The 70,292-nt window shown below is 43.5% G+C and overlaps 1 protein-coding gene and 1 non-coding gene across 6 annotated transcripts, besides 10 other annotated features; one reads left to right on the top strand and one right to left on the bottom strand.

The window, feature by feature from the left end:
• Window positions 17,401-18,600: an enhancer, noted in NCBI's record as "MED14-independent group 3 enhancer chr2:19580130-19581329 (GRCh37/hg19 assembly coordinates)". NCBI's record gives its function as "activates an origin of replication core promoter dependent on BRD2, BRD4, P300/CBP and CDK7 cofactors, and independent of MED14, by STARR-seq in HCT116 cells {active_cell/tissue: HCT116}" and the evidence as "EXISTENCE:reporter gene assay evidence [ECO:0000049][PMID:35650434]".
• Window positions 29,247-29,541: a silencer, noted in NCBI's record as "tiled region #3817; HepG2 Repressive DNase matched - State 20:ReprD, and K562 Repressive non-DNase unmatched - State 13:Ctcf". NCBI's record gives its function as "represses a minimal TATA promoter and a strong SV40 promoter by Sharpr-MPRA in HepG2 and K562 cells {active_cell/tissue: HepG2 | K562}" and the evidence as "EXISTENCE:reporter gene assay evidence [ECO:0000049][PMID:27701403]".
• Window positions 34,864-35,665: an enhancer, noted in NCBI's record as "H3K4me1 hESC enhancer chr2:19563065-19563866 (GRCh37/hg19 assembly coordinates)". NCBI's record gives its function as "activates a minimal SCP1, AML or CMV promoter by ChIP-STARR-seq in naive H9 embryonic stem cells {active_cell/tissue: H9 hESC(naive)}" and the evidence as "EXISTENCE:reporter gene assay evidence [ECO:0000049][PMID:30033119]".
• Window positions 40,346-54,095, top strand: OSR1 (odd-skipped related transcription factor 1). Of its 5 annotated transcripts, none has more exons than XR_007069637.1 (4): window positions 40,346-40,628; window positions 45,132-45,828; window positions 46,559-50,981; window positions 52,221-54,095. XR_007069637.1 is itself a non-coding variant. In NM_145260.3 (3 exons), exons 2-3 carry the CDS (start codon window positions 45,164-45,166, stop codon window positions 46,692-46,694), a joined length of 801 nt encoding a protein of 266 aa, NP_660303.1. In that variant the 5' UTR covers window positions 40,346-40,628; window positions 45,132-45,163; the 3' UTR covers window positions 46,695-47,484. The 5 variants fall into 5 exon arrangements, 2 of the variants coding, with proteins under 2 accessions (NP_660303.1, XP_006712005.1); XR_007069638.1 differs by having other exon boundaries at window positions 46,559-51,074; XR_007069636.1 differs by having other exon boundaries at window positions 46,559-51,277.
• Window positions 40,474-41,002: an enhancer, noted in NCBI's record as "H3K4me1 hESC enhancer chr2:19557728-19558256 (GRCh37/hg19 assembly coordinates)". NCBI's record gives its function as "activates a minimal SCP1, AML or CMV promoter by ChIP-STARR-seq in naive H9 embryonic stem cells {active_cell/tissue: H9 hESC(naive)}" and the evidence as "EXISTENCE:reporter gene assay evidence [ECO:0000049][PMID:30033119]".
• Window positions 41,668-42,632: an enhancer, noted in NCBI's record as "H3K27ac-H3K4me1 hESC enhancer chr2:19556098-19557062 (GRCh37/hg19 assembly coordinates)". NCBI's record gives its function as "activates a minimal SCP1, AML or CMV promoter by ChIP-STARR-seq in naive H9 embryonic stem cells {active_cell/tissue: H9 hESC(naive)}" and the evidence as "EXISTENCE:reporter gene assay evidence [ECO:0000049][PMID:30033119]".
• Window positions 42,633-43,598: an enhancer, noted in NCBI's record as "H3K27ac-H3K4me1 hESC enhancer chr2:19555132-19556097 (GRCh37/hg19 assembly coordinates)". NCBI's record gives its function as "activates a minimal SCP1, AML or CMV promoter by ChIP-STARR-seq in naive H9 embryonic stem cells {active_cell/tissue: H9 hESC(naive)}" and the evidence as "EXISTENCE:reporter gene assay evidence [ECO:0000049][PMID:30033119]".
• Window positions 48,390-48,459: an enhancer, noted in NCBI's record as "active region_15364". NCBI's record gives its function as "activates an Ori minimal core promoter by ATAC-STARR-seq in GM12878 lymphoblastoid cells {active_cell/tissue: GM12878}" and the evidence as "EXISTENCE:reporter gene assay evidence [ECO:0000049][PMID:35858748]".
• MIR4757 (microRNA 4757) lies at window positions 50,464-50,540 on the bottom strand. The gene has a single exon (NR_039914.1). It is a non-coding gene; the product is annotated as a microRNA 4757 (primary transcript).
• Window positions 50,783-50,912: an enhancer, noted in NCBI's record as "active region_15363". NCBI's record gives its function as "activates an Ori minimal core promoter by ATAC-STARR-seq in GM12878 lymphoblastoid cells {active_cell/tissue: GM12878}" and the evidence as "EXISTENCE:reporter gene assay evidence [ECO:0000049][PMID:35858748]".
• Window positions 50,963-51,232: an enhancer, noted in NCBI's record as "active region_15362". NCBI's record gives its function as "activates an Ori minimal core promoter by ATAC-STARR-seq in GM12878 lymphoblastoid cells {active_cell/tissue: GM12878}" and the evidence as "EXISTENCE:reporter gene assay evidence [ECO:0000049][PMID:35858748]".
• Window positions 51,383-51,442: an enhancer, noted in NCBI's record as "active region_15361". NCBI's record gives its function as "activates an Ori minimal core promoter by ATAC-STARR-seq in GM12878 lymphoblastoid cells {active_cell/tissue: GM12878}" and the evidence as "EXISTENCE:reporter gene assay evidence [ECO:0000049][PMID:35858748]".
• Window positions 54,096-70,292: the final 16,197 nt, after the last annotated feature.

Raw genomic sequence — 70,292 nt, 5'->3', positions numbered from 1 at the left:
AAACTCTCTTCCACTCCCTTTCAATTTTGACTGGGAATTGCTTGTCTTTTCCTTTGAAGGTGTAGTTCAGATGGAATTTTTCTGTATCCTAGAGACCAGAAGAGAGGAAAAGAGTCATCAGTTTGAGAAAAACCTCAGCCAGGGTTTTGTGCAGCCGTGGTTTGCAGCGTGTCCTGTCTTCTCATCTCAGATTTTGTTAAACTCTCTTTTCTGCCAAATCCCACAGATGATTTAGTAGAGGAGTATCACCACAGAAATGCTTTATCCATTAAGTTTTCCAATGCTTCTTGTAAAGGGTTGAGGCATAAAATTGTTATTTTTATTCAAAGAATAAATAGAAGACTGAATGATCAAAGTAATGATTTGTTAATGGATGTCTATAAAATATTACACTCCGCCAAATGTTTTCGCTGTTAAATTTGATATTAGTAGGAAAAAAGTCCATTATTCTTGAAAGGATTGTATGTTCAGTTTTCTTACTTTGCAAGAGTTCTTGAGCTTACATTGTAATTGAAACAATCACTGCAATTTTTAAGAAACTGCTTGAAGCAAAAATAGTTTTAAAAACAAAATTATAAATAATTTTTTAAAAATATGATCAAAATGTATATTTAATGGGTAATGTAAGTGAATTTTAATATGTGTTATACTGTAAAGATTCCAAAAGTAAGAGTGCCTAAGAACTATAAGCACCATGAAGTATTTCTGCATTCTTGGGCTGCAGGTATTTTGCCAGTTCAGTCATGGAGCCCTGGGTCATCTGCTTTAGGCAGAGAGTTACTTGGTATCATTTCCTACCCGTTTTCACTTTTTTTCATACATGAAGCTATCTCTACATTTTCCCAAGCAAAATAGGAAAATCAATGGTAAAAGTAGTGGTGATAGATACGTACCATATTTATGATGGCCCCAGGTCTTTTGAAAGCCTCTCCTATAGTTTGGTAATTCCCCACATTTGAGAGTCCTGTCTCCTCTAAGTTGGAGATGGAAATTAATTTTTCTAATCTTCATGTATCCAGGGCACTGGAACGTGAGCCCAGTTACTGCTGATTGTACCCACCACCCCAGACTTCAAGAATTGATAATGGAGGCTTTTCCTGAAATATGTGCTATTTCCCCATCTTTTGCATGCTGGTGAAGAAAAAGTTCAATGTGCAATCGGTTTTGCTGTTCTGGAGGACAGTGGAGCACGGTGGAGACATGAGGCATTCAGATGCCGTAATGGCAGAGGTCCCCTGATGCAGTCTATGGGGTGCTCCACAGTGCCAGGACACAGTTGATGGAGAGGATCCTCCTTGCAAGCAGTTCAGTGAGGTTCTTAGGTGTTGATCCAGGCTGCATTGCCACCAGTCTGACTGTCTGGCTCCCTTGGAGTTGCTGTGGGTTTCCCTTAGTAAATAATTTTTTCCCTTAAACTAGCCAGAGGGCCTGACTATGCTCAGACTTTTGCCTTTGTGGGAAGAGGCTACAGTGTGGGAAGGGCCAGCTCCTCCAGGTTCTCATGCCACTTTCTCCACCGGCTGCTTCTAATTTATTTCCTCTTTGTGTTCTCTTTGGCTGGCATTACTCTTCATTGCTCTAGACAATTGGCTCTAGGTTAGGGCTGTCGGATTTAGAAAATAAAAATACAGGGTGTAACACATATTGTATGATTCAATTGTTTGAAACGTTCGGATAGGCAAATGTATAGAGACAAAACACAGATTTGTGGTACAAGACACAGATTAGTGGCACAAATGTAGATCAGGGTTTTCCGAGGGCCAGGGGTGGGCACGGGGAGTGACTGTTAATGGGTATTATTTTCCTTTAGAGCCGATGAAAATGTTCTAACCATAGATTGTGGCAATGGTTGCACAACCGTAAATATATGAAAAATCATTAAATTGTACAGGGGTACAAGTTCACAAGTTCAGGGGTAGAAGGGCAGGTTTGTTACATAGGTAAACTTGTGTCACGAGCATTTGTTGTGCAGATTATTTCATCACTCAGGTATTAAGCCTAGAACCCATTAGTTATTTTTCTTGATCCTCTCCCTTCTCCCACCCTTCACCCTTCAAAAGGCCCCAGTGTGTGTTGTTCCCTTCTATGTGTCCATGTGTTCTTACCATTTATCTCCCACTTATGAGAACATGCTATATTTGGTTTTCTGTTCTGTTAGTTTACTAAGGATAATGGCCTCCAGCTCCAGCCATATCTCTGCAAAGAACAAAGTCTCATTATTTTTATGGCTGCATAGTATTTCATGATATATATGTACCACATTTTCTTTACCCAGTCTATCATTGACGGGCAGTTAGGTTGATTCTATGTCTTTGCTATTGTGAATAGTGCTGCAATCAACATTCACATGCTTGGGTCTTTATAACAGAATGATTTATATTCCTTTGGATATGTACCCAGTAATGAGGATTGCTGGGTCAAATGCTATTTCTGTCTTTAGGTCTTTGAGGAATTGCCACACTGTCTTCCACAATGGGTGAACTAATTTACACTCCCAACAACAGTGTATAAGCGTTCCATTTTCTCTAGAACCTCGAAAGCATCTGTTATTTTTTGGCTTTTGAATAATAGCCATTCTGACTACTGTTAGATAGTATAATACAGTAAAGATATCAAAGGTATAGAGCCTAGTTAAATTTAAATTTTAGATAAAAAATAATTTTAGTATGTTTTACTAAATATTTGGGATATACTTGTACTAAAAAATTATTTGTTGTATATCTGAAATTCAAATTTAACGGGGTATACTGTATTTTCTCTGACAAACCTCATCTAGATATTTATGGTATTCTTACTTTCCCACTTCACTTGAAGCAAAGATCACCAGAATGGTAAACCCCAGAAAACATTCTGTTTATTTTTTACTTCTATTTTCTAAATGTCAGGTTCTTGGCTGCACCAAATGAAACTGTGTGGATTCTTGGAAACGTATGTCTCATTCTTTCAGTTCCACCAATCTTCTTTTTGTACAGTTGTTTTAATTCCCTGAGAATATGCAATTTAACCCATCTTCATCTGTTATTGCACTGACTCTCTCCACCTTTCTCAGTATTGGTATGTGTAGGGCTAAAATGTGAAGCTAGAAAAAAATGTGATTGCTACAATCAGAATATCTTCTCAGGAAAACTTCTTATCCGTAACATTAGTAATTCTTGCACGCCAAGTGGGAAATAATTGCAGAGATACTTCAGTTACAGAATGAAAATCTACAGTGGAGGTACATGAGGCAGTTGCACAGTTCCTCCTAAGTTTAATGGGAGGTGACAGTCTCCACTTCCTGATGGAGAAGTGGCAAGGTCCTTTTGAAAAAAAGAATAAGTGGTATAGGAGAAATTGTTAAGACCTTCTTTGGAAAATACAACCTGATATACTATATTGAGTCGTCAATCTTTTTGTATGAAGCCAAGTCTTTTCAGTTAAATATGGATTCACTAATTGAAATTCCTTATTGTTTCCCTTACATAAACCATGCCAATGCATGGCCTACAATTTTAAGTCTCTTTAAAGCAGGATGAGAACCTAAGTGATTTTGGAAGTAATCTGAGTTCAGGATGCATTTACATTTTTACAATTTTCCCTAGTCTTTTGCAAGTGTCTTATTCACACCAAAACTGACAGTAATTTTGTTAGCAGCTCACTTTTACTAAGTCATTCATCAAAGAAACATATATTTCCCTGAACTACTATATCATCAATTTATGTAATAATTAGATAACAGAATGACAATAATAAGCACAACTTGCATACTGGGAACAAATCAACTTGAAACTTGGCAAACCTGCAGCTCACCCAGTGGAAACAAGAGTGTCCCATGTGCTGGAGTCTCCTGAGAAGGGAGTGTGATCTGGGTATCAGTCAACATGTTTAAAGAGAAACTGGATGTGCTAAAAAACACTCAACTGAGTATTAATTTATCCTAAATTTCTTAATTTGATGTGAATAGATAATATAAACATAGATAAAACATGAACATATACATATATTGTACATATTCCAATCCAAATGCCAGCACCTTTGTTAAGGGGAAATCAGCAGAAGATTTCCTACTCAATTCAGAAGCAAAACAAAGATGCCCTGTCTCCACCATTATTTAACAGCATATTGAATGTTTCAGCCAATGCAATTAAAAAAGAAAAAAGCAACTAGTGGTGTAAGAATTGGATATGAATAATAAATATCTCTGTAGATAATATGTTTATATACCAGAAAAACCCAAAAGAATAAATATGTGGAAAAACTACTATGAGCATTATGGGAGTTTAGTAAACAAAATAAAAAACAACTTATAAAAATAAGTTCCAAATACATAGATAAATATCACTTAGGTGATATAATTTAAAGAAACAGTATTTAGGAATGCCAATAAGTTTGATTAATAAGTTAATTAATTATACTACCCATGCGTAAAATTGACCAGAAATATTTAAAACATATAAGGAATTATATAGAATATCCATAAAAGAGATAAAAGTAGACTTAAAGTAGAAAACCATGCCTCATTTTCAGATAGAAGACTTAGCTTCATAAATGTATCAGATTTTTTTCTGAGTTAATTTAGAAATTAACTGTATCTCTCTAAATAATTATTAAGTTGTTCTTTTTCTGGAGCTAAACAAAGTTGATTATAAAGTTCACTGGAGGAATAAATAAGTAAGAATATCTAGGAAACCTCTGAAAAAAGAAGTAATGTCCAGAGCTAGCCCCACAAAATATTTAAAACATATTATGTAGTGCAACACTGGGACATAAATAGACAGATGAGTGGGAGAAAAAAACTCCAGAATTGTGTATTTTTAATTGGTATATGAGAGAAGTGGCATCTCAAATCAGAGAGGGAAGGGATGGGCTCTTTAATAAGTAGTGATGAGATAACTGAATAATCACCGAGAAAGAGGTAAGATTGGATTTACTCCTCATCCTGTGTGCCAGGAGAAACTCTAAAATCATCAGACATGTTAAACATAAAATAATTTTAAATAAAACCATAATAAGTAATTAAGAACAAGAGATAGGTAAATGTCTTCATTCTGTATTAGTGGGAAAAACTTTTCTAGCTATGACTCCAAATCCAATAGAATAAACAATAATGAAAAAGATGAATTTGATTACTTAAAATTTTTTAAATTTTTGCATGACAGAAAAGTAAAAAGACAAATAACAAACATTGGCAACTTATATGACATAAGGATAATAGACCTAATGTTGGGCTCAACCATGCACAACTACCAATATTCAACTATTTTGATGTAGAAAAGTGGTAATTTTATATTGATTAACCTAATATATAAAGAACATCTTAAAAAGAGAATAAGAATTTCAACAGCCCTATAGAAAAATGGCCTAAAACTATAAATAAATATAATAATTTGTACATTTTATGCAAACTATATAGTTCTGAAAAAATAAATGCAAATAACCCTTAATCCATATGAAAATTGTTCAATCTCACTCATTGTAAATATATATATATACTAAACTATAGTGGAATACAATTTTTCACCTATTATATTGGCAAAAATCCCGAAGTTGAGAGCATGTGCTGTTGTTGAGGTTGTGAGGAATAGGCACTGTTATGGGTTGGTGGTGGAGATGCAAATTACACAACCCCCCTGGGGAGGAAATTGATAATATCTAGCATAATTACACATGCATTTGTCCTTTGACTCAGCAATCCCACTTCTAGGCATGTTTGAGAGTTCATTATTCTCAAAATATTCTCTCCACTTTTAAATATAAAATTTTCCATAATAAAATGTTGATAAAAATACAAATAAAAGGAGGGAATGAAGGGTGTTAATTGAACCAATCAAATTGGTTAAATGGAGGCCAGTTAAGAGTGTTTCCACTCCACTTTGATGCAAAGTAGTCTGGGTACTAAGTAGGTGAACAGCAGCATCTATAGCTGACAAGGAGTGGGCCAGTCTGATGGGTAGAAAAGGTCATGTCACAAAAACCATCCTTTCCTCTCCAGCAAAAGGTTCAGCTTTTAGTAATTCAGGGTCTGAGTGTAATTTTATCCACTACTCTTAACAAAGCTATCTTCCACCTCTCCTCTGCAGTTAATAATATTGTGTCCATCCAGGAAAATGACTTTGTAGATGCCTTCAGAATTGGCTTTGTCACAGTCCACTGCTCTTTCTGAACTGGTAGAAGTCTCTAAGAGTGCTATTTATCTCTGCACAGCAATTTTTTTATAGAAGCAGGTGACTTGGTTCCAATTCTAGTCTAGGGTTGGGATCAGTCTGTGGGGAGAAATGCACTGCCTTAGGGTGCTTAAAAATCCCAAATCAATCTGCATAGATGACAGATATGAGTATGCAAAATCAAGGGCACCAAAACAATGATATTCTTTAATTTTTTTCAATAACAAAGCAATTTCTTTTAGGAAGCCCCATTCTGCTGGGTGGTTGAAACTTAACTTCAATCCATTCACTGTCCCCGTTCCTTTCCCCTGGGCTATGCAAAAGCCTCAGGCGCTTACCCAGGTCAAGGTATGAGGAAAGCAGGGCTATTGTCAAACTAGGTTCATCTGTCCATCATGTTGGCATGCCCCAAGATACTCTCCCTGACACATGCGGGCCTCTGCTGTGCGTCCTCAGCATGGTCTGTCTCAGGCTGCTGGTTCTGTCTGCCAAATTCATACTTAGTTACAATACTAAATACTAAATATGCTGACATCACTGTACCACCCTTGACAGATAGATGCAAGGCCTTAGGAATTTAGCTGAAATACACCTGCCTAGACATATTTCTACCTTCATTCTTGTTCCTTTTCCAAAATCTGCCCAAAGAAAGGAGTAGGCATGAGAAAAAGGTCCCCTTCATGCATGGGATCACCAAATATACCTGGGATTTGTGTTGTCCCTCCCAACACTACCACCCACAGAGTCTCCTTTCTCAGAGACACATGATTTTCCCTCTTAATTCCATTCAGATTTCTATTTCTCCCTGAAAACTCTTGAAATCATTATCTAAATAGAGAGGTAGCTGTGAAGCCTTTTCCTACTCACCAGGAAGTCTTCTAAAGACATGTACTATAACTCTGTATTTCAAATATGTAAGTGTAGGATTTGTTTCCAAACTTAGATCACCTAAGACATAAAATATAATATATATCATATATATTTATATATAATATGTAAATCACATATATGATTTATACATTTGATATAGCTGATTGAAGAAATGTGGTTTAGATGTGTGGCCAAAATGATCTCCCTGGGAATTTCCCTAAATTATATAGTCTTGCATAGTTTACTGGCATAGTTTACAACCATAGGTTTTCTCCACAAAGGAAAGACCTCTAACCACAGGACGGAGGGCAGAACTGATTGCTGGCAATCTGCAGAAAAACCAACACCTCAAACAGAGAGAGATCAACAAGATTGCTTCTTCCAAACTCACCAATCAGATAATCCACTTCTTCAGCCATGGGAAAGAATGAGCAAAGAATGTGTAAAGGCTTTGAATATTACTGGGATAGAATTTGTTTCATATGAAAGCATAAGGCCAGGGAAATAGAGAGTCTCTTTTAACTATAGAACTCAGAGGGGAGGCCGGGTGTGGTGGCTCATGCCTCTAATCCCAGCACTTTGGGAGGCCAAGGTGGGTGGATCACGAGGTCAGGAGTTCAAGACCAGCCTGGCCAAGATGATGAAACCCCATCTCTACTACAAATACAAAAATTAGCTGGGCACGGTGGAGGACACTTGTAATCCCAGCTGCTCAGGAGGCTGAGGCAGGAGAATAGCTTGAACCTGGGAGGCAGAGGTTGCAGTGAGCCAAGATCACGCCACTGCATTGTAGCCTGGGTGACACAGCAAGACTCCATCTCAAAAAAAAAAAAAAAAAAAAAAAAAAAGCAATTCAGAGAGGGAAGAAAATAAAGCTGAAGAAAAATATACATTAGGAGTCTATTTTTATACCTACATATAAATATGTAAAACATATAGAAAGATATCACTAGGTTGCCTTTAGGGAATATAGGAGAGAGAATAAGACTGCAGAATATCAGTTATATTTGTGAGGTTCTGAATTTGTTTTTTTCTAAGGGAGGAATATGAAAAATGTTAGTGATTTTTAATTTGGGAGGTAGAAATATAAATTTCTTTTTAATATATTATCCAAGATTCGTATAAGAGTGACAGTCCAGATACCAAGCCATACACATACTAGTATAATATAATATAATATAATATTGGCTTATATAAGTATTGTGTTATTATAAAAGCATAATACTGTATTATATTATACAATATTATTTATGATGTATGTACTGTATAGTATGATACATATTATATAATATGATATGTATGACATGATATAATACATATAAAATATACAGTATGAATAAGTATATAACAATATATAAATATCAGATTAAGTGTTTTACAGCTTATTTCAAATGCAAAGAGCTGGAAAGATAGAAGTTTTTTTCAGGCCAAAGATTTGTATAGGGAGAAACCCAGTGAAGTAAGCAGAAATGAACACATTTCAACTTCAAGAGAATTTTCCCAACCTTATAAACTTACTTTTTCTCAGCCTTGTTGAATTGTAAGAAAATAAAGTCTAAGGTCCAAGGCAACTAGTTTAGTAGCAGAATTCCTTTGCCTTAAAGTTGAAACGCAAAGTGTTGTACCCTCAGTGTGAAAATGAACTAAAAGTAAACTTTCCTACCACCTTCAAACCCCATAGAACTACCAGGAATGTTGGCCTTGGTAAAGAGCAAAGCAGAACAAAAAAATGTGCCTCAGAAGCTGTCATCACAAATCAGCCCTTGCTCACATCTGCAGCCCAAGTCTACAATATGGGGCGATGTAAAAAACCTCAAGTCATGCATTCAATTTAAAATGGTCATTTTGGGTTCCAAGATGGCTGAATAGGAACAGCTCCAGTCTACAGCTCCCAGCATGAGCGACGCAGAAGACGGGTGATTTCTGCATTTCCAACTGAGGTACCAGGTTCATTTCACTGGGGATTGTTAGACAGTGGGTGCAGGACAGTGGGTGCAGCGCAACGAGCATGAGCCGAAGCAGGGCAAGGCATCATCTCACCCGGGAAGTACAAGGGGTCAGGGAATTCCCTTTCCTAGCCAAGGGAAGGGGGGACAAACGGCACCTGGAAAATCGGGTCACTCCCACCCTAATACTGCACTTTTCTGACAGTCTTAGCAAACGGCACACCAGGAGATTATATCCCATGCCTGGCTCAGAGGGTCCTACACCCATGGAGCCTCGCTCATTGCTAGCACAGCAGTCTGAGATCGAACTGCAATGCCGCATTGAGGCTGGGGGAGGAGCACCTGACATTGCTGAGGCTTGAGTAGGTAAACAAAGCTGCCAGGAAGCTCGAACTGGGTGGAGCCCACCACAGCTCAAGGAGGCCTGCCTGCCTCTGTAGACTCCACCTCTGGAGGCAGGGCACAGCCAAACAAAAGGCAGCAGAAACCTGTGCAGACTTAAATGTCCCTGTCTGACAGCTTTGAAGAGAGTAGTGGTTCTCCCAGCATGCAGCTTGACATCTGAGAATGGACAGACTGCCTCCTCAAGTGGGTCCTTGACCCCTGAGTAGCCTAACTGGGAGGCACCCCCCAGTAGGGGCAGACTGACAACTCATACAGCCGGGTACCCCTCTGAGATGAAACTTCCAGAGGAACAATCAGGCAGCAACATTTGCTGTTCACCAATATTCGCTGTTCTGCAGCCTCTGCTGCTGATACCCAGGCAAACAGGGTCTGGAGTGGACCTCCAGCAAATGCCAGCAGACCTGCAGCTGAGGGTCCTGACTGTTAGAAGGAAAACTAACAAACAGAAAGGACATTCACACCAAAACCCCATCTGTATGTCACCATCATCAAAGACCGAAGGTAGATAAAACCACAAAGATGGGGAAAAAACAGAGCAGAAAAACTGAAAATTCTAAAAATCAGAGCACCTCTCCTCCTCCAAAGGAACACAGCTCCTCACTAGCAATGGAACAAAGCTGGATGGAGAATGAGTTTGACGAGTTGAGAGAAGAAGGCTACAGATGATCAAACTTCTCCAAGCTAAAGGAGGAAGTTCGAACCCAACACAAAGAAGTTAAAAACCTTGAAAAAAGATTAGACGAATGGCTAACTGGAATAACCAATGCAGAGACATCCTTAAAGGACCTCATGGAGCTGAAAACCATGGCACGAGAACTACGTGACGAATGCACAAGCTTCAGTAGCCTAATCGATCAACTGGAAGAAAGGGTATCAGTGATGGACGATCAAATGAATGAAATGAAGCGAGAAGAGAAGTTTAGAGAAAAAAGTAATAAAAAGAAATGAACAAAGCCTCCAAGAAATGTGGGACTATGTGAAAAGACCAAATCTACGTCTGATTGGTATACTTGAAAGTGAAGGGGAGAATGGAACCGAGTTGGAAAACACTCTGCAGGATGTTATCCAGGAGAACTTCCCCAACCTAGCAATGCAGGCCAACATTCAAATTCAGGAAATACAGAGAATGCCACAAAGATACTCCTTGAGAAGAGCAACTCCAAGACACATAATTATCAGATTCACCAAAGTTGAAATGAAGGAAAAAATGTTAAGGGCAGCCAGAGAGAAAGGTCGGGTTACCCACAAAGGGAAGCCCATCAGACTAATAGCGGATCTCTCGGCAGAAACTCTACAAGCCAGAAGAGAGAGGGGGTCAATATTCAACATTCTTAAAGACAAGAATTTTCAACCCAGAATTTCATATCCAGCCAAACTAAGCTTCATAAGCAAAGGAGAAATAAAATCCTTTACAGACAAGCAAATGCTGAGAGATTTTGTCACCACCAGGCCTGTGCTACAAGAGCTCCTGAAGGAAGCACTAAACATGGAAAGGAACAACCAGTACCAGCCACTGCAAAAACATGCCAAATTGTAAAGACCATCGATGCTAGGAAGAAACTGCATCAACTAATGAGCAAAATAACCAGCTAACATCATAATGACAGGATCAAATTCACACATAGCTATATTAACCTTAAATGTAAATGGGCTAAATGCTCCAATTAAAAGACACAGACTGGCAAATTGGATAAAGAGTCAAGACCCATCAGTGTGCTGTATTCAGGAAACCCATCTCATGTGCAGAGACACACATAGGCTCAAAATAAAGGGATGGAGGAAAATGTATTAAGCAAATGGAAAGCAAAAAAAGGCAGGGGTTGCAATCCTAGTCTCTGATAAAACAGACTTTAAACCAACAAAGATCAAAAGAGACAAAGAAGACCATTACATAATGGTAAAGGGATCAATTCAACAAGAAGAGCTAACTATCTTAAATATATATGCACCCAATACAGGAGCACCCAGATTCATAAAGCAAGTCCTTAGAGACCTACAAAGAGACTTAGACTCCCACACAATAATAATGGGAGACTTTAACACCCCACTGTCAACATTAGACAGATCCACAAGACAGAAAGTTAACAAGGATATCCAGGAATTGAACTCAGCTCTGCACCAAGCGGACCTAATAGACATCTACGGAACTCTACACCCCAAATCAACAGAATATACATTCTTCTCAGCACCACACTGCACTTACTCCAAAATTGACCACATAGTTGGAAGTAAGGCACTCCTCAGCAAATGTAAAAGAGCAGAAATTATAACAAACTGCCTCTCAGACCACAGTGCAATCAAACTAGAACTCAGGATTAAGAAACTCACTCAAAACCACTCAACTACGTGGAAACTGAACAACCTGCTCCTGAACGACTACTGGGTACATAACGAAATGAAGGCAGAAATAAAGGTTCTTTGAAACCAACGAGAACAAAGACACAACATACCAGAATCTCTGGGACACATTTAAAGCAGTGTGTAGAGGGAAATTTATAGCACTAAATGCCCACAAGAGAAAGCAGGAAAGATCCAAAATTGACACCCTAACATCACAATTAAAAAAACTAGAGAAGCAAGAGCAAACACTTTCAAAAGCTATCAGAAGGCAAGAAATAACTAAGATCAGAGCAGAACTGAAGGAGATAGAGACACGAAAAACCCTTCAAAAAATCAATGAATCCAGGAGCTGGTTTTTTGAAAGGATCAACAAAATTGATAGACCGCTAGCAGATTAATAAAGAAGAAAAGAGAGAAGAATCAAATAGATGCAATAAAAAATCATAAAGGGGATATCACCAACGATCCCACAGAAATACAAACTACCATCAACGAATACTACGAACACCTCTATGCAAATAAACTAGAAAATCTAGAAGAAATGGATAAATTCCTCAACACATACACCCTCCCAAAACTAAACCAGGAAGAAGTTGAATCTCTGAATAGACCAATAACAGGCTCTGAAATTGAGGCAATAATTAATAGCTTACCAATCAAAAAAAGTCCAGGATCAGATGGATTCACAGCGGAATTCTACCAGAGGTACAAGGAGGAGCCGGTACCATTCCTTCTGAAACTATTCCAATCAATAGAAAAAGAGGGAATCCTCCCTAACTCATTTTATGAGGCCAGCATCATCCTGATACCAAAGTCTGGCAGAGACACAACAAAAAAAGAGAATTTTAGACCAATATCCCCGATGAACATCGATGCAAAAATCCTCAATAAAATACTGGCAAACCGAATCCAGCAGCACATCAAAAAGCTTATCCACCAAGATCAAGTGGGCTTCATCGCTGGGATGCAAGGCTGGTTCAACATACGCAAATCAGTAAATGTAATCCAGCATATAAACAGAACCAAAGACAAAAACCACACGATTATCTCAATAGATGCAGAAAAGGCCTTTGACAAAATTCAACAACACTTCATGCTAAAAACTCTCAATAAGTGAGGTATTGATGGGATGTATCTCAAAATAATAAGAGCTATTTATGACAAACCCACAGCCAATATCATACTTAATGGGCAAAAACTGGAAGCATTCCCTTGGAAAACTGGCACAAGACAGGGATGCCCTCTCTCACCACTCCTATTCAACATAGTGTTGGAAGTTCTGCCCAGGGCAATCAGGCAGGAGAAAGAAATAAAGGGTATTCAATTAGGAAAAGAGGAAGTCAAATTGTCCCTGTTTGCAGATGACATGATTGTATATCTAGAAAACCCCATCATCTCAGCCCAAAATCTCCTTAAGCTGATAGGCAACTTCAGCAAAGTCTCAGGATACAAAATCAATGTGCAAAAATCACAAGCATTCTTATACCCCAATAACAGACAAACAGAGAGCCAAATCATGAGTGACCTCCCATTCACAATTGCTTAAAAGAGAATAAAATACCTAGGAATCCACCTTACAAGGGATGCGAAGGACCTCTTCAAGGAGAACTACAAACCACTGCTCAATAAAATAAAAGAGGATACAAACAAATGGAAGATCATTCCATGCTCATGGATAGGAAGAATCAATATTGTGAAAATGGCCATACTGCCCAAGGTAATTTATAGATTCAATGCCATCCCCATCAGGCTACCAATGACTTTCATCACAGAATTGGAAAAAACTACTTTAAAGTTCATATGGAACCAAAAAAGAGTCCGCATTGCCAAGTCAATCCTAAGAACAAAGCTGGAGGCATCATGCTACCTGACTTCAAACTATACTACAAGGCTACAGTAACCAAAACAGCACGGTACTGGTACCAAAACAGAGATATAGACCAATGGAACAGAACAGAGCCCTCAGAAATAATACCACAATCTACAACCATCTGATCTTTGACAAACCTGACAAAAACAAGAAATGGGGAAAGGATTCCCTATTTAATAAATGGTGCTGGGAAAACTGGCTAGCCATATATAGAAAGCTGAAACTGGATCCCTTCCTTACACCTTATACAAAAATTAATTCAAGATGGATTAAAGACTTAAACGTTAGACCTAAAACCATAAAAACCCTAGAAGAAAACCTAGGCAATACCATTCAGGACATAGGCACGAGCAAGGACTTCATGTCTAAAACACCAAAAGCAATGGCAACAAAAGCCAGAATTGACAAATGGGATCTAATTAAACTAAAGAGCTTCTGCACAGCAAAAGAAGCTACCATCAGAGTGAACAGGCAACATACAGAACGGGAGAAAATTTTTGCAATCCACTCATCTGACAAAGGGCTAATATCCAGAATCTACAATGAACTCCAACAAATTTATAAGAAAAAAACAAACAACCCCATCAAAAAGTGGGCAAAGGATATGAACAGACACTTCTCAAAAGAAGACATTTATGCAGCCAACAGACACATGAAAAAATGCTCATCATTACTGGCCATCAGAGAAATGCAAATCAAAACCACAATGAGATACCATCTCACACCAGTTAGAATGGTGATCATTAAAAAGTCAGGAAACAACAGGTGCTGGAGAGGATGTGGAGAAATAGGAATACTTTTACACTGTTGGTAGGACTGTAAACTAGTTCAACCATTGTGGAAGTCAGTGTGGCGATTCCTCAGGGATCTAGAACTAGAAATACCATTTTACCCAGCCATCCCATTACTGGGTATATACCCAAAGGATTATAAAACATGCTGCTATAAAGACACATGCACACATATGTTTATTGCGGCAGTATTCACAATAGCAAAGACCTGGAACTAACCCAAATGTCCAACAATGATAGACTGGATTAAGAAAATGTGGCACATATACACCATGGAATACTATGCAGCCATAAAAAATGATGAGTTCATGTCCTTTGTAAGGACGTGGATGAAGCTGGAAACCATCATTCTCAGCAAACTATCACAAGGACAAAAAAACAAACATCGCATGTTCTCACTCATAGGTGGAAATTGAACAATGAGAACACTTGGACACAGGAAGGGGGACATCACACACTGGGGCCTGTCGTGGGGTGGAGAGAGGTGGGAGGGATAGCATTAGGTGATATGCCTAATGTAAATGACGAGTTAATGGGTGCAGCACACCAACATGGCATATGTATACACATGTAACAAACCTGCACGTTGTGCACATGTACCCTACAACTTAAAGTATAATAATAATAAAAAATAAAATAAAAATAGTCCAACTATCTAATTAAAGTAAGCACAACTTTTTTTGGAAAGACTAAACCTCATCCACAACCTGAGAAATATTCCACAAATATGCTTCCCTTCCAAATTAGTGGATCCCAATCAATAATCATTGAGTATATGTGATAGTTAATTTTATGTGTCAACATGATTGGACCGCAGAGTGCCCAGATATTTGGTCAAATATGGTTCTGTATGCTTTTGTGAGGGTGTTTTTGGATACACTTACCATTTGAATTGGTAGATCGGAAAAAGCAGATTGCCTTAACTAGTATGGGTGGGCCTCATTTAGTCCACTGAAGGATTGCATAGAACAAAAAGGCTGACCATTCCCCAAGTAAGAGAGAATTCCTCCTGTCCGACTGCCTTCCAGCTAGGACATTGACATTTTTTTTTTTGAGCCTGCTGCCCTTCAGATGAACAACACCATCAGCCCTTTTTCTCCTGGGTCTCCAACCTGCCAATTCACCCCACACATCTTGGATGGAACTTGTCAGTCTCAATAATCATATGAGCCAATGCCAATTACTTATAATAAATCCCTTTATACACACACACTGTGAATAGATTTCAAAATTTTTTCACCAAAATAACTCATACTGACTTGTTATAAGATGTCTAACTAGAATCTAGTTTGAGACACTAAGAGGGATAAGACATCAGTTCAAAAAGAGTCCCTAGCAGAGCAACATAAATTCTGCTAAAATTGAAAGAAAAGGAAACATCCAATTTATGATGAAGCTTAGGTGAAAGAATGGTGAAATCATTGATGCTTTATGAAAAGTTTAGGGGGACAATGCCTCCAAAGAAATCAGAAGTTTATAAATGGATAACTCATTTTAAGAAAGAATGAGAGAATATTAAAGAAGAAGCCCACATTGGCAGACCATCCACACCAATTTGTGAGGAAAAATTTCATCCTTTTTGTGCCTCAATTGAAGAGGACTGATGATTAACAGCAGAAACAATAGCCCGAACCATAAACATCTTTATTGGTTCAGATTATACAATTCCGACTAAATAATAAAAGTTGGACAAACTTTATACTTAATGGGTGCCAAAACCATTGCACCCTGATCAGCTGCAAATAAAGACAGAGCTTTCAATAGAAATTTTAAACAAGTGGGATCAAGATCTTGAAGATTTTCTTCAAAGAACTATAACAGGAGCTGAAATATGACTTTACCAGTATAATTCTGAAGAGAAAGCACAATCAAAGCAATGACTACCAAGAGGCGGTAGTGATCCAGTCAAAGTAAAAGTGGACTGGCCAAGAGCAGAAGTCATGGCAACAGTTTTTTTTTTTTTTTAGATCCTCAAGGGGTTTTGCTTGTAGACTTTCTGGGGGGCCAAAGACAATACATCTACCTACTATGAGAGTGTTGTGAGAAAGTTAGTCAAAGCTTTAGAAGAAAAGCATCCAGGAAAGCTTTACCAGACAGTCCTTCCCCATCCTGACAATGCTCCTGCTCATTCCTCTCACTAAACAAGGGAAGTTTTGTGAGAGTTTCAATAGAAAATCATTAGTCCTGATTTGGCTTCTTATGATTTATTTTTGTTTCCCAATTAAACAAAAATCTTTAAAATGCACAAATTTTTCTTCAGCTAATAATGTAAAAAAGACTGTACTGACTAAATGGCTGGTATCATCACTTATAAAAATGCCTTAAAGTGGATGGAGCTTATGTTGAGAAATAAAATAATAAAATTCATATTTTTATGTTTACCTTTTAATTCAATTTTCCACAAACTTTTTGAAGTACACACACACACACACACACACACATATATATATACACATATATATGTGTACATCTTATTGGTTCTGTTTTTCTGGAGAACCCTCATACAGTACACAAGTACAAAAAGCATGATATACTAGAAGCAGCAGAAACAGACCTATAAAGATGGCATTTCTTCAAATTATTAGACAAGGGAATGAAAGAACTATTCCTACTATTTCGCTGAGAACAACTACAAAGGACAGATAAAATGGGGGAGGGGGGATGCTTGAAGGTATTAGCGTATTATACAGGATTTGAGTGGCCAAGGTCTCAGAGAAAAAGTAGGTGCATCAATATTGTATACATAAATACATCAATACATCACTTTTCCCTTCAGATCAGTTACAATTTTTTTAAGAACAAGATGAGGACAGGTAGAGGTTAGTGCTAAGAATTAGAGAAGCCAGCAGAGTTTCAGTAACCTCACAAAACTAGGAAACAAAAGTTGGAGTTTGAGACTCAGAAGGCAGCCAGGACGTGAGAGATCAAGAGAAGTGGGGTTCAAAGACATGACACAACACCCAGCAACTTTCCTTTCAATGCCTTTGTTAAATTGTGATGTTGCACAGGGCAAGAAGATAAAAAACCAAGCAAACTTCTGCCTCCATTCAGAAGGAATGAATTAACGGCTTTGAGAATATCTTTCCATCATAAACAACTAGAAAAACAGACAAAACATATGTAGATAAATGTAAAGCAGTGCAGCAGGTAAATATATAATATTTCTAGAAGACAACGTAAGAAAATAACTTTATAACCTTGAAGTAAGAAAAGATTTCTTAAAAGGGATGTGAAATGAACCTGCAAAAAAAAGACTACGTTGCAATTAGGAACTGATTATGAAAATATACCATTAATAGGTCAAAAAGACAAGCCACTTAGTGGAAGAAAATAGTTACAAAAAATATATTTGAAAGAGAACGCATATCAAGAATATAAAAATAACCCATACAAAATAAGAAAAAGCCAAATAGAAAAGTGGGCAAAAGAATTGAATAGGAACTTCACAAAAGAAGATATTCTTATGGCCAATTAACGTGTAATAAAGTGCTCAATCTCATTAGTCTTCAAATAGTGCAAATTAAATCTCCAGTGAGATATCATTCATTATACAACATCAAATGGCTAAAATGAAAAACCGTTACCACCAAATTTTGGTGAAGATGTTAAGCAACTGGAACTCACTTACTGTAGTAAAAGATTTGGGACTATTGTGGTGATTTTGTAGCATATCAACCTTGCTGAACTTAAACCACATTTCCCAGAATTTCTTTGTGTAGGTGGTTCTGGGCTAAAGTTGACTCAGTAGACATCTCTTCAGGATTTGGAAGTCAGAGGTGAAGCCATTTTACACTTGAAAGAACTGTGTGCATCAGGTGTTGTTACAGCTCTCAAATACTTTTAATGATCTGCTGACTCATTGTGATGGGGCAGTAGCTGGGCCCACAGCTCCTCCAACTCCTTGTGAATCTTCTTCATCTTCTCTAAATCCTAGGTCAGGTGCATGGACATCTCCATGGAAAAGTGTGCCAAAATACCCTGCAGGTCACCCACATTACCAAGCCTGGAGGCATTAAAAGACAGATGGAGTTCCAGGTTGTCATTGCTTTCTGCCATTGCATGAATATCCACTGCCCCTGCTGACTTTCAATCAATACTAGACACAGAGACAAGAAGCTTATGTAGATGGTGTAAACAGCTCCCAGGGTTGCATGAGGTCTAATTCCTATGATTAATTCCTGATTCTGTATCAGTTATAGTGGCCTGCTTTTCTGATCAAGCTTTATCTGATTGATAGATCTTTTTCATCATTTGAGACTATACGTTTTTTCAGGGAGGATCTAAATAATGGAAATGCTTAAGTGAAAGAAGAGACAAATTAATAACCTTGTCAAGTCCTTCCTCTTACCATGCATATAATATATTCTTGTACAGTGAAATACCATAATATTTATTCCCAGTTAATGCATCATTATTATTCCCAGTAGTACCAAACATCCATTTTCTTTCTTTTATTTATGTTCCAATTTGTGGTTTCAGAGGTACTCACAAATTACCGTGTATTTATCATAGGTTTCAATCAGTGCATCTGTTAGCAGTGCTGGCTGGGGAAACCATGGGGGTTGGCAAAGTGTGTGGAAACAGACAGGCATTTCTGGTGCTGACCACATCAGCTGCATCCTCCTTTGTGGTTACTAATAAATTGAATTTTTTAATAAGCTCCCAATTTGTGGATTCCACCTTAGCATGCTCTAGGGAAGCCTCATTCCAGGTAACTGCTCTAGCATCTGGGTCTTGGGAACCCAAAATATTTCAAAAGATAGCTTCCCTCTTCCTCTTGGTTTCAGGAGGCTTAATTCAGTTGACAAATCCCATCTCCATAGTGGAAACAAAGCACCACTGACTTGTTCTCATGAGATGGGTCTTCCAGGGAGGAGTCTGCTAAGCAGATTGATCTGGGAAGCCCATGATGTATAGACTAGAAAGAATTTCCCTATGAGATACTGTGGAGGCAATGTCCAAATGGAAGTCTTGGGTACCCATACTTGCTTTTTATATTCTAACTCAGAACAGTTGCAATTTATGTTCAGTTGGGAAAACAAAAGAGAATACACTAAAACAGAGAACATGTGCATACTCATGTGCTTCTGCTAGGAGTATACAAGCAGCCCTGAGACTGAACAAACCATAGTTCTGGGTCTCCATTTCCTCATCTCTAAAACAAGGGGTTTGGTTAAGATGGCATTGAAGGATCCTTCCAACTGTACCATCTGCAAATTCCATGAAGCTGCATCTCTAGAGACTTGGCCTCAGATGCATTAGCACTTGGTGACTGCAGCAAAAGGGGACTTGAAGAATCATTGAAACAATGTTGGGTGACTTGCTGTCCCCATCCAGGCCCTCAGTCATTGATCTGATCAGCTCTTATAGTCTACCCTGACTTAGAAGTTGCCCTGCTCCTGAGCTCTGCTCAGTGTTTCTTTTTATGAAGACCATTTGCGTGTTTCTGTTATACATCTTGGTTGCCATGCAAACTTGGCTCACAGAAGCCTGAAACAAACCCCAAACACCTCCGTACATACTTGCTTTATGACATTTTATTTGAATGCCAATATATCAAGTTTATAGTAAATGGAGGATATGGCAGGAGACTAAAATAACACCATAGTCTTTGAACACTCTAATCTGAGCTTAATAATTTTAAGATTTTTAGACATTTGTAACTCAACCTATGGGCATAATCTAGTAGTAATGGTACTTGGGTAAAGATGTTATGCATGGCGCTCAAAAAGATTGTACTGGATCAAATAACACAGTGCTTCCAAAGGAAACTAAATCTTTTTAAAACCCTCAAACATCAGTTTAAACTGTTAACTTTAATTTTATTTTAAATTCATGTTAAAGTAATTGCATCAAGCTGGGATTAGGTACTGTCTCTAACTCTCCCTCTACATAGTTAACTATTTCATGTATTAGAAATACAAATATAGTTATTTAAAAGGGGAGGAAGTTAAAAGTAATCTAGAGGTTTCTGTCTTCTGTGGTTTTACAAAAGCAACAGAGCCAGGTGCACCATCCCTAGCCTGGACATCAGTCCCCCATCTCACCATCTGCTGGAAGAAGAACATCTATCTAAGCACATTACCTGGAGAGAGGCAACAAAATAGTACACAAGTACTTGGACAAAGTGACATTTTAGTTAGTACCTTGCTCATTAGAAATGCAAGTGTTCAAAATTGCCTTGATGGTGTTCTTAAGGCAACAACTCTTTCAATATGCCACCTATAGAGCAGAGAGAGCACTGGGCAGAAAGTCATGCAGACCAGTATTCCAGCTCAACCACTCTCTGACATCCGAGCTTTAGAAAATTTCTCTCTCTTGATCTTAATATTCTAAACCATAAAATTAGGAGGTCAATAAAATCTCAAGGGTCCTGTCAAAGCTGATGTTCCATGATCTTTCATTTAGCCAAGCTCTCCAGATGAGCAGTTAGAAAGAGAATCACCTGTACGGAGAATTTTAGAATGGCTCTTTCCCTTACTTGGTTTGTTTTACTGTGCCCCAGATGTGGCCACATCAGGAAGTGGTCTGGAAGTGCCTGAATGCTCCTACTTGGGCAATCTCAGGCTGCTGTGGGGTAATATCCATGTCATTATGTAGGAAACATAGGGAAACAAAGGAAAGTCTCTGATTCCACTTTTTCTTGACAAAATAACACTCCGGGTTCCCAACCACAAGGAGGCACTGCACTGTCAGAAAGGGCTAGGACCCTCCAGCAAGGAGCTAGTGCTGGGTTCATCAAAGTCTATACCAGCAGACTGACCCACAAGATGAGTGGATGTGGGTCAGCGTCAGGATGGGTTCATGAAGGTCAGGCTCTGGGAGAAAAGAGGGCGGCCCCCAGACAGTGAGGCCATGAATGTGGGAAAGCAGTCAGAGCTGAACAGTCAAGGAACAGCCCAAGTCAGAAGAGAAGGGCACTTCCTGACCTTGACCGTTCGAGAACATCCTAATTCAGAGGTTTTCACCAAGGCCCAAAGTCCCATTCTTCCCTATGTATCTCATTCCCTTGGCCCCAGTGGTATAATGTAGACACACGAGCTAACGTTCAGAAGGGGGTCAAAACACCAGTGTTAACACTCCATCGTTCCAAGTTCTTAGTAAGTGTCCACCTGCGCTAGACAAAGATCACTCTTGGAAACCAAGTAGCTAGTATTCCATTCAGAAGAATTTCCACATAACTTCCTTTTGTGCTCTTAAAATTTAAGTGCCCAGATGTGATCTTTGAGGCATTTAGCTACCCTGAGACTCATGCTTCACTCAGAATTCAAAGTCTTTGATTTTCTTTTTTAAGCACAAACATAAGGATTTGAAGTGGTAACTTTTTCCATATTGTGGTCCTCAACTTCGTTTTCCAAAATTCTTTTTTCTGCTAAATATAGAGCAAAGTTACCTGTAGAGCGTCTTCAATATTTTTTGAACTTATATATATATCTAGAAGAAATAAAATAATTTTCTTATTATAAATGGGCATTTTAAATAAAATACAGCTACAGTAAAAATAAGATGAAAAATTTAAATGTACAAATGATCATAATATTTTAATGGCATATATTTTATTCATCTACACAGCTAAGGTCTTGTTTTGGCAGGAAAAGAGTAAAGTTATTAAAGTTAAGTTTTGTTTAAACTTATATAATTGTTATAATTTATTTCAGTTAAACTCTTTTTTCTTTGTTAAAATAGTTGTTACCTATCACGTAAATTGAATTATGTCCTTGAATTTATCATGAGTTTGTTTTCATTTCTGTTCTTGGTGTGAAGGTTCAGACGTAGGAAATGGTTTCCTGTATGAATCCCTGTGATAAAGACACCACATTAACTTAAAGAATAATTTCTTTAAGTGATGCACTTATGAATTTGTTTAATTTCATTTCTTATAGTAGAAATTAGCTGTTTTAGAATCTTTAAGCATTTTACACACCTTCTATGGATAGAGTTCTAGTAAGGAGATGATTCTCCCTTAATGAGCACAATGAGTGTTTCAAGTAGCAACGCTGCCTGATACCTAGGGTCTTTGTCTGTGAACTATTTAGCATTTAGTAAGCTCAGCTTTGGGTGAATGGTATGGTCGGGGGAGTGAGGAGAGAAAGGATTTCCTTTCCTGTCCTTAGGGAACTTTAATTCTTACTGGGAATATAAGTAACAATCAAGAAACAGTAAGAACTAGAAGAATTACTTGTATTTGGGATACAAAATGTCCCCAGATATAACGCTTGCTCCCACCCAATCTCCAATATACCTACACTGTTTGGTATTCTTTGGAAAAGGTGAGGTGGGAGAACCTCTGTTTCCCTAAGCCCTCAAAGACCAGTTTTGAGATTTTCCTTATTTTCTTCCATCATTAACACTTTCCAGGAGATAAGACAAAGAGGGTACAGGATTGTGATGATTAATTTTATATGTCTACTTGACTGGGCCAAAGGGTGCCCAGATATTTGATCAAACATTATGCTGGGTATATCTGAATGGAATTAACATTTAAATATATAAATTAAATAAAGTAGATTGTCTTCCCTAATATAGGTGGACCTCATCCAATCAATTGAAAATCTGAATGGAACAAAAAGGCTAAGTAAGAGAAAACTCCTCTTGCTTGAGCTGAAACATTGAGTTTCTTCTGCCTTCAGTCTCAAACTAAAAATTCTACTTTTTTGGTCTTAAGCCTACTGACTTTGGACTGGAACCACACCATTAACTCTCCTGGTTTTCGGACTTTTGGACTTGGACTAAATCTGCACCATCAGCTCTACTGGGTCTCCAGCTTGCTGACTGCAGATCTTGGGACTTGTCCAGCTCCATAATTGCATGAGCCAGTTCCTTAGTATAAGGAGATGTTTGTTCTGTTTCTCAGGAGAACTCTGACTAACACACAGGTCTTTCCCTTTAGCTTATCAATATTTAAAGTACTTTTAAGCTATTCCCCCATCCCCAAAAAAAAAAAACAAAAAATGAGAGAAATGCAAGAGTGTCTAGCTTTGCAAATAGCCAACCAGTCCCAATGTTGGCTGAGCTTTTCCAGCCAACACTGGTTCCCATCACTCTTTTCTGAACTATTGCTGTCCTGGGTCTCCAGCTTTAATTGCTTAGAGAATGTAACCATTCCCCTACTATGAACCCACAGGTTGGTGTTAAGCATAGTCTGCAGCCCCACCAAGTGCCACTCAGTACCCTTTTCTCTGCCATCTGGAAGTGGTTCGGAGCCATTCAGAGGGGTCCTCTGCCTGATTCTAACAAGCATTTCTTTTACTTCTCACTCCCCTTTGAGGTCCCATACTGTCTTGATTCTAGCCTGGGCCTCCATTTACATTTTCTACTTCACTTGAGGCACATTGCCTAAAACTTCACTGAAGGGCAGTGCTACGGTTTGAATTTGTGTCCCCTCCAAAATTTATGTTGAAACTTAATCCTCAATGCAATAGTGTTAAGAGGTCAGACCTTTAGAAGGTAATAAGTCCATGAGGGCTCTGCCATCATGGGGGGATTAGTAACCTTATAAAAGGGCTGGAGGAAAAAAGTTAGGCCCTTTTTCTGCTTTCCATCCCTTTTGCTTTATGAGGACACAGTGTTTAGCCCCTCTGGAGAATACAGCAACATGGCACCATCTTGTGAGCAGAGAATGGCCTTTACTTGACACTGATTTTTCTGATACCTTGATCTTGGACTCCCCAGCCTCTAGGACTGTGAGAAATAAATGTTGTTTATAAATTACTCAGTTTGTGGTATATTGTCATAGCAGCACAAACAAAGACAGAAATAGGTGCTGGGAAGTCAGGTTGTTGCTTTAGCACATACCTAAAAATGGAAAAGCAGCTTTGGAACTGCATAATAGGTAAAGGCTGGGGGAGTTTGATGGTGCATGCTAGAAAAATCCTAGGTTGCCATAAATGGCCCATAATGGGTGAATCTGGTGAGGACTCAGGAGATCAGGAGAGCTATAGACAGAGCCTCAGTCTTAGAGATTACTTAAGTGGTCGTGATCAGAACGTTGGTAGAAATACAGACAGTAAAGCCTACTCTGATGAGATTTTAGATGGAAATGGGGGACATCTTATTGGAAACATCTTATTAGAAAGGTCACACTTGTTACAAAATGGCAAGGAACTTGGCTTAATTGTGTCCATGTCTTAATGTTTTGTGGAAGCAAAGCTTAAGAGCAATGAACTAGGATAATTGGCAAAAAGAAATCTCTAAGTGAAGTGTTCAAGGTGCTGCACTTCTTCTCTTGACCACTTAGAGTAAAATTCAAGAAGAGAGAAATGAATTAAAGACAGGATTTATAATCAAAAGGAAGACAGAGCTTAAACATTTGGAAAATTCTCAGCCTGGATATTATTGTAAAGAATATAAAAGCATGTCTGGGAGAAAATATCAAGGGTGTGGCCAAGCAACTGTTTAATGAGGACATTTGTACAGATAGATAGAAGACAGGTGCTATTAATCAGGACAATGGAAGAATGACCTTGAAGAGGTATTGGAGATCTTCCAGGCTGCCACTCCCATCACAGGCGCAGAGTGCTAGGGTCTTTAGAGCAGAATGGTTTCAGAGAAAGGATTCAGTGCTCCTGTAGGACCTTGGGGCTTGCTGCCCCAAGTTTCTGCTCCCTGCATTCCAGCACAGTGCTCCTTGACCATGCCAGCTGTGGCTCAAATAAGCCCAGGTACAGCTTCGTCTGCTGCTCTAGAAGGCACAAGTGGTAATCCTTGGCAGTGTCCACCTGACGCTAACTCTGCAGGCATGCAGAATACACAAGCTAAGGAGGCATGGCTGCCTCTACCTAAATTGCAAAAGATGCCTCAGAGAGCCTTGGGACCCAGGCATAGAACTACCACAGAGTCAGGGCCACCACAGAGAATGATCACTAGGGTAATGCCTAGCAGAGTCATGGGGCTGGGGCCACCACAGAAAGTCTCCACTAAGTCAATGCTTAGTGAAGCCATGGGAGCAGGGCCATTTCCATGGCCCCAGAACTATAGAGCCACCAGTGTGCAATGCCAGCCTTGGATAGCTGCAGGCACCTCACTCCAACCCCTGTGAGCTGCTGCATGGGCTCCACCCAATAAGGCCATGGGGGCGGGGCTGCTGGGAACCTCTGACACCCAGCCCCTGCCCTAGTGTGTCTGGAAGGTAGAACATGGAATCAAAGAAGATTATTCTGGAGCCTTAAGATTTAATGTTTGCCTTGCTGAGTTTTAGATTTGGTAGAGACGTGGTACCCCTTTCTTATGTCCTGTTTCTCCCTTTGGAATGGAAATGTCTGCCCTATCCCTGTCCCACAATTGTATTTTGGAAGCACATAACTTATTTGATTTCCTAGGCTCACAGCTGGAGGGCAAATTTGCCTCAGGATAAATCACACCTTGAATCTCACCCATATCTGATTTAGATTATACTTAGATGAGAATTTGAACTTAGACTTTGAGCTGGAATGAGTTAAGACTTTTGAGGCTATTGGAATGGAATCAGTGTATTTTGTGTGTGAGAAGTACATGAATTTTGGGGGGGCTGGGGGTGCAATGCTATGGTTCGAATATTTGTGTCCCCTCCAAAATTCATGAGGAGAAAGAAAAGAGGAGAAGGAGGAGCAGAAGGGGAAGAAGAAGGTGGTTGGAGGAAAAAAATGTAACAACTTGGAGTAATTTAGCCCACATAACAAAGGAACCTGGACCCAGTATGGGAACTTTGTAAATCTCAGCCCAGGACTCTTTGCAGTAACTTGTCCTTTTAAGACAATTCCATGAAGCATTACAGTGGAAGCCGTTCATCTTCAGAGCTTCAAGAAAGGGTCCTAAAAGCCAGAGTGGTTGAATGGTTGATGAAGGTTTTTAGAGGAGGTGGGATTTAAGTTGGGCCTTAAAGTTTGAAGAAGATTTGGAAAACACACATTCCTGGGGCAAAAGGCACAGGTAAACAGTTGGGGAATGTTAGAATACCCACTGGACACTTGTCATCTGCCTCTAATATCTATCTTTTCCAAGAAGAGGAACTCACAAGCATATGAGGAAAGCAAACTAGCCAGTGTGCCAAATGCATTTTCAAATGAACAGGTGTTCAAATTGTATGCAGCTCATCTTTGCACTAAAACAGTAAGTCAGTAGTGGCATGCGTTCTCGTCATTAAGTGGGGCTGCTGTGAGTGTTCAGTGTACAGGTTGCTTGTTACCTGTCAGCCCACAGCAGTAGGCTGCCTGAATATCTCAAAAGTAGATGGAGAAATGCAATCTGCAAGGACAGTTGAGGCTCCCACAGGAGCATAGAATTGCCTCTAAGTACAAGGCCTCATGAACATTTTACATCCCCTTGGGAAATCCCTCTAAACCCCTGCCTCACTCGTTTCCTGGTACAAGATCCAATAAATCTGCACACTCAGCTTAAACTTAGTGCCAGGCCTCATAATGGAATGATTACATGTGTTTTGTGTGTCAGAGACCTGACAGAAAGATTATACAGTGTAGTGAAGCAATCTTTGGGGTTTTGGCAGGGAAAGAGAGGAGATAAATATGTGTCCAGGGTAGAAAAATGGCAGCTCGCAGAATTGCTGTCTCAATGTCACTCAATCATTCAGCAAAAATGTATTAAGTTTAGGTCAATAAACATTTATCAAGTTCCTCCGATGTGACAGGTATTGTATTACATGCTGTGAGAACTGAGGTGCACAGGACACATCATTTATCCTTGGTGCTGTGAAGTCCACTAGGAGAGCCAGGCATGTAAAAGATGGTTTTAGTGTAATGCAGCAATGTAATAATAGGGATTCTGACAAGGTACGATGGTGGCACAGAGAAGGGAGACTTAGCTCAGCCTGGAGTGTCAGAGGAAGCTTCTGAAGGATGATTCAGGAAGGATGAGTAGTGTGAAGGGGTAGGAATGCTCTGAACTGAGGAAATAATGTGAACCAAAGTACAGAAGTGGAAATGATCCTGGTATGTTCGTGAACTTGGGGGATACGTAAGGGAACAGGAGGCGGATGGACATAAATGGACTAAAAAAAAGAGGCTTGGAATTATTGGAGTAAAAAGAAAGATTGATGAGTGCTGCAAGGGATTCAAAGAAAAAGCACAAACAGTTCTACAAAGGAACTGAGCAGTTGGTCAAATTAACAAGTTAAAGATGCATTTACAGTTATAATAAATACAAGACCCCCTTGTAAAAGATACCAAGCCCAATAAGAAAGTGGTAAAGTGCCAAAGTGAGTTGGAGAATTACATGAAATAGGCTTATAAGAGGGAGAAGACACTAGCTGGGGAGAGAGTTCCAGGAGGCAATGGTATTTCAGCAGATGGGAGGATAAGGTATAAATAGGTAGAAGAGAAGGAGCATGTCATCCCAGGCAAAGAGAACATCCCGAAGTACCTTTAGGTTTAGTCACTTTAGGATCGCATAGGAAGAAAGACCTTAGTGTAACAAAAAACTTGCAGAATGAAAACTAAGGTCTCTGTATATAAAACATTCTAAGTGGGAGAAATTTCTTCCCTAGAAGGTCAGGTTGGGAAGCAACTATAAAGAGAACAACTCATGGATAATGTGTAGATTTACAAGAAAGACAGGATGGGCAATGCTTTTGTAGCTTCAGTACTCAGCTGTGTTCAAGAAGTTTCCTCTTTTTAAACAATCAATAGGAACACTCTGTTCCTAGGTAGAGAATACAAGTATGGTTCTAAATCAAAGAGAATTTATAGAAATCTGCAGTAAGGAGTCTAATATGTCAGGTGCTTAAAGTTCTTCAACCATGGCCTGTTAAAGGGAACAACTATAACTAAACGACTTTACAATTTATCACAGAAACCAGGACAATTGCGTCTGGGACAAAAACAAGACAAGATCCTAGGAAAGCCAGTGTGAATGAGGATCGTCTAGGAAAACTGGCACTCTTGATCTGTGTATCAGTTGGGGTCCAGTCAGGACAACAGAAACCACACTAGGCATTTCAACAGAGAGAATTTAATATAGAAGATGGGTTAAACTGGTCCAAGAAAGCAAACTGGGAGCACTAGGGAAAGGGTGGGGAAACAAAGGCAAAGATTGTGGGTGTCAGCATCTAGAAGCTCAGAGGACGAACCCTGTAGGACTGGGCTCAGCCCTCTGAGGAGGCAGCACATCCTTGCTGCTTCTGGGTGGCTCAGGAAGTCTATAGGAAGTCCATGGAGTAGAGGTTCAGCTCTCTGAGGACAGTTATTGCCCCACTGGGGAGGGCACCTTCCTAGGGCATGATGAGATTGGTTCTGGGAGTGCTGAAAGAAGTTGAAGATTGGAACCAACTGGCGATGCTAAGTGAAAGTCCATCGCTAGAGGCCAACCCCTGGTTGCTGCTCCCATGCCCCTATTTGCAAAATCTAAGAGAAAGTCATCTGACAGAGGAAAACTTTAGCCTGCAGATCCCAGCCCTGGTGTCACACAGCAGAGCGTAGAAATGTGGACTTGGAACTGAGCAACACTGGCGTAATAATGGGCACAGTTGTTCTTATTGTACTTGCAGCACCAGGCTTGAGAACGGTTCTGATTTTGAGGAGGAAATTCTCCTAAAAGATCCTTCAGCTCAATAAGTGATAAAAATCACAGTCTAGTCTGCAGAAGAAAATAGGATTTATCAGTTATTCCCTTTGTGCCACGAACTTTACAAACGTTAGTTCATTAATCACAATAATCCCATAGAACTTGTGTTCATCCTGTTTTTACAGATGAGGAAACTGAAGTTTCAGGTGGTTAAGCTGTTTGCCCAAAAACAAGTAGCTGGGGAGAGGCATGTTCTAGAGACATGGACTAGAAGCCTGTCTCTTTCCACCACCTCTTGGTCTTTCTAGGGAGGAAGCTGCTTCTTTACAGGGCTGAGGCCCATGATCCTGGATGGAGGGGCAATGGCTGGACCACTCCTGGAGGCCCTGGGCCAAGTGACCTCTGCTGGCCACTGGTTTCTGGAAAGCTCATCCCCAAAAGGTTTTCCATCCTTTGAGTTCACACCTAGCCAGACTCAAAACCTAAAGTGATTTATTCCCACTAAATGCTGGCCTCACACCCATGGGAAGAAGCCAAGACTTTGTTTGAATGAGCTCGCCATCTCTTGGAGAAAGCATCACGCTGCAGCCACCCATAGCTATGTTTTGGAGAGAGTGTGTTTGTGTGTCTGTTCATGTATTCATGTGTCTTATAAATTCAACCTTACTCAGTAGGATGGCATTCTTGGATAATAGACCTTTCAGCCAGAGGGCCAAAATTGCAAAGACAACAGTTATTTTTTGGCTGAATCAAGTTCTTCAGCCTTAGCTGAAGACGAAGGCAAATTGTGCCTGTGTTTTCTGGAAATGCTGATGCTGAGATGGGACCTTATTGAGGAATTCACCAAGGCCCAAGGGAACTGAGAAGATAAATGCTACCAGGCGGCTGCAACTTGAGCAAAATTCAAAAACAATAGAATGTCAACTGAAGATCATAGAGACTGTGGCAAGTATGACAGAAAGCAAGGGCAATGGCTAGGTCCTGAGACCAATGAGGATGTGGATAATGGGTGCTGGCACTACAAACACTGCTTTGAAAGAAGCTTGAAGAAAAGGAGGCAGATTCGGCACTCCCTACCCAGGACCCCAGCTCATCACTGAGGAAGAGGGAAATGCAGCCAGCGGTTTGGCAAACTGCCCTCCCCAAATACCCCTGTTCCAGCCTTCACAGTGGTTTCCTGAGCAGCTCGAGGCGGGCCAGGTATGGGTTTCTTCTGTCATGTCAGTGTTCTCACAGAGAGGGCTTTTGGGTCCTTTTGGAAAGTGACTTGGCTGGAGCCACACTCCTGCCAGTGTGGCAGCTGTTACCACTTATACCAGGAACATCTGGCTTGAAGATTGCAGTAAAAGTGACACTTGTCTACAGAGAAAAAATGTTGAAGTATACATTTTGGACATGAAGAAATAAGTAATGACATTTAATGTTTTCATAAAGCTGCTACACTGAAGAGCAATCATCCAAACCCCAGGCCCAGGCATGGGTGTATCTGTCTATTGCTGTGTGCCTGCAGGTCTATGAAAGGCTTTGTACCTGGAACATCACTGCCTGATGCAAGCTTTGTCCTCCCTCTGAAGACAAGCAACAAAGGGAGGCCCTTGGTAAGACCTCTTCCTTCAAGATCTAAATCACAAAATTGAGGAGCAGGGAGCAAAATGTAAGGAGTACCCACCAGATGACAGGAAAGCCAGCTTTGAGTTGCAATGCTGTTACTGGGTAAATCACATTGCCGGGGTCAAATTTCTCATCTGTAAAATGGGAGTGTCAAAGATGATATGTTTAAGGTTCCTCCACATTTTATATTCTGTGCTTTTTAAAACAGAGGCAATTGCACCATTCCTATGCCAAGCCTGTAGGTTAAACATGATTCTTTCCAGATCCTGCTATTACAATGCACATCCCCCTTGATGTGGTGATACTTGCCACCCCTGACTCAGGGTAAAAGAGAGTGTCAGACAGGGGCAGGCTGGAAGTTTTGGGCTCTTGGAGAGGAAGACAACACCAAAAGGGGCAGATGATACTGCCAAGACCCTGTCCTGATTTCATGCTGCCCTGTAATACTCTTCACAGCTATGTGCTCAGCATGTTGCCTTAACTTAGGCATCTTCTGCATTTGATTTTAAAGAGCAGAGGCTGAAGAGAAGATGAAGCACACTTTCAGTAACTAGCTTCTGTTTGGTTGGTAGAATGTCAACTGGCGATGCTATAATGACCACAGTGAGGCTGGCAGAGATTTGGGTAATCAAATAAGAGTGTATATTTAATAACTTTTTGATTTGCGAGTGATCAATCCTTTGCATAGTTCAATGTCTTTTGAATTAAAACATGTTATCTCTGCCAAAATTACATGTGAACAATGCATTCCTAATGTGCAATTATCATCAATAATATGTATGTTACTGGGTAAATGCATGGCTCACCAAAGAAGATCCTATAAGCCCTTTGTTATTTTCTCTTCTTCTAGGAGGTGCCAGGCTCCTGCTCTGGTGCCAGGAGAGGGGAGTGACCATGTGGAAGGGCCAGCGTGAGGTTGCTGGCCAGCCCAGACTGCTTACTGTCAGGCCAAAGCCGAGGAGGCAGCAGATTTAGGGCTTGTGGTTCTGTAGGGCACCCGCGGTTTGGTGTTGCAATCTTTCTAAACTTTAGTCTACAGGCTTTTGGTATGATTTTGTAGCTTTATCTCTCAGTTCTAGAAGCTGAGATTAAAGCAAAGACACTGAACAGAGCTAATGCCTGGGCCTGGAGATCCGAATGGTGTACACTGCAAACATTCATGTGCCTACCTAAGGGAGCAGGAGGGAATAGGACTGGGACATGGCCTGGGCTTCTGCATTTCCAGCAGGCTCCCAGGTGATGCTGATGTCACTGGAAGACCACACTAAGTAACCAGGGTGCTGCCATTATGAGCTTGGGTTTTGGAATCAAATACCTAGGTTTAAGCCCTGGCCCCAGACTACCTAGTTATGTGACTTTGGGACAAGTATGTAATATTTCCAAGCCACAATCTCCTCAGACATAAAGCAAGAATAATCATTATCTTGATGCTTCAGTTTGCTAAGAGGATTCGTGAAGCTCATGCTGGGTCTCAGGGCCTGCCAGGCTCTGGAGAGGAGTGGGTCCTTGGAAGAACTGTGTCCCACTACTGACCTCTGAGGCTTCCTTCCACTTCCAGGACCACACTCATGAGCCTAGGCACAGCCTCAGAAAGACTCCTGGGCCTCAGTGCTTCCTTAAAACAGGGGTAACAGAATGGCATCTCCTGTGGGAGGTGAACCACAACAGAGCCACATTTGCTCAGGAGCCCTGACTCCTCTGTGACAGAAATCATAGTTCATGGGAAATTTCTTTTAAACCAGAGCCCTATATACACTGATCCTAAGGAAATCTTTATAAACACTTTAGAAGACATGCGAACATGATCTCATCTACACATATGATAGGTGACAAAAATTGACAGAACTCATATACAACACTTTATGCTACTGTTAAAACCAATAGACATGTAAAGTGAGTTTTTACCAAAACAAAGTTGAGAAGTACTGTTAAAATAAAAGCATTAAAAACAACAGCAACAACAAACATGTTGCCTACTGCCTAATGTCCTGACCCCAAGTGACACAAGAATAATCAGCTATCCTAGTGTGTCCCTTCAGCTGTCTAGACTGCTTCTGTGTGAGAATAACTGGAAATCCTATGAGAAAATACGGAATGTGCAGGGTGAAGAGCAATCAAAGACTCCTCATTGAGCTGGTGTCACCTTCCTTCTCTTTGAAGCTTCTGATGATACTCATGGAACAAACTATGGGTTTAAAAAAAAAAAGCCCACTAGTGACTTTAGAGGCCTCTTTTCCCTCCTCTTTCCACATATGCAATCAACTCTCCAGCACTAAAGGTAACTTCCACTGGCCTGAAACTACAGACCCCCTTTGGCTTCTGTTTGACCTGTTTTTGGAGGGCAGCTTTGCTTCTGGGTTCTCTTCTCTTCCTCTGTGTTTTCAAGGGAGCTCTTCTGCAAAAATGACTTCTCTTTGAACTGACATGGATATTTTTCCAAGACCTAGGGTGTCCACTCACTAGGATAAATCCACATGAGGGTAGCATGGGAGCCTCTCCACGATGTGACTGGAAGAAAACCCAAGCACCTTGCCCCCACATCACCCTTCAGCCCCCTAGTAGCCAGTGCTGTCTTCAAGATTAGGAGCTAAGAAAGCCTTTCAGGAATATCAGGTCTGGTTCTTATCTCTTATAGATAAAGAAAAAGGGGTTTACAAGAAGAAACATACTGAAGTGTATATAATGCTTTAATAAAGAGCCATTTCTTTACATCTGAATAACTTCAATCCTCAGGATTCTCCTTAGCAAGACCCAGACCCTACTGGGTAGAATCGTTCTTTACTAATGGTTCTCAATATGTATGTGCTCTAAAGACCACTAGTGCCAGAGTCATCAGTGGAGCTTTTTAAAAATGCCAACTCCCCAGCCCACTGTGGGCCTCCTAAATCAGAGTGCTGGGGATGGGGCCCGGGAATCTGCATATTGACAAACTCTCCGGGTGATCTCGTGGCACAGGACTTTTGACAAGCCCCTTCCTAAACCACTGACAACTTAACTCTCCAATACCACACAGGCAGGATCTAGCTGACTGACCCGCCCTTGAGCTGAACTGGGGTATGTGCCCGGCCCTCCCTTTCCTCAGTGGGTGGCCCTTGTACCAGGTTGGCTAAGACTGAAATGCCCTATCCAGGCATCCTGCAGTGGCACTCCTGCTCCTAGTCACTTTGCTGCCTGTGCAGGACCCTGGGCACTGAGAACTAATCTCCTTTCCTATCTGTATGGATCTGGTAGCCTGGCACAGCTCCCATCAGCTGTCTTCTCTGAAAATTAAGAATGAACTATCCTGACTACGATACATGGCTTATTCCTCCTTAGATAATCTCCTGAAATGTTTGTTACAGAATGAAGTTTTGGCAAATGAAGTCATGATTCCAGAAACTCTCTATCTGGAATAGATAGATTATAATACTTTAGTTTTAAGTTTTCTCTCCATTTCTTTATTGTTGACATGTGATATGAAAACCAATACTTAAATATACTAAACCCGACCATTGGTCATTTTGAAGTGAAAATCATATGCTAATATATATTTTCTTTTTTGTTTTGTATCTACTTCAAGTGTTTCAGCAAATGCTTTTCTTTTCCATGGAAAGGTTCTCATGTAGGGAATTGGAGATATGACCAGCAAATTCATTTGCCTGGAGTCACCTAGGAAGAGAGTTATGGTGGGAACTGGCATTTCAAGTGTCCCCCCACTTCCAGCCTAGACCATGGAGGAAGAATATCTGTCTTTTGAGGGTGGCTAAAATAAGGGATTGTGGTTTTCCGCTGTGTGCAGAATCCCCACTACATTGTGATGTAACTCAGATGCACAAATATGACTCTATGACTCCTCCTCCTGAGTCTAACTTCCTAGAAATCAGAGAAGGAAAGATTTATTTGTATTTATTTATTTTTGCTGATGGGGTGGTCCCCTCCCAGTTCACTGTATTCCCTTTGTGGAACATTCTCAATTCCAATCTGTCATCCTTCCATCCCTCTCATCTCCCCAAAACTGATGCTTAAGTTTAAGTTGCACTTGGTAGAGGAACACCAGGTATTAAAGCCACATCCAGTAGGATGCCTTTCAAGTTCCCAGGAGCAATAGCATCCCTTCTAGTTGGGCCACCGCCTTGGGGGCTCAGCACCTCTTCAGGGTGACAGTCTGAAGCCAGGAAGCACCCCTGGTATAAACACTAAAGAGGCAGAAGCACCTGGCCTCCTTCTATTCAGTAGGTAATTCTACTCATCCATTAGGTGAGGCACAGCGCGGCTTTGCATCACTTAGGGAGGGTTGGTGAATGTAGTAATTCTTTGGAATGTCCAAGTTGGGTCCACTCCCTTTCCACCCCTCACTGCAAGCTCAGGATAGGGAAGTGGGAGGCCCTGCCTCAGAGGAGCAAAGTGAGTGATGGGCAGCAGGAGGACACAGCCTTCCTCTAAGAGCTTGGAGCAGGTAGGGAATCTGTCTTTCTCTCTGCCCTTTTCTTGCTTGTTTTCTCTGGGTATTTTGCTCCAATGAGTGGACCTGACACTTTAGGAACTCATTCTATGCAATGTGGCATAGTCCTCTGTAGACAGAGAATTAACCAAAGAGCTTGTTAATAGGTATATTCTTAGGATTTCTCTCTTCAGGTCTCTATCTGAATACCTAGAGCTATGATGACAAGGGAGGGTCCTGCTAGAATATTCTGTACGGAAATCCGAAAAAAAAAAAAAGGAAGCAGCAGAGGAACTGGAATCTAATGGTCTGGGAGGAAGGAGAGGATAGGAAACCTCACGTGTTTCAGGGAAATCGATTCACGGAAACAGACTCTCTCTCTTCTTCCCGCGCTTCTTCAGAAAGCCAGGATTTGGGATCCGAAGCAGGACGTGCAGACCTACGAGGGGCTGCGGACGGAGGCACCGGAGGGCACTTCTCACCTCCGGGTGTGCCGGGAGGGGCACGCGGACCGAGCTTGCAAATGCAGGATGGGGTCCCAGTAGATCTTTGCTCATCGTCTTCCCAGGACCAGAAGCGAACGGCGGCAGATAGTTGCTAGGAATTTCGGATTATTTAAAAACAAACAAACAAACAAACAAAAGCCCTCATCCATCTGAGAGCAAGGACGTCTGGTTTGGGGCAGGGAAACAGAAACCCCGTGGCGAGAAGAAATTCCTCCTCCGTTTGCTCTTTGGAAGGGTAAGCGTGTGCGTACTTTTAAATGAGTAGCAGCAAACTTCTAACTGAGAAAAGAAAAACTGAAGGACTAAAATACTCTTGGGCAAAGTGAAATAAGGATACTGTGGGTTTGCGAGTTTTCCAAGAAGGGGTCCCGAGATGTGGCTTGCTCGCCAGCAGGGGGCACGTTTTCTTTAGGATTGCGTCCCAGAATCTCGAAACCTCGCAGCCGGACTCTCTCCGAGTCCCATCGCCGGAAATCGCTCTGCAGATAATAACCCTCCGGTGTCTGGAAATGTTTAATTACCGCGAACTCTCCTTCCTCCAGCGCCACCCGCCGCCGGTGCAGCCCGGAAGGACCCAGCGCCGCGGGTGCAGTAGGTGGCTCTATCTGCAGGATTCCACCCTAACTATTCACAATTCCGTTCAAACTACTGTTCTCCAACATCCCCGGCTGATTAGACATTGCCTTGTTTCTAATGCACTTATTTACACCTTGGAAAAAGGAAAAGTTCATTAACCTTAGTACATAGATCTGGATGTGTCTAAAATAGTCTGACAACTCAAATTTGTGTAAAAAGTAAAAACCCATGCCGTCTTTTACATACATTTTACATTTGATCTTCACAACAGAAGACATCATCATTCCATTTTCCCGATGATCGTATGCCCATGCAATTCCATGCTAGTATTTATGCTTCATGTCACACATATTTTTACAAACCAAAGGTATATGTGTGTGTGTGTGTGTGTGTGTATGTATTGTTACATTTATTAAGGTGAAAGAGTTACATTTGTGTGCCCGTAAAGAACTTACCAAACGGGAACTGCCTGGAAAAACAGTTCACTTTCCCTTTCAGTTTTGATACTGTAACTTGTCTGTCGCTGTCACAACAAAAAACACCCGCTCTTGCGTTCACCTGGCATCTGTTCTCTTAAGGACCCTGGATTGCATTACGTTATCAGAGGTGTTATCTGAACAAATGTGCGCAGGAGTCCTGTTACCTACCTCCCGTGCTTAAAAATCCTTCCCACCCCCAAGCTGGATTTTGACCTGATTGACCGTAATGGTTCCAGAGGAACTATTGAGCCATTACTATCCATCATCTAAATGAATACAGAGGGACGCCTAAATCTCCAGGTTATTTGAAAGCCCTGTACATGCGTAAGGGGGTTTCTAACGAGCAGACCCCCAATTGTCTGCAAAGTAGTTACAGGAAGTAGTTGCGTTGGAAGCAAAAATTCGCAAGTGCTGAGCAAACTTCATTTGAAAAAATGAGGACTTTTTTTTTTTTTTTTAGGCTATGGGGTGCGGAGAGGTGGGGTTCATTTTTTTTTGAATCCAAAACAACTCAAAGCAATATAGACCACATTCTAGTTAATTTTCTGGAAGCTGCTCAATTTTCACTCCGAAGACAGGCTGGGGCGCTTTACCAAGGAGCAGGAATCGGGAGAGGGGCTGGGGTTTGGCGTGGAGACATGAGCAGCGGGCCGTCACCACCGCAGGCGTGCCCAGGAAAAGGCGGCAGCAGGGCTTGCTGCGGGACTGGGTTCAGTGCGGTCCACAGCCCGGAAGCCCGGGCAGACGGAGGGATCGCTCCCTTGACGGACCTCACATCGACTGGCGGGTTGTGGAGCGGAGCGCCGGACGGAGAGCTGGAGGCCTGGTCTCTACTGAGGGGACCCTTCTTCTAGGCTGCCCGGTCCCAGCCGAGTCTGGGACCACTCCGGCGCCCGCGGTTCCGCCCCGAAGGCAGTGAGCGAGAGAGCCAGAAAGAGTCGCGGCGGAGTTCGCGCCGGCTGGAGTCCGCAGGCTCCGAGCTAGCAGAAGCTGCAGCCGCGGTGGCGGAGTGCGCTGGACTCCCAGTAATGAGATGGGAGTTTTGTCACCTTCATTGGGTTTCCAGGAGGGCAGAACTGTTGGGTCCTAGCTACCGAGGACTTTTACCAAATTCGAAACGTGACGTCCTCGCGAGTCCTAAACACATGTAACCTCGCTTAAAAAGTACCCTTGTTGCTCTTAGGTGTCCTGCGTCCTTCCCTTGTCAATCCATCCAAGCGGTAGTCCGGGCACTGCGCAGCGACGCAGGGCCCGCTTAACGTGATCAATTTCTCTTAAACAGGCGGGGGATGGGATACCGCAGCACCGAACGGCCGGAGGGATTCTTAGCTTCCTGGGCTTCTTCCTGCCTGCCCCGCCCAGAAGGAACCCAGACTTTGGTTGGCCTCCTGTGGAGGTCAAGGCTAGGGTTTGGGGGTCACCCCCTTGGGAGCTCAGAGCGGGATGGAGGACTTTTCAGCTCCTAGCAATTCTTGAATTTCGTTATCCTGGCTTTCTGAGGCTGTGCATTGTCAGCGACCTAGGAGACGCCTCTCTGAAGCCAGGCTTCTGAAACAGGTGAGCCCTTGTGGAGAGCCATCGTCACTAGCACTCAGGTGCACTCTGGCCTTGTCCTGTTGTGGCCTTGCTGACCAGCTCCAGGCAGAGGTGGTCATGATTTCTCTGGGAGGCACAGCCTGGGGGACCAACACCAACCTTGCTTCCATCTACTCTACATCTGCTCTACAACCTGCTCTACATCTACTAAGTTCTAGAGACCTGAGTCAGGATCAGTTTTCAAGATAATCTGGCAAAGCAGTGGTGAAACAACTCGGTTGCATGTTTCTTCTTTAAGATCAGGAACACTTTCTCTCCGAGAGCTCTTTAGGGATCCTACTACTTAGGGCTTTCTGGAAGTTCTGAGGCATATTGGCCAAGGGCCCTGTTTTAGAAAAGAAAGACAAGGAGAAACATAAAAGAAGCCCAGCTGAGTTATGAGGGGTGCATAGCAGGAGTTTGGGTATTTACACCCCAGGAGGTTCCATCCCACCTGAATGACCAGCCACTATTCCTAAGTGATCTGGACAGCCAGAGGCCCTATCGTGTGGGCATTTTTTTTACTTCTTAACTTTTGCTGCTGGTAATGGAGGTTACCCAAGCTTTGCTTATTTGGAGAGCCTGAGGCTGGAACAAGCACACTCCCTGTGCCCAAGGTGGAAGCCAGCAAAGTTCAGCATTGCCCTGTGTAGACTTTCCCTCCAGGCCTTTCCTTGCCCTTGAAGCTTTCTGTTCTGGAATCTCTAGGAAGGAGGTGTGATCTCAGCTCTCTTCTCTTCCAAGGGTTCTTACTCTAGCAAGAATGTCACTACATCCTAGCAACTGCTAAGATTCCAGGAGCATGGACAAACTTATGTGAATCTCTTACTTCTGCACTAACCTGAGGCACTGGGTAAAAGCTGTTCGTTGGAGCAAAGATTGCACCCCCTCTTACTCCTCCTCAAACAAGACGAAGTTACCCAGGGGTTAGAGGCTAGATTCTGTTCTAAAGGCCTGGGGATATAAGGAAATCCTCTTTCAACTATGCCTTTGAGGGAGGGGAGTCTTCATTACCATCTCCCTAGGTCAGGTATTACAACCTTCTTCACCTCCCAAGAAAATCAGATTAGCTTTGCAAACCAAAGCTGGAGATAGCAGAAGCTCCTCGGGAGAGAAGCAGTACAGTACTTAGGGACCCACGGAATCTAGGATCCAGCTCCAAGAGTCACTCAGCAGCAACTCTGGGGCAAAGGCAGAGAGTGCAGTTGTGTGATCTGGACCCACACAAGTCCCAGGAAACCAGTGACTCCTCCTTGCCAAACCCAAGGCCTGGAAGGGTATTCCAGAAAGGCATTAGGGAGGGATTGGGCTGGGGTCAGCCGGAGGTCAGCTTTCAGAGATGGGTAGTCAAGGGGGTGATGGTACCCTCCATAATGCCTAGGCAATGAAGATAGAATTTTTAATGTCCAGAACTCTGATTCCTTTCCGATTAAAAACTCCACCTGAACCAGCTCCTTGACTCAGAGGCCCTGGAACTGACAACTTTGCAGCTCGTCTAGCTTGCCAGTGCGGCTCTCTAAACTCTGATCCATCCTAAAACAAATATGTAAGTAGAGAGTGCCACTGTGCATTGGGGTGAAATCTCAGAGAGTTCTGGGCCCCAGGAAAATAACTTTCCTGACCTCCTTTCCCTACTCTTTGTTCTTTCTACTGGACTCCAGAACTTAGGGTCTGGGGTCAACCATAAGCACTCAGATGTTACAGCTCGCTTGCTTCGGTGACCCTGGCCCTCCCGCACCAGGAATTAACCAGCGCTGCCTGGGTTAACACCCTGGCCCCGAGCACGCTTGGATAGCCAGGAGCTGCTCCACACTCGGGGTCTGCCGCCTCTGGAAAGAGATTCTGGGAGGAGATGCGACTCTGTCAGGCGCCAAAGTGCGTTGAAACCCAAGCCGCGGTGTGGGGATCCCGGTGCACAGAGCTACTGCCCCTCCCTCCCTCCTCCCAAAGAGCACGGGCTGTGTCCTAGGAGCCCAAGTATAGGACCTCGAAACGTGCGGTGCCAGCCCGCTCTCATCTGCTAGGGACCGTTTCCTCCAGTGCGCCAGGCGTGCCGCTCTGGACCTAAAAAGGCAGCAGGGGTCGCGCGGGACTGAAGAGGAGGGGACGCAGGTTGGGAGAGGCCGGGTCCAAGCGAGAGCAGCTGCCAAAGTCTGCTGCCCGGGTCAGCAAAAACTTTGTCTTTCATTGCGCAGGCGCAGGGCAGGGTTGGGGGGCAGGGGAGGGAGGGGAGGAATCCTGAGGCAAGGGGCGGGGGTGGGGGTGGTGGAGGAGGGAGGGTGGTGGATTAAAATAAGTAGGCGGCTCGGTGCTAAGGGATGAGTGAGTCGGAGCTCGGCCTCTCCCCGGCACGTTCTCAGCTGCTCCTGGTTCAGACCCAGCGAGGGAGCCGCGAGCGAGGCTCACCGTCCCCGGCGTGCAGGATCCGGGGCTGCTGAGCGCTCGCTCCCGCGTGTCCGGCGCTTGGAGTCCCCGCGGCAGGAGAGGAGTCGGGACACTAGAGCTCCAGGGGCGCCTGTGGGCTCCAGGGCCTCCGGCTTCCCCAGTCCCCTTCAGCTAAAGCCCCAGAGACGTGCTCAGCCCCAGGACCTCTGCGGAACAAGGTAATTGCAGTCCTGGGCGCCTGGGCTCAGCAAAGCGAATGCGGGCAGGACTCCCAGGTTCCTTGTCACTGCTCGGCGGGTGCCTCCTCTCTCTCAATGCCCCTGAAGGAAGCTCTTGCCAAACGAATGCTGTAGGACTTTTGTGAAAGTGAGAGCAGGGTGGTTGGGGGTGCTGCCTCAGGACTTCCTGCGCGGGGTCCTCGGCCTCTGACCGCTGGGGATTAAGGGGGGCGGGCCTCCGCTACTGCGGCCAGCCCGCCCGGCTCTGCGGAATCACGGGCGAGGTGCCCACGGACTTTGAAAGTCAATCTGTGGGCCCCCTTTAAGAAACCAGAGCAACTTCAGCGGGCACAAACTTTCCTGAGACGCGCTCCTAGCTCTGGCTGACGCCCAGGTTGACGAAGAAGGAAGGGAGAGGGAGTGAATGGCCACAGCCGCAGCCGACCGCGCCAGGGACAGGTGCATGCCCCAGCTCGGTAGCGCTTTCGTTCAAGTTTGTCTTTTGAGGAGTTGCGCTCTAGTATGAGGCCGCCTAGACCCGAGAGCGCAGGGCTGCGAGTCTGAACCCCGCCTTGCACTCGCGCTCTAACTTAGGGATATTCTCCATAGGATGATTGCTCTGTGTCGTCAAGGCCTGGAGCGGAACCCTTGATTGTCCTGGTGCAGGGAGGCAATGCAGTGGGCGCAAGCACTGCTTTCCAATTCGAGACCCACACACAGCACTAGTGGAAACTCTGTGGAGCCCTAGGGTCTCCGGGCTGGGGACAGGAAAAGTTCTGTTACTCCCCTGACTGTCCGCTAATCCAGCCGTCAGGAGAGAAAGAAGGGGGAAAGGGGTGAAGGGCTGCCTGCTGAACTAATTTCTCCTCGGAAATGTCTCGGAGAAGAATGAAAAACCACGTTTAGTCCTTTTTCAGCAGCTCAGGCAGTAGCGGGTTGGGTTCTCAATGTGTAAAGTAGCCGCAAGGGTTTCTTTGTTGCCACAATTTGGTAAATTTCACCCAGGCTAAGAGCTGCGCATTGGCTCTGCGGAACAAAACCACGTGCAAGGCTAGGTGTCCCAGGTTCACAACCCCCTAGGGAAGAGAAGCGCTGGAGGGGACTAGCAGCGACCGGCGGCGTGTAGATGTTCCATCCCAGGCTCCTCGAGGTAATTGCTGTTTTATTAAGATTGGGGAATGGATCACCGAGGACGCAGCGGACATTTAAGTGCAGCCGGATGACCGCCTTGCCAATGGGTTCGTTAGATCTCGTTTGTTGGGAGAATGCTATAGAAGTATCCGGTGCCGGTCAGTCCTCTTCACGGGGGTCCGGACGCCTGTCACCACTCGTTGGAGATTCGATGTCAAGGCTGATTTTCTTGGGTTGCTGCTGGGCTCCCCCAGGCGCAAACTCGTGGAGTTCGCTCCCGTTCTCATTAATGCAAGCAGTTAACTTGCTCACGCTCAATTAGCCCCGAATAAACCACTTTAATAGACTCTGCACACTTCATTAATGCCCAGCATAGGACTGGCCGCAGACCTGGGATTGGCGCTCCACCGCGCGAGGGACGCGAGTGCCCGCACTGCGCAGGGACTCGGGATCCCGAGCGCGAATTGCGTCTGCTGTGCGTGGTCGGGTCCCCTTATTCTTTCCCGCAGGTCCTGAGGCCCAAGCTGTTTGAGGAATGGGTGCCTAGCCTGGGGAAGGGTTTTCCATCCTGTGTTTAAAGATCGAAAGTATTCGCCCTGGGGTTCCGCGGTCTGGGAAACCGGAGCCGGAGGAGCCGGGGGCTCACTCATCCTTTCTGGCTGGAGAGGCTAGGGTGAGACTGTGTTTTTCTCTTAACCGACCTCCTGAAACCGGATCGTGCTTTCGGCCCATTCTTGATACTAGTGTAAAGAGCCACGTTTCGAATGAATTTCGTCCTGGGGAAAGTCGTTGGCGGGAGCCTGGGGAGCACTGGCTTCCGAATGCTTCAGAAAACAAGGAACGGGCTGGGCCGCGGAAGAAAATAAATGTAGTGTTGGGGAAAACAAGATCGGGCAGATAGCCCGGAAAGGTTGGCTCCCAGGAACCATTATAGCTGCAAGCACTCCCCCTTCCCGGCACCCCCTACGGAGCCCAAGACGGCTCCGGTCTTGGCTCTAAGGAAGAAGGCGAGGAAAGGCCTAGCGAGGTTGGTGGTTTCTCCCACCCAGGCACGGAGCGGGTTCGGGACAGTGTGCAGGCCAGAGTCCCACAGCCACGGCCGCTGGCTTGGCCTTGGATAGGCCAAGCACCCAGAGGAGCAGGGGGAGGCCTCCGCGGCGCCCAGCGGGGTCCGGGACCCGGAGATAAGGATCTGATTTCCAGCGCCTGGAAGGGAAGAAGAGGTGACAGCAATTCAAAGAGCGCTCATCCCTCCTAAGTCCAGGCCGACCTTTGAAGTTAGACAGGCTTCTCCTCCTTCCCCTTCCCCAACCCAAATGGGTCTCAGCTTCCTCTCTGGCCCAATTTGAAATTTACTTCTCCTTGTGTCCGAGCTCTGGGATAGTCTCAATTTGTCCCGGGCACGACCCGAGCTTGGCGCAGTAGAGATGACCGTTGCTGAAGCCACGGCGCTGCCAGCGGCACCAGCGCTCTGCTTCAGAGGCCAGATCACGCAGATAATATGCCTCCTCTTGCCCTGAGGCTAAATTCATTGCAACGGTTTTTATCCGAGTGCTAATTTAAACTGCGCAGGCAAATCACGGCCAGCTCGTGGTGTTTTTACACCCCATTCCCAGGAAGGCCTCTTTCCTTAGGTCCCACCACACAGCCAGTGGCCCCCGTGCCAGCTTCCAGGAGAAAAGGTTTTCCTGGGTCAACATTGCCCTCATACCTCCTGGGAAAAGGCACTGCACATCCCTGGACAGAGCCAGGCTTTGAAAGCCTCGCTGCAGCGAAAGGCAGAGGAGTCTATGCCTGGGCCTTGCCCTGGGCTGAGGGTCAGCTCAACCTGGGGAGGGGGCACGCCAAACTAGGGAGCAGAGCAGAGGCCAGTGCATCCCAGGGAAGGGGAATTGCTCCATGTTAGAGGAAAGGACCTAGGAAGAGGAGAGTAATGAAGGGTAAAGGAAGAAGTCAACAGCAGGGGATTGAAGCTAGGCAAGAGAGAAGGGAGTCCCACGGACCCTGCTGTGACAATGACTTCTTAAGTAGCCCCAAGCTAAGAGCCAGGAGTTCAGTGCTTGGGCTTCCCAAGGCTCCCTGACAGTTTAGACTTTGCTCACCCTGTTCTTTCCTCCACTGGACACATCTAAATTAGGAGTGTCTGGGAGGTAGAGATGAAAAGCATTTTGCAGAGCTCAGATGTCTCCACGGAGGCTGGAGACCATGGCCAAGGAGGTCTGGAGATGCCAACCCCTGGTCACTTCAGTGTGGCTTTCCTCTGGCCTTGCTCAAGCTCTCCAACCTTGCACTTGGAGGTACATAGACCACAGGAATGGAGGCCTGGCCTCAGTGTTCTTGCCCATAGGCATACCCACCTGCCCAGGGCTCACAACACACAAGAACATGCTGACAACCCAAAGACTCAGCTCCCTTTTTCTTTGGGGGAGTGAGGGCACTAACACCCCCTTGTTTGTGACTGCAGTTGTTTGACAGAGTAAATGAATGTGGATATTAGCAACCTCCTTGAAAGCAAAGTGGTCCCCGAGGGCTAAGGCAAGGCAGAGAGTCAGTCCACAAGCAGCTGCAGAGAGAGTGGAGCCAACAGGTTTCACTTACACTAAGGCAGGGAAGCAGATTTAAGGTCAAAGTTGAGGGTTTTGAGGAGAAAGATGACAGGGCTTCTGGAAGCCAAATCGAAGGTCAGCCAGAAGACCTTAATGAATGGGAGCCAGGAGGTGCATGCATTTGTGCGCCTGTGTATGTGTGTTGTCTGTGAGGCTCTTCATGGGTGCAATGTGATCCCGTGTGTGTGTGTGTGTGTGTGTGTGTGTGTGTGTGAGATTCAGGGGTTCCTGCATTTTTTTAAAGCCAGTGTTGTACTATAAAACATTGGTTGTCCCAGTCTTTGCACCTTGTCAATTCTGCCTCAGAATGTCTGAATCCACGTGTGCAATTCTGTGTTTATCTGCAAATAAATGTGTAAGTATGTTCCCCAGCTCCTGTTATCTTTGCAGGAGATTGTGATTCTGTGTTGACCCGGGCTTACCTGGATGTCAATTTCTACAGGACAGGCAGTTTCCCTTTGCTTGTTCCTTTCTCAGTGTCTTGCATACAGTAGGCCCTTCCCTCTATCAAGTTGTGTGGCTCTGCCAGACGCCATTTGGAGGGAGCCCTTAGACCAAGGAGGGTTCTGAAAAGAGGGCTCCCCTGCGTCTTACATTCCCACCCTCTTTGTGAGGGCAGTGGGTTTTGGGAATGGGGTCTTAGACTCTTAGCTCCTGCGCTGGGTGTGAGGAGAGGGTGTGGCTCGGCTGGAATTCAGGAGGAAGGCGACCCACCCTGAACTTCTTTATTCCTCTCCACGCCCCTGCCTTCTTCTTTTCTTTGCAGATCCGGATTGAGAAGCCACTGCAACTACCGAAATGGGCAGCAAAACCTTGCCGGCGCCGGTGCCTATCCACCCTTCCCTGCAGCTCACCAACTACTCCTTCCTTCAGGCAGTGAACGGCCTGCCCACAGTGCCTTCGGACCATCTGCCCAACCTGTATGGTTTCAGCGCGTTGCACGCTGTGCACCTGCATCAGTGGACGCTGGGCTACCCGGCCATGCACTTGCCGCGCTCTTCTTTCTCCAAAGTGCCGGGCACGGTGTCCAGCTTGGTGGATGCGCGCTTCCAGCTGCCCGCCTTTCCCTGGTTCCCTCATGTCATTCAACCCAAGCCCGAGATCACCGCTGGAGGCAGCGTTCCAGCGCTCAAGACCAAGCCGCGCTTTGATTTTGCCAACCTGGCCTTGGCAGCAACGCAAGAAGATCCGGCCAAGCTCGGTCGCGGGGAGGGCCCAGGCTCCCCTGCAGGTGGGCTGGGTGCCCTCCTCGACGTGACCAAGCTGTCTCCAGAAAAGAAGCCCACAAGGGGACGTCTGCCTTCCAAGACCAAGAAGGAATTCGTCTGCAAGTTCTGTGGCCGCCACTTCACCAAGTCCTACAACCTACTTATCCATGAGCGGACGCACACCGACGAGCGGCCCTACACCTGTGACATCTGCCACAAAGCCTTCCGGAGGCAAGACCACCTGCGAGACCACAGGTGCGGCACTGCGGGTGGCGCAAGAGAGAGCTCTCTGCCTCTGGCCTCACCATCTTTCTCCCTAACGAGGTTCTTGAGACCCCCTACTGGCTCCAAGCCTCTGGAGCTTCAGGGAATTCTTTAAAATCAAGAAGGAAAGCCTAGGAGATCCAGGGATAGGTTTTGGAGCATGGGTTCAGGAAATGTGGGAATAAAGAGGACCCAAGATTAAGTGAGGTCTCCGTGAGCTCCAGACAAGCACACAGCTTCCTCTGCCCCACTTCCTCCATCCTCAGGGGTGTGACATGTGACACATGTGACAGTTAAGTATTTGAAATGTCTGAGAAACTAATTTAGTTTTATTTAATTTTAAGTAATTTTAATTTTAATAAGCACACATGCTAGCGGCTACCATCTTCGACAGCGCAGGTCGAGCAAATTGTCCGACCCCAGCTCCCTTTACTCATCTTCAGTGTTGACCTTATAAGGAGGCCAAGTTTGCCCCTCCTGCCCACCAGGAAGGCACCTTAAACAGGTGGCTGAACCTGTTTAAGGATCAGACTTTGCTAAAGCATCTCCTTTACCTCCCCACTCCATCCCCAATTAACATTTTGTCCCATCCACACTTGGTACCTGACTATACACTTTTCCTTTGAGGGCAAGTGCCCCACAGCAGTGGGAGGGGATCTTGGGCAACTGTTTATAACATTGCATCATTTTGCAAGGATGAACTCTCTGTTTCTGCCCTCAGATATATTCACTCCAAAGAGAAGCCCTTCAAGTGTCAAGAGTGTGGGAAAGGATTCTGCCAGTCCAGGACTCTCGCTGTCCACAAGACGCTACACTCACAGGTGAAGGAGCTCAAAACCTCCAAGATCAAATGCTAAATAGAACCTGTGGGTCACAAGGACCCTAGGCCCAGCGGCCCTCTCCTCCATAGGGACCAGAAGCCTGACTCTGGCGGGCAGCGGGAGAGGCGCTCGCTCGGGACCTTCCACCTCTCCAACATTGTCCCCTGGGTCCCTGGCGCACGCGGCACTTCAGAGCCCCGCCCGGGGCCGCGACCCCGACCGTCCCTGCTGCTCCCCTAGGACGCGGCTAAACTCTTGGCCAAAAGGCGGTACTCACGTGGCGGAAGGGAAACTGCATTAAAAAAAGAACGAAAGCTCCGCGGAGCCGCAGCGGCGCCTCTCCCAGAAGTATTACTTTTTCTATTGTTATTTTATACGTTTTCTTTTTTATTTTTGTCTTTGACCATATAAGCTTGTAACTCTGACTGCGGAGAGTGAGTGGAGAGAGGAGAGGCAACGAAGTCCTTAGCACTGGCAGCTCCCACCTCCTCCTCCCGCCCCTGCCCCCACCCCCGGAGCCTGCAAAAGTGTAATCCCTGTATCTGCTTCAGCCTCCTGCCCTAGGGACCGCGGGGCAGCCCCCTCCCAGCTCTTGCAGCTCAGCTGGCGGCCGTGGGCTCCGGGACTAGGAGAGCGGGACGGGGACCTCGGGCCTGGGGTCTGCAGGGGGCCCGGCCTCCGCTGCCGCGACACTGCGAGGGAGCAGCCAGCCAAGAGCCGGGCGTTATATTGCGATTGGCACTTTATGCTGACCATCGGTAACGGACATTTATCACTGGAGTTTTTTTTTTTTTTAACTATTAAATAAACGGTTATTTTACAGGCATTGCAGGATGGGTAATTTCCCTCCTAAACGCAGGAAACCGGTTGGGTCCTCTCTTTGAGAGGACCAGGTTTCTCTGCTGGACGCCAGCGTGTCCCCCTCCTACCACCCCGTCTTATTAGGATGACAGGGCTGAGATGTGTGGAGCAACGTCCTCTCTCCCGGTTAGGTCTGCCTCCGCCCCACCATGTATTGATTTTCCTACTTTTCTCCTCCGCCTCAGGGATAGGGTCTCAGCCTTCCCACTCCTCACCGCTAAAGTGCTGTGAGTTTACGAAGAACCTAAGCCTGAAGGCAGAAAACCGCCCGTGAGAAATCCCAGAGTCTCTGGGTGCTGAGACAGCGTCTCTGGGTGCTGAGATCGCTTAGGGTGCAAGAAGAGAAGAGAATGTCTTTCCCCACCCTAACCGAAGGCCTCCCTCCTGGCCTCTGGCTTTGGGGTGGGAAGGACCCGCCCTCACAGAGCCTCAGAGCTGTAATATTTCCCGTTCCCCGGGTCTCAACACTCGGGTGCAAATACACAATGACCGCTGCCTCCCCGGAACCCCAAACCAACATCACTCCCTCCCTTAGGGTCCCTCAGACACAATTCTCTGCTTGGGACTTGTCCCCTCCTAGGATCGAGGCTCTGCACCCGCGAAGATTCCCTACAATTTTAAAGCCTTGTCAGGAATGGTGGGGGCGGGCGCCCTGGGAGGCCCGGGACGCTTAGGAGGAAAAATTCGAGTCCGCCTTCCATAAGCTGAACCTTCCCTGGGGTGTCTAGTTTTCCCACAGTTAGAAGCCAGGCCGCCGGGGCTCTTCTCCTTGGGGCAAGGCGGGGCTCCCCCCAGCTCCAGCGCCCTGACCGCGGGACCGCGCAGGCGGTGGCGCCCGCGGCCTTTCCCAAGCGCAGGATGGCCTCTCCAGCTTCAGCGCCCGGAGCGCGGCGGCCGCGGATGACAACTGGACTATAAGCTTCCCTGCTGCAGGCACCAAAAATCCCAGCCTCAAGCCGGGCCCTGCTGGCTGAGAAAGCGGCAGGGGATGCAGAAGTTAAAACGCTCTGGGCTTTCACCACCCCATCCCCACCTCCTCCGGGAACGCTCCTGAGTCCTGTGCGGGCTAGAACTTCGAGGCCCGGGAACCCAACTGGGCACTGGAGGCTGGCCCTGCCGGCGCGGACCAGCCCTGGCCTCCACGCTCAGAGCCACGCTGCCCCCTGCTGGCCAGCCCTGGAGGGGCGGCCCAGGACTTGGCACCTCAAGGGGTCTTGCCCGCAACCTCGCGAAACCACCAAGCATCTATGTGTTTGGTCCCAAAATCTTGACTGGCCCCAGGACCCACTGTGGATGAGGGGCAGGGCGCTGCTGAGTCTGGTCTGGTCTGAGGGATCTTCATTAGTTGGGCACTATCCCAATCCTTCTTCCAAGCAGTTCACAAGGTCGCGCGCGGCCCAGGATTATGCCCCCATTCCTGAGAACTGGGGCCTCTGAGTGCGTGGAAGTGGGGCTAGCCAGTAGGTTTGCGGGTGGTGTAGACGGTCTGCGCCCAAGCGGCGCACGCAGGTTGTGGTGTGGTTTGTGCCTGACCATAGCTTGTACTAGGGTCAACTGCAGAATCTTCCTTGGTTTCTTTATGAAGCCCCAGGAGGCTGCGGGCCATGGTTGCTCCAAAACAACCAGAGTGCATGGGTGAACACACACACACACAGGGTGCCCTTCCTAGTCCCTTGGCTCTTTCTGGGATGCTATCCTTGGGGTTGTCTATGGCTGCTCTTCCCTAGCCCCTGACATCCCTCCACCTCCCAGAACACATCATTCCACCTCCCTGAAGATCGAGCCTCTGCAGTTCCCGGGGCCTCAGGAAGCTACAAATGCGGTGAAATGGGGAGGTTTGCCAGCCACGTTAATCCTTTTTGGGTCACCCCACCTCCAGCACTGTGAAAACCCACCCAGTCCAAGGTCTGCAACTGAATGTCAGTATCAAGTGTGCATCCTCAAAATAACAGATTTCCAGTGCAGAATTTTAAATTGGGGATGGGGAATGGAGGGTGGGACAGGATGATGCGCAGCAACTCCCTGGCCCTCTCAGAATGCCCCTATTTGCTCTACTGATGTTTGCTGTTATCCCGGTGGACTCAGAGATCACGTCTCCCTGCAGCTTGTTCTAGTGATTCATAGACTGTGCAGAAACAGTAACTACAGGTGGAAAGGCCGGCTGGGCCTGTGGGCCATCCGACCCTATCCAGGCTACAATTCCCAGGTGATGTGGTTGGTTGATGTGGTTGGAAACTAGTGCCCCAGTTTCCTGCTCATACTCAGTGTGGGTTGCACAAAAAGTGCAATTGAGAGGGTCAGAAATGTTGGGTGGGTTTCCTTGCCTGCCCCAATTTTTCCCCCAATGCATCTCTAGAAAGTCCCAGCTCTTGTCTCCTCTCCAGACCCCCATCACAATAAGCTTCGCTGGTCCCAGTGACTGTGTGGCGCTCAGCGTTGCTGGGGCTATTTTTCAGGAGAAAAAGAGGCCGATGGTGCTGGCCAGGTGGAGTTCAGCTGGGGCCCTTCTCAAAGCTGCTAGGCCTGAAGTTTTTGTGTACGGCTGGGGAAGCTATCTGGCCTAGGACAGCCTCTTGGGCAGGGAGGGCGGAAGGTGCCAGAGACCCTGGGCACAGCCCGGAACTGCCAGATGCTGTCTCCGGTAAGATATCAGGTGCTTCCAGGGAAAAGAACAGCTTGCAGGAGCTTCTTCCTGGGAGAGAGTGTTTCAGGTTCTACCCCCTATTTCCAGAGTGTAGTTAGGGGTTAGGGACCCACTAAAAAATGTTTTCCCGCGTACTTCCTTGCCGCGGAATTCACTGCTCACATTGTGGGGAGGGACGCAATGTGATGCTCTGGGACTCCCTGACGTGACCTCAGCTCCCAGAACCTGAGGACCTGATATCCTAAATCCCCTAGAATCTTGGTGTCCCCATAGCCGGCTCAAAAGAGTCCCGTCCCACCTCTCAGAGCGCGAAGCCTCTGTGACGTCATGGTCTCCTCCCGCAGACACCGTGACGTCACAGAGGCCTCGGGCTGGAACACAAGGCTTGAATGAGGTCCACAGAGGCATTCCATTACGTAACTTCGTGACGTCACAGATGGGCCCCGCCTCGGGCTAACATATCCACACCTCTCAGCCCCGCCCCGCCCCGCCCCGCGAATCGGCCCAGGCAGGCGCCACGAATCGGTTCGTCTCCACTAACACGATCCGCAGACCCGAAGCGTTGGCAGCTGTCCTGAGTGAAGGGCGGTGCCCTGCAGCGTCCTCTTCTTGAATCAGTGGTTTAGAGTGGTCTCCCTGCCCGCGGGGTTTCAGGGCAGCAGTTGCCGCGGCGTACTCATCCCACCCACTTCTGCGCCCACTATGGCCGCGCCCACTGCGGCCCCGCCCTCCTCTCCCACTGCGCAAGCGCCACGCGCAGGCGCAAAAGGAACTCGCAGGCCAGTGCTGCTGGTGCCGGAGTCCGGAAGCTGACGGCGGTGCGTGGAAATCGTCGCGGAGTTCAGTGTTTTGCTTTTGGGGATCACAAACTCAGGGGCACACTGGCCCGGCGGGCGCATCCAGCCGTTGGCGTATGTGTGGGCAGAAAATGCAGACGAGAAAGTGGGTGGCGCTTGGCTAATGCGGGCTGGAGCCCTTGACTTGGAGTGCCCAGTCCAGCGCCGCGGTCCTACAGAGGCCCCTGGGATCTGAGCTGGCGAGGGTGGCGCGGCGGGTCCTACCCAAGGCCAGAAAGTTCGCTGCGGTCCCAGCTCTTTTGGGCAGCCTCTCTGAGGTAGAGCTCTCAGACGGTCTTCAGCCCGGTGGAACGCCCTGGTGTCCCACTCCACCCGTTCATCCCGACTTCCTGGGCCGTCTCTAGAGCCCAGTTGGTAGTTGGGCCCAGTTGGCATATGTTTCAGATGAAAAATTCATTACGGACTTGAGATGCTAGGTTGGAGACAAATCTCATGTCAGTGGCAGAGAAAGAATTCGAAGCTGTGCTTTCATTGAGGGGAAGGGCCAGAAGACCCAGCTCTAGGTTTTTCTGACAAGCACAAGTTTTGGGGAAGTCCCTGTGCTTCACTAGCCTCAGTTTTCTTCCTATAATGGGGGTAGGGCTTTTCCTACCTACCTCATTCACTTTGTGTAGAGTTAAAAGTAATACACATTTTGCCAATAATGTATTCACTGCTTGAACCAAAAACTACCCTAATGTGTTGTAGAACAACTTTGGCATGTATGAAGGCCTTGTAAATGTTGATGATGATGATGCTTAGAAATGCCTCTCAGCATTTTGACGTAGCCTGCCTCCCAACCTACTGTATTCCCAGGAGATACCACCCCCATCTTTATTATAACAGAGGCATCCTGAAATGAAATGAGAGAGGAAGAATATCACTGAACTGGTGGACTTCTTGAAACCCCCGGCAAAAAGCCTTTTTTCAATGACGTAGGGAGCAATGGATTAATCAGTTCACAAATTGTTATGTTTGGTTGGGATGATGTGTCATGGCCCTATGTCAGAGCGCTACTCACCACACGTTTGTGGAACCCAGGGAGTTAAAAAACAACCTATGGCGACTGAGGTGTGGAGCTGGGGAAGGAGCCTATGTACGTATGTGGCAAGTGTGACTGCAAAGATAGGGAAGTGCTTAAACACAGGCTTGCAGAGTGAAAGCTTCCTTGTGGATTTGTGTTTTCTTATGATTGATTGATTGAAACAAGTTCTCCCTCAGTTGCCTAGGCTGGATTGCAGCGGTGCGATCAGGACTCATTGCATCCTCAACCTCCCCGACTCAAGCAGTCCTCCCACCTCAGCCTCCTGAGTAGCAAGGCTACAGGTGTGTGCCACCACGTCTGGTAATTTTTTCTACTTTTTTTGTGTAGAGACGAGCTCTTGCTATGTTGCTTAGACTGGTCTTGAACTCCTGGTCTCAAGTGATCCTCCCACCTTGGCCTCCCAAAGTGCTGGGATTACAGGCGTGAGGCACCATGCCTGACCCATTTGTTTTCTTTGACTTGTGTTAGAGCATCCTAGTCTAAAGAAAAAGTGGCCACACAATGTTCTTTATGTGGACTTCTGCAGGAATGGTCCTCTCACCCAGTCACCCAGTCCTGGCAATTTGCTGCCATTTTTTTTGGTCATTTTTCCTGGCTAAGTCTAGTTCCAGCTCCAGAGATTAGAATATGAAAGGATTAACCCCCCAAAATGGGATGGAGGGATGAATGAGTTGAAAGTTTTTGTTTCCCTTTTCCAAACACTGAGTTGGCTCTCATCAGCACAGCTGTCTCTGGGGATGTATAAAGCGTAATTAATACATTTTAAATGTTTGGTTTCAACTTTTTTTGCTAGTGAGATAAGATAAGGAGTTTTTGTCATGACAAGGGAAGGGGTGGATTTCTTTCTATCATTTGCAGGAGTGGGTACCACTTGGATCCTGTAGGTAGACAGTTGCATGAGATGATAAACTTTATAGGGGGCATGGAAGAAAGCCAGTGGAGATGGGGAAGGAATGGCTAGACTCTTTAGCTTCCTGACAACCAGAGGGGGAAAATGAACTTCCAGAGAATTTGGGTTTTGCCTTAAATATTGAAATTTGCTTGGGCATTTGGTCCACTTCTTAATTAACCTGGGTCCAGAACTGAATGTCTTTGCAGTCGGAGCTCAGAATTGCTTTGGTATCTCACAGTACACATAGCATTTCCCTGTTGGTGTACGGTAGGCCAAGGACCAGAGCATGTGTTGTGCTGTAGCCAAAAGGAATAGTCTCCATGACCTTATCGTTGGAGAGATCATTGGACACTGAAATAGTTGAGCATGGACACTCTAAGATGGGTGGAAATACTAGAAGAGTTATTATTAGCAGAGGGATCTATGTATCCATAAGATCCATATTTTTAATTATAATGTTCATATCTTCTATATTCTTTTTAATAAATGGTGCTGGGAAAACTGGCTAGCCATATGTAGAAAGCTGAAACTGGATCCCTTCCTTACACCTTATACAAAAATTAATTCAAGATGGATTAAAGACTTAAACGTTAGACCTAAAACCATAAAAACCCTAGAAGAAAACCTAGGCATTACCATTCAGGACATAGGCATGGGCAAGGACTTCATGTCTAAAACACCAAAAGCAATGGCAACAAAAGCCAAAATTGACAAATGGAATCTAATTAAACTAAAGAGCTTCTGCACAGCAAAAGAAACTACCATCAGAGTGAACAGGCAACCTACAAAATGGGAGAAAATTTTCGCAACCTACTCATCTGACAAAGGACTAATATCCAGAATCTTTAATGTCTTGATTTCTTTACCTGTTAATTCCTAACTGACACTTTAGTGTGTATTAAAAACTCCCGCCGTGATGGTGGAACTGTCATTTTCTTATTGTAGTTCCATCAAAGATATATAAATTATATATACATATATACAAAAATTATATATATGTACACACATATACATGTATGACTGTTTAAGCTATTTACATTTATTGTGATGTCTATATTGCTGTTATCTTCTACCATCTCACTTTATGTTTCTAGTTGTCCAACTGTTTTAATGCCCCTTTTCTGACTTCCTCTGAATAAAATGATAAGCTTTCGCTTAATTTCTTTAGTGCTTACTCTTGAATGTTTAATATGTTTACTTAGCTTAAAGTCTCAATCAGTAACATCACTTACCTTTTTAATAATATAATAAATACAGCAACTTCGGTCACACCTGACCAAGATCCCAGTTTATATGTCCCACAAAATTCATTAGGCTCTTTACCCTCACCACCCTTCTCACCACTCCTGGGCCTTGGCTGCTCACCTGAGGCATTGCTTCCTTTGGATTTTCGGTGGCTGCATGGAAGACCAGCTTATCCTTGAGTTCACCCTGACCATGGTTACATTTGTCTCTCCATGACAGTCAGTAGTGCTCTTGGGAATTCAGCGTGGCAGTTGGGACAATGGCAGGGGCTGGGGCTTTACCTCTGTGGGAAAAGTATGAAACATTGCTAGGGCTTTTCCAGCCAGAAAGCTGGGCAAGCTTTTGCCCCTAGCAAAGGATAAGTTTTATTTTAATTGTCATAAGTGTGTATTTAACTGGGCCAAGGAGGATTGGAAGTGCTGGGGAAAGCATTCAGTTGTAATACATTCCTTCAGCTTTACCCCCAAATGTTTTAATTTGAAAATTTCCAAGCATATAGAAAAATTGAAATAATTTTATAGTGAGCATCCATAGAATGGATTTCTTTGAGTTTATCCTCCTTGGGGTTTTCTCAGATTCTTAGTCTGTAGGTTTATGCCTTTTTTCATATTTGAAAATGTTTCAGCCAATTACCACCTAGATTTCACAATTGGTCTTTTACTATACTTGCTTTCTCACAGTCATCCATCAATCTATCCTTCCAACATTTTTAAAAATGAAAATTTGCAAACATACAGAATAATAGAAAGAATAGTACAAAACACACCCTCAGATTATCCTCATAGAGTCAACAATTGACAATGTTTTATTCTATTTGTTTCCCTCTCTGTCTTTCTCTCTGAATCATTTGAAAGTCAGTTCCACACTTCATTATATTTCATCCCTAAATATTTCAGCACATATCTCTTAGAAATAGACATTATCCTACATAACCACATTATTATGACACTAAAGAAAGTTAACAATTTTATATCATTTCATGATCAAATGTTCCATCTATATTTGTTTCTCCAAATTTTCCAACCTCTTGTATTTTTAAAAATCAGAAACCAATAAAACTTCTTACATTGCATTAGTCTTTAGTGTCTTTTAATCTAGAACAGTCACCTGTTTTAAAAATGTTTTTTATTTTGAAATAATTATAGATTTACAGAAAATTACAGAGTGGTTCCATACACACTTCACTCCATTTCTCTCAGTGGTTAGTTACATCTTGCATAATGATAGTACAATATCATACCAGAAAATTGATATTGATACAATGAGTGTGTGTAGTGTTATGCTATTTTATCACATGTTTAGATTCCTGTAACCACCACTACAATCAAGATATGGAACTATTTCACTAGTTAAAACATTTTAACAGTTTGAGAAAAGTGTAAAAACCTGACCTCCCTTTAAGCTCCTTTATCCTCCCTGTTTATGGCACATTGGCCTTAAATATTTCTTCTACATACATTGAGATCCACATTACACAATGCTAAGTTTTTGCTTTGACCATCAAAGTAATTTAGAGAAATCAAGAGGAAAGGTAAAGTTTATTGAATTTCACCATGTTTTTGCTTTTTCCATTGTTCTTTTTTTCTTCTTGATGTTCCAAGTTTCCTTCTTTTATTATTTCCTGTTTTGAGAACTTATCTTCTTTAGCCATTCTTTTAGGGTAGGTATGCTGGTGACAAATCCTTTTAGTTTTCCTTCTTCTGAGTATGTCTTTTTGCTCCTTCATTCTTGAAGGTTAATTTCACCAAGAATTCTAGGTTGACACTTACTTTCTTTCAGCATTTGAAAAATGTTATTACTTCCTTCTGGCTTCCATGGTTGCTAATCAGAAATCCACTGTCATATGAATTGTTTTTCTCCTATACGTAAGGCGTCATTTTTCCAATGCTACCCTCCTCTCCTCTCCCCTCCCCTCCCTCCCTTCCCCTCTTTTTTTGAGATGGAGTTTGGCTTTTGTCACCCAGGCTGGAGTGCAATGGTGTGACCTCGGCTCACTGCAACCTCTGCCTCCCAGGTTCAAGCGATTCTCCTGCCTCAGCCTCCCAAGTAGCTGAGATTACAGGCACCAGCCACCATACCCAGCTAATTTTTGGATTTTTAGTAGAAACGTGTTTTCACCATGTTGGCCAGGCTTGTCTCGAACTCCTGACTACAGTTGACACCTGCCTCAGCCTCCCAAAGTGCTGGGATTAGAGGCATGAGCCACCACGCCTGACTTCCAGTGCTGCTTTCAGATTACTTTCTTTGTCTTTAGTTCTTCAATTTTCAGAAGTTTGAGTATGATGGTTCTTGGTATAGATTTCTCTCAGTTTATCCTCCTCAGGATGTTCTCAGATTTTTAAATCTGCAGGTTTATGCCTTTTTCCATATTTGAAAATTTTCCAGTCATTATTTCTTCTAATGCTTTTTCAGCTCCACTTTCTTCTCTGCTTCTTAGACTCCAATGACACAAATATTAGAATGCTGTTTTCCCACAGGTACCTGAGGCTCTGTTCATTTTTTTCAGTCTATTTTCTCTCTGTTTTTCAGATTGGGTAATTTCCATTGTTCTATTATCTAGTTCACTGGTTCTTCCCTCTGTCCCCTCCATTCTGTTGTTGAGCCTATCCACTGGGATTTTTAGAAAATTTTAATTATTGAATTTTTTAAATTCTAAATTTCCATGTGGTTCTTCTTGATATATTCTATTTCCGTATTGAGACTTCATATTTTTAATTTGTTTCTAGTGTTTGTAATTGCTAATTGGAGCATTTTTATGTTGGCTGCTTTAAAATTTGTGTCAATAATTCCAGCATCTGTGTCATCTTGATGTTGGTGTCTGTTGATTATCTTTTCTCTTTAAAGTTAAGATTTTCCTGGTTCTTGGTGTGACCTGATTTTCCATCATTTTCTTGGAATTTTGGGTACTATGTTATGAGATTGGGTTTTGCTTAAATCTTTCTTAGCAGGCCTCCTCTGATGCTGCTCATTTGGGAAGAAGGACGTACTGCTTTGCTACGTGACAGGGTGAAGGTCTAGGCTCCCCTCCAGGCCTTTGGGGACACCTCCCATGCTCAGAGGGGTAGAGGTGCTTTTTTACTGATCCTCATGTGGCTTCTACTAGGAGGTAGGTGAAAGGCCTTGTTATCTCTGGGTGATGGTGAAAGTTTGACTGTTCACTCAGTCTTCTCAGGCATCACTTGGGTGGGACAGGGAGGGGTGCCCTGTTACAGCTGGAAGAAGATGGAAGTCTAGGCTCCCTACTCAGTCTTTGCTAAGTGGTAACCTGTCGCTTTATGAGTCTCTGTCTGATTGCATAAGTGAAGAATTACTGGCCTTATAGAAATATACACTAAGTGATTGGTAGATTTCTTCACAAATTCTTACTTCCTGGGGATAGGATGATCTAAGATGTTCCCGTTATTCTTAGATGATCCTGGGTTTCCACTCTAATGTACTGTGATATTTTAAGTTTCACAATGCACAATCATCCTTTTATATGTTGACATAAAATGCCCTGGAATGGTCTTATTATAAAATTATAGAACCTTCATCTATCTCAAATGTTGGAATTTAAGTTCCCTGTGGATAAAAAAGAACAATTGATATTTGTAGATTAGCTGCAATCTGTTGAATTTTGACACAGTAGAGTCTTGCATTATTTTGTTTATGAAAAGAGAAAATCTAATGATTCTAGTGGCATGGTTTTCTTTTACACCCTACTCCTTTGTTTGATTTTCAGATCACAGTTTTTAACGTAAATTTGTCCATAAAACTGTAAGCCTCATTAAATTTTTGGCAGTGGAATTTCAGGAATCTATTTACATTTTCCTAAAATATTAGGTTAGTTTTTTTCAGTGTAAAAATACTTCCTAAGGGGATAGAATTTTTTTCTCTTCTAAAATTGTGCCTCTAGATTTCTTAGTGTAGTTTTGATCAGGAGGAGAAATAATTATCAAAGGAAAAACTTTTTTTTGGTTAATATTTTTATTAAGATTTATGTATTCCAGATTATGGACTAAGTGTGGGCATTATACAAATTGAGAGGAGCGGTCCCTATGTTTTCCAGGTATATATTGTTATGACATAAAGTTGATTTCAGTAAGTCTGGAAAGACTTAAGTAGATAGCCTGGATAAACAGAGCTAGGAGGCAGGGAACCTTGGTCTCAGTGCAGATTTTATTGCTGAACTTTCTTCAGTCATCTTAGTCAAATCCTGTAGCATCTCTGGACCTCAATTCTTACCTGTCAATGAGAATAAAAACACCTATCTTTTCTAACTTCTACAGTTTCTGCCTGAGAAAATTTAAATATGTGCCATAAACATAGATAACATTGCTAAAGACGGCTTACCTCTTTTTATTTATTCTTTAAAATAATCTGCAAACACTACCAGTTTTTCAGCTGCTTTTGGTTTCAAAAATGTCTCAGAGCAAAGAGAATTAAAAAAAAAAACCTGCGTGGGATAGTTTTAAAAAAGTTTTAGACTTCATTTCCAAGATTTACTATCTCCATTTTTGCTATTAGTGAGAACCGAATTTATTTTTCTTTCCTGAATACTCTGATCTTTTAGTTGTCCTGGAGCTAGTTGTGTCACCTATGAAGATTTAGGCAGAAAAAAGCCTTGCACGTAGTTTAGAGAACTGTGTGGTAGACATCCCTGGATTAAAATAGCTGTAATCAGTAAATCAATCTCACGTTTAGGAATATGCTGAAGTGTGTGGATATTCTGACTTGATCCAGAAACAGAATAAAACCAAATCAACTGCTTTCAAAGTAAGAACAATTGCAAAAACAAAAATTTTGAAATACTGAACATAAAGGTTTGAATTGTAAATATTTGTTTCTAGAGAAACAAAAGAAATTGCACTCATTTCTAATTTCAGGGGAAGAGAGCTCAGTGGTAGTTAGGCCACACCGACCTTGTTGGTGTGTTAAAATGGGAATTTTCACATAAGGTTATCTGTATGAGACAAGGAACCCTGTACCACCCCCGTGGTGGGCAGGAACTCTCCTTCCATCTGTAGACTGGTTCTTAGATGTGGCTCAGAACTGACACACACACACAATCCCCGCAGATTTTGTCTTCTATTCATAATCATCAGAGTTTGAAATTAGGGAGTGAGCCAAAACTAAGTATTACAGGTATTTTAGCTGTGGTTGTTAGGTCCTCTCACAATTAGTTGCTAAATATATTTTTGACTGACAGGAAAAAATGTAAAATGTCTAGAGTTTTCTTTGAATCTCTAATATCGACTTATTTCCCTGCTATATAAATTATTCTGAGCAGCATAATGTGTACAGGCCAGAAAGGCATGGCGCCTGAATATCAGTGACCAAGAAAGAATCTTCAGAGCTGCTAATATAACCTCTGAGGAGCCCAGGGGAAAAAATCCATTCTGCCCTTTTCAGTTTGTTGGTTTTATTATTTTTCACTAAGAATGATTGTCCTAGGCCTACCTGACTGACACCAGGTCCATCGAGGTGCTTGGAACACCGCCGCCCCCCCCCAACCCACCCTCCTGCAGACACATAGCAAAGAGAGATGGGTGCACAGCTGGCTTTGGCTTGGTGCCTCCTTTGGCCCTAGGGGTCCACTTACCCCTGGCATAGGAGGCATGCATCTGCATCTGGATCATGAACAAAACTGTCTCACCTTGATTTCAGAAATACGTGCGAGAGTTTCACCCTTTGAGAACCAACCACCCACCTCTCACTTGAGCTCTCCTTAGCTGCTTTCCAAGGAGCCTAGAGTCCCTCACTTTCTCATGAGAATCCTTCCTTCCTTCCTTAGTAAGAGATGATGTTTATTATAGAATGCAGACCTATGGGGAGGGGATATTCTATATAGCTACCATTTGTTGAATCCTTACCATATCTGAAACATTGTGCCAAGAGATTTGCAATCACAAATATTCCCATTTTTTTAAATGAGGAAACTGAGGCTCAGAAGTACATTTTTGTACAAGATAACAAAGTTAGTAAATCATAGAACCAGCCTTCAAATCCAGATTCTTCAGACTCCAAAATCCATGGGCTCCCAGGACCCTGTACTGCCTCCCTGTAACTGAGATTCATTGAGGGGAGGCCCTGGCCTGACAAATGAGGAGTGCTGGGCTCTGACCTCCTGCTGGTGAGGAAGAAAGCAGCTAAGAGGTCCTGGGCTGAGAAAGCTTTGCCTCACCAGGTGCTCTGAGTGCTGGCACAGGAAGGATGAAAGCGGAAGTCCAAGCACAAAGTGGAAGTCTTCCTCCTGCTTCACAGGGTAGCCTTCCGGGGTGTCTCATTCAGGAGGGAGCCCATCCTGGGAGAAGGAAGAGAGCAGAAATGTGGCCAACCCCTGCCTGCACTAGGGACCTCATGCTTGTCTTTCTTCAGAAGAGGATGATGCTTGTTTGAGAGGGTGGCATAGTGTTTATGATGTTATACTGCATTTCTGTTCCTTTCACTAGCTGGAGTATGAGCTTGTGAACCTGAAAAATGTTGGAGCACCTCAGCTGGGAATGTCAAGGGCTAACAGAGGTGGCAGTGAGGCCTCAGATGGGTTTCAGGTTGCCGTCTTGATGGGACATGGCTTAGACTTTCCATTGCCCTTCAGAGTTTCTTCTTTAGCCAGGTTCCTTATACTAATGATCCGTATGATCAGTATGGCTGAAATATAGCTGAAGAAGGCAGTCAGCATATAGTGTCACCCAGACCAGACTTTTTCAGGATGCAGCCTGAAACTTTTTTACCTTCTCAGTCTGGTCCAGGGACTTCTCCAATGTACTTCTATAAAAGCTGTGACTTAACATTTCTGATGCTATATTACAAATATCTGCTTATAGACTGCAGGCTCCTTGAGGACATGAGCCAATTCTGCTTATCTCAGCATTCCCTGTGCCTTTTGTGGCACCTGAGCTTGAGAAGGTGTTCCTAGCTAAGCCGGACTTTGGAGGAGAACAGCCTTGGTCCAATTACAGAAATGAGGAAACTTCAAGGTAAAGAGGGGTGACTGGTTAATTGTGCTCCTGGGAAAAACATGCTTCTGATCATTAGGTTGAGAATGAGAACTGTGTGTTTAAAACTGGAGTAAAAAGAACAATCTACTGGTAGCCCTGACGGCAGCCAGCATGAAGGGGCTGCCCAGAAGGGACATTTTTGGAAGTGCGAACAAAAGCTTTGCTCTAGGACATCCTAGATTGCTTTTCCAAATAATTATAAGATGCGATGAAGGCTGCACCTTTTATTTCCATTTTATTCTGTTTAGGATGAAACATTTTAAATAAAAGTCCTGAAAATTTAGAAGGCAAATAAAGCAATCCTGCTAGTTTAATGAAGTCAAAGCTGTAAATGCAGCTTTTATGGAGTGTCAACCACTCCCTGAGGAACCTGGTAGCTAGAGGGAAAGGAGGGGGAGGGGCATCCTTTGACTCATCCCAAGGGGCCAGAACCTTTTTTCACTTTTCTGTAGCAAGTAGGGCTTCTAGAGAGGAGAGCTCTGCTAGTAAGGAATGATCCAGGGCCCTCTGGCCTGTGAATTTTTCCTTCAAGTGGCCTTACTTTCTTTCTGCATGATGAGACTGGAGGCATGGCATGGCTCTTTGAAAACCACCATCCCTTTGGGTTGGTGACCTTCTCCCTCTGGTACCTGTGTGCCAAGGGGGTGTATGGAAGACAGGCTTCTGTCCAGTGCCCTCTGTGGTATGTGGCCTATCTACAGCACTAGTCAGAATGCAATGGATAGAGGGCCACTCTGTACCCTGGGGTGTTCTTTCAGTAATCCTCTCATCACAGTCACCTCCAAAGGCTGCTCGCCCTGACAGTGGGGATGTGATGGGCAGGCTGTCAAATAGATTGTGAGTGCATTAGCAGGATTAGCAGTGAAGGCTAATATTGTAGCATTTCCAAAGTTCATTCACGGCAGCTGCTTGGCTGCCAAATTGGGCAGGCGCAGGCTTCAGAATTAATGTCACATCTGGGATGGCCCTGATGTGGTCAGAGGCACAACAGTCCCATTGTGTTTGACTTGTGTTTATGTATTTTTATTCTATAACAGAGTTTAATTTGTAACATTAGTAGAAAGATACCGTCTAAGTGTTCTTTTCCATCTTATTGATGAACTAGCTGAAATACTTCTGCCACCCTTCAAAACCAGATGCTTTGTTTTTGGTAGTTCTTGGAGTATTGTTGATTTTATTTCTGCTAGTGAAAGTAATATACCTTCATTTGGAAAAATTTGATCAGAGAAGTACAAGGGAGCCATTTAAAATGCTCAGTCCTTTTACTATATAGATATTACCTCTGGTGCCATATGTATTTCCATGTGATTTTCCTATGGTGCATATATATTAAAGAAAATGGTGATCATACAATATATTTGGGATTGTTTCCCTTTTAAAACACTGAATATGGCTGGGCACGGTGGCTCACGCCTGTAATCCTAGCAGTTTGGGAGGCCGAGGCGGGTGGATTGCCTCAGCTCAGGGGTTCGAGATCAGCCTGGGCAACACGATGAAACCCCGTCTCTACTAAAATACAAAAAAATTAGCCAGGCGTGGTGGCACGCACCTCTAGTCCCAGCTACTCAGGAGGCTGAGGCAAGAGAATTGTTTGAACCTGGGAGGCAGAGGTTGCAGTGAGCTGAGATCGTGCCATTGCACTCCAGCCAGGGTGACAGAGTGAGACTCCGTCTCTAAAATAAATAACTAAATAAATAAATACACACTGAATATTATATCATGAACATTTTCCATTTTTTGCACTTTTAGTGAAAATACAAAATTTAGTTACTATCAAGTAGTTTATATGAATATATTTGTATTAGTGTTCTATTGATGTGTAACAAATTACTACAAATTTAGCACCTTAAAACAATACTCAATTATTAGCCCACAGTTCTGTAGGTCAGAAGTCTTGCATGATATGACTGAGTTCCCTGCTCAGGGTCTCACAAGGGCAAAATCAAAGTGTCAGCTGGGCTGAGTTCTCTGGAGGCTCTGAGAAGAATTGCTTTCAAGCTCATTCTTGGTAGCAGAATTAAGTTCCTTAAGTGTGTAGAACTGAGGTCCTGGTTTCCTTGCTGGCTTCCTATTCTTAGCAGCTGAAGCCACCTGCCTTCTCTGCCATGTGGCCCCTCTATCTTCAAGCCAGCATTGGTGCATTGAATTTTTATTGTGTTTTGAATCTTTGACTTCCTTTTCTGTGATCTGCTGGAGAGAACTGTTCACTTTAAAGGGCTTATATGGTTAGGGCAGGCACACAGAATAATCTCCCCCGGCTTAAGGTCAACTGTGTCAGATAACATAATCTAATTAGGAGAGTGCAATCCATCACATTGATAGTTTCCAGGATTATGCAGGATATGTACACTAGGGACAGGGAATCTTGGTAGCCATCTTATATTTCTGCCCACCACAATATTATATGTAATAGTTTTTGTATTTTCAGAATTTGTTTATTTCCACTTTCTTCTTATTATAAATAATGTTTTGGGTGAAATGACATTTTGTAATTTGCATTTTCTAATGAAGTTAAACATTAATTTTCATATGTTTTTTGACCATGTATATTTCTTCTTATGTGAATTATTCCTTGCTGTTCTTTTTTACAGTATTTTTTCTAATTGATATATAATGCTTTTTCAATAGTAAGGTTACTAAGCCTTTGCTGATTTAAAAAAAATTGTTTATTGAAAGGAGTCACACTATGTTGCCCAGACTAGTCAATAAGCAATCCTCCCACTTTGGCCTTCCAGAGCACTGGAATTACAGTTGTAAGTCATTGTGCCTGGCCCCAGCTGCTAATTTTATCACAAATATTTTACCTTTGCTTACTTTTTGATGCACAAATATTTTAAACATATATATACACAATTCTACCTGTATCTTTCTTTTTCTTTCTGCCTTTGGAGTCATTTAGAAAGTCCTTTTGTACCCCAAAATTTTAGAAGTATTGAGTTACATTTCTGTGTTACTTTTAGAGACTTATATTATTTGTGTTTAAACTTTTATGTATATGAAATTTATTTTCTATGTAGTATTAGGTACATAGTTAAATTCCCCCTCCCCCAAATTGTTAACCAGTGATTCTAATGAAGTAACTTATCCTTTGCTTTCTGATTTCAAATGCCATTTTTGTACTTGACACATTTGAGTTGCCTTTTATTCTGTTCAATTTTTCTATTTTGCAGACTAGTATAAGACCCATGTTCTTACAATGATTATAACTTTGAAATAAATTTAAATGTTTTGCAATACCAATTCCTCCCTGTGATCTTTGGTTTTCAGTATTTCACTGGCTATTTTACCCTTCTGCTTTCAGGAAGTTTAGAATGAATTTAAATTGCTAGTGGAATTTTATTTGAAGTGCATTGATTTTTATAGAATTTATTTTGAAGAGGTTATATTTTTGCCATATATAGTCTTCCCATTCCAGAAATATGGTTTCTATGCTTATTAAAATTGTCTTTTCTATTTCCCAGTGAAGTTTTATTTTTCTATTTTAATACAATTTTAAATTTACAGAAAACTTGCTGAAATATTAAAAATAGTTTTTCCCCTGAACTATGAGGATAAGTTGCCAATATGACACCCTTTTACCATTGAATATTTTGTGTAATTCTGACAAATAAGAACCTTCCATGCCTGGTGCGGTGGCTTATGCTTGTAATCCCAGCATTTTGGGAGGCGGAGGCGGGCGAATCACCTGAAGTCAGGAGTTTGATACTAGCCTGGCCAACGTGGTGAAACCCCATCTCTACTGAAAATACAAAAATTAGTCGGGCGTGGTAGCAGGCACCTGTAATCTCAGCTACTCAGGAGGCTGAAGCAGGAGAATTGCTTGAACCCAGGAGATGGAGGCTGCAGTGAGCCGAGAGATCACTCCACTGTACTCCAGCCTGGGAGATAGAGTGAGACTCTGTCTCAAAAAACAAAAAACAAAACAAAAAAAACTTCCATTCAACTATCAAAATCAAAATCAGAAAATTAACACTGATATATTACTGCCATCTAACCTGCAGATCTCATTCAAGTTTCACCAATTTGCCTAACAATGGCTTTTATAGAAAAAGGATCCAAGTCATGATCTTATATTGCATTCAGTTGTCATGTGTCTTTAGTCTCCTTCAGTCTCAACTTGTTTCTTAGTCTTTCCATGACTTTCATAATCACAACAATTTTGAAGATGATAGGCTGATTATATGGTAAAATGTCCCACCTTTGGGACTGTGTAATAAGTCCTCATGATTAGATTTGGAGAAGTGATGCTGTGCTTTTTTGGGGTATGGTAAGGTTAAGAATCATTATACAATAGCTACAAATTGTTGAACACATACTATATAAAATACACTTCACTAGGCACTTCACATATTTTAGCTCTTATAATCCACACAAGCACACTAAAAAGTGAGTATTATTGTTCTTATTTTATAGATGAGGAATCTGAAGCTAAGAGAAGTTAAGTGATTTGTCTAATGTCACTTAGTAAGCTGCAGAACTGAGCCCAGGTCTCAGGCCTGTGTCCCTCCCAGCCTGTGCCTTGTGCCCTGCACCGTGCTGCCAAGTTGACTCCTATCTTGAACCTGCCTGGGGAATGTCAACATGGGCATCACACAAGAACACAGGAAATCCCACTTTCGTAAATATTCTCCAGACTCAACACTTACTAGTTGTATGGCTTGGACAACTAAGTTAATTTTCCTTGGCTTCATTCATTCATTCATCGACTTAATGATTACTTCTTGAGCACTTAGACACAGGCAGTGTTCTAGGCCCTGGAATTACAGCAACGTAAGACAAAGTCCTTGTGGAATCTGTCTTCTAGGATAGCTCTAGTTTCACTATTTGTAAAATGGGGTAATTAAAATATATGCATAATTGAATTGTGAAGAATAAATAAAATCATTCATGTAATGAGCTTAGCCCAGTGAAGATACATCATAATTTAATGTGTCAGCTATTATGTAAAGATCATGAACAGTGAGAAGCCGATCCAACTCTTGACTCAGTGACAGTGCTCTGAGATAAGGAGGGAGATATAGGATGGGGGAGGCCTGCAGCCTAGGAAGCACACTTTTTCCAGATCTGGGATCAAAGCACAAAGCTGGAAGATAATGATCTCAATGAGGACATTGGCAAGGCCTCCCAAAAAGCAGAGCCTAGAGGACACACATCAACACCAATTACTTGTTCAGCATGTGCTTCTCTGCTCTGATTGCCCAGAGCTGTGGCCAAGGATTCCACATTGCATAGCAAAAAACAAACAAACAAAAAACAAACGGTGAGGACTAAAGGCAATGTAACACAAGTTGGAGTGTGTGGAGAGCATTGCTGTTTTTAAATTTTGGTTTTCTTAAATGGCTCACTGTCTTAGATGCCTATCTTAAATTCCCACACCTTAACATGTGGTATTAACTCCAACAGAAAACATGCAACCAGCCAAAAGCCAACATAGTTTAAGAAATTTAATATTTTATATGCATCACATTTTAGAAAACTGTTTTTTTTTATTTTTGTGGAGGAATGGGGTAACCACCACTGGACATTTTACTTTGCCTCAGGGATACAGTTCTGAAACTTGGAGTTTATACCATAACTTGGCTAATCTGCTCAGATTCAGCATCTGTAACTCCTTTAAGTGGCATTTAGTATTATGACAGGAAATCTTTACTGTTTTTCTATTATGAAGAAACATTAGTAGACTGTATTGTAATATGTGTTCAAATTGGGTTACCGTCTCTGATGAACTGCAGAAGAAATGGAAACAGATAGTGAGTGGAACAGGGATGCTGGTGCAATCAATCCCCAATCTCACAGCACGCACCTTGGGGCCCACAGACTGAGGGTCACATCTTCCTAGAGTTTCCTGAGATGGAGAAAATGATTTCTTTCTCTCAGTTGGTGCAATGCTTACATGGGACAATGTGTGCAATTAACCTGGCACACAGTAGTTATTCAGCAAAAATAATTTCCATTGTTATCTCCTGTTTTATGAATTCAGCTTTCTTCAGAATTTTAAAAAAAGCAGTTATAAATTAAACCACATTGGTTTCTTATTCATAGCTGGAGGGCCTGGCACATAGAAGGTGTGATCATGGGAGTCTGTGGGATGAATTATTTGTGGTGCTTGATGGAAAAGTGTTTCCTGGCCAACTCCCTTATTGGCAGCAGCAGGGGGTAGGTTTGGTGGTTCTGTGATGTCTCCCAACTCTGGAGCTGTGCACACAGACAGGCTAGACTCTTCCTGGCTAAGGCTCATGGGAGAGTTATTCTTGTTTCAGTTTGGGCAAAAATTCTATGCACATGCTCTGCCTTTAAATTCACTTTTCAGATACTTGGCTTCATTCTATGTGCCTGAAACTTTACCAGAATTTAGGAATTCAGGGAAGAATTAGACACCTTTAGGTAGTCAATAATTAGGTACCAGGGAAACTTATGTGCACAGATACACCCATGCATACATCAACATATGCATGTGTGTGTATGTGTGTGTGTGTGTGTGTGAGCATATATATTATATATATATGTATTTATTTATATATATATGTGGAGGTGGTATCCTAAGGTAAGGGGAAACAATGTGGGAGACTCAAAGTTGTGAGTGTGAGAGTGTGGGGACCACGGCAAAATTGGGATCCATGGTCCCACAAGAACACAAGTTCATAAAAAGTCAAAGAAATGATGCTTAAGTCTGGGGTTGTCCAAGATCAAGGTTGCCTTCTGGACCAGAAGAATCAAGGTTGCCTTCCAGTCTCACAGGAACACAGGTTCATGGAAAGTCAAAGGAATGTTGCTTAAGTTTGGGCCTGTCCAAGAATCAAGGCTGTCTTCTGTAGGTGGGAGGAGGACCAAGAGAGATGCCTGCTCCGAGTTGTGGGAGATAAGGAAGGGGTGGGAGAAGGCTGAGTGTCACTGGGCAGGGAAGGGATCTGGAGAAGGAAAAGCCTGGGTCTGGAAACATGGTGAGTTGTGAAGAGTAGGCCTGGCTGCAATCTTGTCCAAGCAGGGAGATCAAAGAGCCTCTGCTAGGTTTAAGAAAATGAGACACACATCCTTGGGGAGCCAGGTGCTTCTGTGGCCAAGGACTCTGCAGCTTGTCTGTCTGGCTCTTAGATACATAGCTGAGAACAGACATGCGGGACTGATTAGAAAACTGCAATACTTGGGAAAAAATGTAGACATCAGAGACATGAAAATGGAAACATTCAAATGTTTGTGAATGGAATGTGCCTATCGTTGTGGTTTATGTGCCCTGGAGACCTTGCGAACAACCCATCCGTACGCCTGGGGAGAACTTGTCTCCAGAGGCCCCTTCCCTCTCACTTGCACAGTCATAGGCTTTCCTTGGATGCACCTGATGCTTATCATATTTTCTCCTCTGAGATAGAATCTTTTTCTACTGGTTTTTATCCAGTAGTGGGCTAGAGGCCCCCTAAACTGAGGGCTCCATCAGACACTCAAGAGGAAATCTTACATAGTTTGTAAGACATACATACATGTCTTTGCGCTTTCAGCACGATCATATCAAAAGTCTCTTTTGGCTCTTGATATTGATTAAACACATTTTCTAGTGCATTTAGTAATTATCTGAAGCCCCTTCATATGGAGTTTACCATTTGTGTGTGTGGGCATGTGTGTGTGTGTGTGTGTGTGTGTGTGTGTGCGTGTGTGTCTCTACTCTGCCCACCTCCGACTGATGGGACATATGTAACCTTGTAGAAGGAGATCTGGGGTTAGTATTGGAGAACCTGGGTTTGAACTTCTTTTCTGCCACTGTATGCAGGTACAGATATATAGCAAAAGGATAAAGGACTTAGTCTAAAGGCTTATTAGTTGTCTATGTTTGGCAAATTGTTTAATCTCTCTAAACAATAGATTCTTCATTCATAATATATAATTTGTAAATATTCATTAATAAATACATAATTTATATTCATAAATATATAAAGAAATAATAATACCTGTCTTGGAGAATTCCTGAGAGGATGAAACATAGGAACAAATACATTAGTACAAAGTTTGGCACATATTAAATATTCAGTAAATCTCACCTGTTATTATTATTGCTGTTTTTTGACCCAAGCTAATGTAATGTGGATACATTCTGGGTATAATTAGAGCATACGTTAAATATTTTTTGGGGGGGGGCACAAAAACGCACACATTGCTGTCCATAGTGCTGAACTATCATAGCACAGGGGTTGGCTGTCCCTCCTAATCCTAGGCCACTGCTGATGGCTGTGCAGTCTCTCCCAGGAATTCTGAGCCAGGGATGTTGAATGAAGCAACCAGAATGGTAGAGAAGTAAACTAACAGTGGCTTTTGCATAAGTCACTGAGAAATTTCTAGGGGAGAGAAAAAGGGGCTTTTTTGTATCTTTTACATGTTTATATTACCCAAGAATAAATCCAAACTCACATGGCTTAAATGGCCATGAAGGTAAGACGTGTTTTATGTGATGGAGGGTTGAAGTGTTAGTGTGAAGGGTGAGTTCAAATAGTAAGCAGAACCCTAAAGGAGTAGAGATTGTTGAAATGAAGTGTCATAATCAGTTGGGTTAAAACAGTACTTTAATATATATTTTGAAATTTTGGCTCAATGAAATATTTGTAATTGTCAAACTGTCAAAGATCAAATAAAACCGTTACCATGTATATGGCCAATTTCATGTAACATTGAAAATTCAAACATATTTCTGAGTGTAATAAGTTTTTTTTGGAGAGTCTGATAGCTTTAATGAGCAGGTATCTTTCCCACATTCCTTTCCTTGGGTACTCTGGTGATGACTCTGGGTATATGGTTTCCTCTGGGCCTCATTTTCCCATTCCCCTCTTCTTATATTTCCTAACGTCCTTCCATTAGTCAATCCATCCATCCACCAATTAACCAATTACTAAGCACACAATTATAGAGCATCTATTGAGTGTTGTATACACTGGTGCTCTGTTTGCCTCAAGAGAGTAGCTTGTCCAATCTACCTTCTATCATGACAAACTCTCTCCTTTGTCCCAGTCCCTCCAGAATCTGCTGGTTCTACATTCATTCCCTCATTCAGCAACATTTACTGAGCACTTACTGTAGGTCAGATATTGTTCTAAGCAATAAATATGGCCATAAATACTGTTATCTAGTGTCTGGATTGTTGAAATAGA

The sequence above is a fragment of the Homo sapiens genome, chromosome 2, assembly GCF_000001405.40.
Source record: "Homo sapiens chromosome 2, GRCh38.p14 Primary Assembly".
Classification (NCBI taxonomy): Eukaryota; Metazoa; Chordata; class Mammalia; order Primates; family Hominidae; genus Homo; species Homo sapiens.
The sequence above is the reverse complement of the archived record's forward strand: the minus strand, read 5'-3'. Positions and strand labels throughout refer to the sequence as shown.

Coding starts and splice junctions, on each gene's coding strand:
- OSR1 (NM_145260.3), top strand. CDS start 45,164: ATGGGCAGCAAAACCTTGCCGGCGCCGGTGCCTATCCACCCTTCCCTG. Junction 45,829..46,558: donor GACCACCTGCGAGACCACAG/GTGCGGCACTGC, acceptor TTCTGCCCTCAG/ATATATTCACTCCAAAGAGA.